This window comes from Lethenteron reissneri, chromosome 4, assembly GCF_015708825.2.
Source record: "Lethenteron reissneri isolate LAM-NWPU_2019-01 chromosome 4, ASM1570882v1, whole genome shotgun sequence".
In the NCBI taxonomy this organism is placed as follows: Eukaryota; Metazoa; Chordata; class Hyperoartia; order Petromyzontiformes; family Petromyzontidae; genus Lethenteron; species Lethenteron reissneri.
Genome location: NC_083782.1, coordinates 2,839,104 through 2,903,320, shown reverse-complemented (window position 1 = coordinate 2,903,320; position 64,217 = coordinate 2,839,104). Strand labels below are relative to the sequence as shown.

Sequence of the window (64,217 nt, the reverse complement as noted above, 5' to 3'; positions counted from 1 at the left end):
TGTGCCCCACCACACACGTGACCATTTATACTGTTGGGGAGGGGGGTCAGAGGTCAGGTGGTTTTCAGAAACTTGCATCAGGAGACAGTTTCGAACCGTTCCACCACGCCAGCTCTCCCCGAGTACCACTGAATTTCACGTAGCCTTTTGTCCGGGTCGATTTAATTCGGCTTCACTTGGAATGGGTGGCACGTAACGTGACCACATGCAGAGCGAAACGGGTATACTGGGCGTGGTGTGCCGACTGCGTAAATATATATCTTTTTTGTTATGCGGGGTTTACCGATCTGACCAGATTCTGTTGAAATAAAGTATTGGGTGTCCGTAAGGCTGTGTTGATCGAGATTCAACAGGACGTCTACTCAGGAGATGGAATGATGTAATAATGTTGTGTGAAGTTTGCCGGGTGAGGTTGTCGCATTGCGAGATAATGAGAGGTGTTAGCAGTCTGAGGGAAGCCCTCATCCAGCAGTGGATTGACCATCACTTATGATGATAATGATGATGTTGTAAATCTTCACTTGTACAATACAGCGAAGCGAGCTGGCAGTAAGAATCGTGGAGGAGAGGTGATTTATAGTGCACGATACGAACTCGTTATAATTCCTCTTATCTCTGCTGGTTTTATAGACTATCCCATCTGTTATTAATCCCCTTATGAGATCAGGGTTTTAGGTTCAACTCGGTGGAGAGACACATGCTTGCGGCTACACTGAGAGACAGAAAGGATAATCGAGGATTATGGGACATATCGCAGCTTAATGACAATTAATACTGTTCCCGAAAGTGGACTTGGGCAGGATATGTGGCTCGATGGCATGGCTGTGGGCCCATGGTCAAGAATAATAACGTAGTGGTAGCCAAGGAACCGAACGCATCCGATGGGACATCGACAGTGGAGATGGAGCGATACAATCAGCTCGCGTATTATAGCTGCTGCTGCGCGGAGTAGTACATTGCAGGATGGTGAAAGATGACACTAGATTCGTCCAGCAGTGCCTTTCACCATGGCTGATGGTGTTTTTTGGGGGTTTCTTCTGATATCCAAGAGGCACATCTCATCGAACCAGGAGTAGATAAAACATTGCTTCCCGTCACATAAATGTGGAATTTCCACTGGTTTCTCAATATCACCAACGGAGTTGGACCCAGCCCCTTTGATCATTTGGCGTGGTACTTTGATTCCATCTATCAAAAGCCAGGCTCTGGGCTGGGTACAGCCCTTAATCCACTGCTGAATGAATACCTCCCCGCATCTTTTGGTCATACCTTTTTTATTTCACGAAACGTCACTATGCTGGTCAGATTAAATTGGTGAATGTGATATGTTGCTTGCCTCTGATGTTAGCCTTAGCCAGGAATCAAATTCAGGTGGCTGGGTTCACAAGCCACTGCGCCACCACTCCACTCCACATAGCGGGCATTAAGACGATTCCCACCTAAAGGAGATGGAGCTATGAAAACGATCCGTGTGCAGGTCGGTAGATTATGTCGTAGGACTGACGTGAGATGGCTGCTTGGAACATCGAGCCGGCACTTCATCCAACAGTAGATTGGCCATGGCTGATGATAATAATGAACATACAATAAATGCACCGGTAAAGTTTTATATTAAAAAAATAATTGAACTTTGTCTCCACACGCGACGGAAGGCCAAAGTTAATCGGCGCAGACTCAAATTGACGAACGAATTTTTTCCTTCCCTCTGAAAATGCCCTGCAGTGAGTGCTTTTGCGCACGATTGCATTTCATGAATATCGCGGACTCGACGTGACTTAAGAGGATTTTTAAAATATAGGCCAGCTGATAATATAAGCGAACCCCATGAGGCACAACGTATAGTACAATTCAATCAGTGCGCTTTCTATAGAGCTTCTAAATACAACTGTATATTGTCGAGATGCTGTACAAACAACAGTGCAGTGGGACATGCGCATCACGTAGTCAGTAAATTTTGTTCCAGAGATATAACATAGAAGACGGATGGGATGCTGGCCAGTGGCGCAGTAACCACATCATCAGCTCAGGAGGTGCGGAAATCGGTCACGTGGGGCGACAGTATTAGTTTTGGGCAATTTTGCGGAAGCCAAAAACGTTTCCCCTCTAATTACATCAAAATAAAAACGTGGAACGTAAATGAAAGCATTATCTTCAAAATAAAAAAATGTACCGCGTTTAATTAAAAATAAAATAAACCGCGTTTAATATTGTTTGGTTATTTGACACGGTTGTCCAAAATAAATCGCATGGTGGTTGTCAAGAGGGCCCCAAATCGTAGCACTGGCCACCGTGGGGAGAGGAGCAAGGCACCACCTGCCTGCCCCCACGCTCGTTACGCTACCGGTGCTGGTAGTGGCTAGGAACGTGCTCTGTAATCCAGCACTGTGGGTGTGGTGGATGGCACAGCTGCTGTGCAACTCCCTGTGGGCGTACAGGTGCCATACCCTGGCTCGCCTGGAAACGGCGATACACCAACTTGTTGAAGTCACCTGTCCCATCTGAATATGGTAGCGTTTGCCCCTAGCCTGGTTTCTTCCCACATGTAAAACACTCATTAATTGGACGATTATCCTTTCATATATAGAGAGGACCACAGAGCTTGGAGGCCGTTCATAAATGACGTCACGCGATTTTGGACGATTTTGGACACCCCCCCCCCCTCGTCACACGGCGTCACAAAAAGTAAAAAATGACGTCACAAAGCACTGCCCCCCCCCCCAAATAAAACATGCTTCAAATCGCTTTAAACTATTGTCATTGTAGTGCATATTTAATGTGGCGCTGCACTCTGATGTTGTAGGAGAAACATGTATTAAAAAGTCTATTTAATTAAGTAGAACATGTTGTCTATATTTATTTAAAGTTGCGCATTTTGATGTGACGTCACATTTCTCACCCCCCCCCCCCCCTCGTAACACATCGTCACAAATGTCTGACCCCCCCCCCCTAGGTGCGTGACGTCATTTATGGACGGCCCCTTGGGACATTTTTGCTAGCACCGGCTCACTGCCTGACTGCTGCCTTCCCACTGGTATGTCCTGTATGTTGAACTAATTTCTCACCGTACGTAGGCGCGGGGGGAAGGACAACAAACTAAACACGAAAAGCATGCGTTATCAATCTAGATCAGTGGCTTCGTAACATCGAAAGGAAGAGTGTTCCAGACGGCCGCAGGAGTGCTTCTTGCAAGAGCACAGCGAGGATTATATCGGAGTTCGCGTGATGCTTTGCGCTTCCTGACGAGATCAGTTAAGGTATTGTGGGTTTATTCGTTCGACTGACGATGCCTTCTCATTTGAGTCCGAGTCTCTCTCGCCGAGAGTGAGCGAATGCCGTGCAGCGCCGCGTTACAAGTCGACATTATTGGCAGAGGACAAGAAGGAGTTTTCGAGACTGAATTTTCCAGGTAAGGTCTGACATACACGAATCTAAAGGTACACACATTTTTTTAATCATTCAGCACACATACTCTTTGGTTCTTTCGGTAAAGTCACGTCGGTGAATAAAAATATTTTATTTTATTATTTTATTTTTCTTATTTTTTATATATATATTTTATTTTCACCTACGTGACTTTACCGAAAGAACCAAAGACAATGGATCCTTGCAGTCACGAAAACTTGAAATCTAGAAGCATTCAGTAATAATCTTTTTTAAATACTTATTTCGTCGTAGATGTATGCCTGTACACGTGTATAGTAGTGTACTTGGTGCAGTCGCAAACTGCTGTGGTCGAAGTGGTGGGCAGGAGAGGGCAGTGCAGCAAAATAATTAGTACTGTACAGTACTTTCTATGCTCCCACAGCGATGTTCCCCGCCTTCACCACCGACACGCATTGACCAGCGTAGAGAAGGATGGTAAACAAAAATAATAATAATGACGCCCTGTCATCCAGCAGCGGTGAGATAACTCTGTCACAAGCGACTGCACGAGAACAAAAGACACATCACGTGCAGTGTGATTGTGCACTTCATTTGCCATCGTGCAGCGTCTGTGCGACGAACATTGTTATTCTCCATAATGCAGGGTGTTTACTGGTCCGTCGAGTAGGGAGGGGCTGGGTGGGGAGGGATGGGCTGGGTGGGGAGGGAGGGGCTGGGTGGGGAGAGGCTGGGTAGGGAGGGTGGGGCTGGGTGGGGAGGGTGGGGAGGGGCTGGGTGGGGAGGGTGGGGCTGGGTGGGGGGTGGGAGGGGTGGGGAGGGGCTGGTCACCCCATGGTGCCCTTATAAAACTCAACGTTTAACCTACTCACGCCGGCTTGTGCCCGCCCTCACAGTCGGGCATATTTGCGGAATACACCACGCCGCCGTTGACCCTGGCCATTGACCGAGCAACCCAACGTTCCTATCAGCTCCCTCCGCAGGAATGTGTTTACTGGGTTAGATCGCGTAAATATATAAATGTGTCGTTAAAACCCGCCACCACCCGACACAGCCAACGAGTAAGGGTTGTCACGTAAACAGAACGTGGCCAATTCGTCACTAGTACAGCACACAGGTTGTCGCCTGAAGAAGCTAGTTGTAATTACTGGCGAAACGTCGTACTCAGGTTGTAAATGTTGTGGCTTGGCTCTCGAACACACCGGTGTGCTGTACTAGCACACTACACTATACACTACACTATACACTACACTACTATACACTACACTATACACTACATTATACACTACACTACTATACACTACCCTATACACTACATTAAACACTACACTACTATACACTACATTATACACTACTTTACACTACACTGTACACTGCATTATATACTACACTACTATACACTACACTTTACACTACTATACACTACACTACAATACACTACACTATACACTACACTACACATTAGTGCTGTACTAGTGACGAATTGGCATGTTCTGTTTAACGTGACAACCCTTACTAGTTGGCTGTGTCGGGTGGTGGCGGGTTTTAACGACACTTTAATATATTTACGCGATCTAACCCAGTAAAAACACCTCTTATGGATGATATTGGTCGCGAAAGTCAACGTGTTAAACATTACTACTCTCATTATGCAGAACGAGTGGGAAAGTGCTGCCCTGCATAGGATGGACGCGGAGCTCGCTTGCACGGCATCTCAGATGCAGCTCCTTGATGTCCGCTTCCGCGGGCCGATGGCTTCACAATGCAACCTCGCTCTGCGAGAGATGCGAACGGATGTCTCTTCTCGTGACACAATGGGGATAACAGTGACGGCTCGGGAATATGTTTCATTCGTTTGTTTAAATACTTTTGTACAGCCAAATTTATTGAAATGACCGAACGCCGCACGCCAGGTCACCGTTGTAACAATTGCTGCGGTTGGGCGTGAGAAGAGGAGGAGAGGAGAGGGAAGAGGGAGGGGTGAGGATTTTCAAAGGTTGGAGAATTCCAAGTCGAGCATTGAATGGGGGTGGTGGTGGTGGTGTTGGGGGTGTAGGAATAAATCGAAGGCAAGGCAATGGCGCGCCCTTGGTGTGATTACGACCGCTGTTCAGTTCTCTACCCATCGCCAAAGTCGTCGCCGTTCTCGTCGTCGACTTCGTCATAATTCCCGACGCACGTCAATCTTGACGGATCGCTTGACAGCTTGCGGAAGAAGCCGAGCGTTCGACTCCATCGTTTGTATTCCCCAAGACAGACAGACAGAGAGAGACACATTTTTTTACGTTCATATTCGTATACACGCGAGCTTCGGAATAAGACGCAACACCCAGGCCACGATATATTTTACGATTTTTTTTTAAACATATATTAATATACTTTTCTTTCACGCACCGTCATCGCCATAGTGTGTATCGAATTCAGTTGTATTAGATAGCAAACACTGAAGTGTATTAATACACCGGCGTAAAACGGTGTGGACAAATAGATATTCTACTCCGGCATACATACCCACTACAGTATATATAATGTATATATAAACTACAGTATATATAGACTGTATATAAACTACAGTACATGTATAGTATATGTATACTGTAGCACTGTAGTGGGCCAGGCAGTGAAGACGACGCGAATTCCAGCGGCAGCATCTTCTCTCTCTCCTCTCGTAAGTAGGTCACTCGTGTGATGTGTGAGTGTGACAGACACACTCACTAACATGATGTGTGAGTGTGACAGACACACTCACTAACATGTAATGTGAGTGTGACACACACACACTCACTATCATGTAATGTGAGTGTGACACACAGTCGTGTCGTATGAGACACACACACACAGTCGTGTCGTGTGAGTGTGAGACACACTCACAGTGGTGTAATGTGAGTGTGAGACACACACAGACACAGTCGTGTAGTGTGAGTGTGACACACACACACAGTGGTGTAATGTGTGACACATACACACACACACAGTCGTGTAGTGTGAGTGTGAGACACACACACTAACATGTGAGTATGAGACACACTCACACTCACTAACATGTAATGTGTGTGTGAGACACACACACACAGTCGTGTAATGTGAGTGTAGCAAGTGAGTGTGACACACACAGAGTCCTAATTTGCCTGAATAACGTGAATGTGTCGAAGGTTTAGACGGCGGTCACATCTCATCGTCGACTGCTATGCAAATGCATTGAAGGTAATGTCACCAAAGCAATGGGATGTTACGATGTTCATGATGATGATGGTATTCGTGGTGGTGGTGATGATCCATTGAGCATTCTGCTGTACGGGTTTGCCACGGGTATGCATCGGTTGACAATTCGAAGATCATGTAAGGTTGTGGATGCCGCATTTCTTACATATATATGTATAAATACGTACTATAGTGAATTAATGAGAATATCCGTCAACCACGCGTTGATATTCGCACGCGCCGCTTTGAACATTACCCGTAACAATATACACGCGTTGCCAACGGAATGAATACGTTACTGATGTTCATGTCGATTGTGTCTTAATGCATAACCATCGCCGTGTCATGTGTGTATATATACTAACAATCATTTATCAAAACACTGCTAGATGAAGGCCTCTTACCTACGTCGTGCCTGTTATGGGGAGGGGGGCTTGTTGACCATATTTGACCACGCTGCTCTGTACGGGTTGAAGGTGGTAGAGGGGGTTGGGGTGGGTTACCTTTTCATTTCAAATATCACTCGTGGGTTCCAGGAATCGAACTCAGGTGGCCGAGCTCAGAGCAACGTGTGCTGACCTCAACGTGCGGGTCACCCCGCGGTGGCGATTATTGGGCATCCCTTAAATCAACTCAGCCTTAAATGTGTACCCGGTGCGGTGTGTAAATATCAGCATGGGGGGGGGGGGGGAGACAAAAACGTCCTGGGGTGGTGTTATCCACACAACCCCATCAAGAGTCCTTGCCGGCCTTCATAGGGGCTCACTAAAAGCAGCTGTCCCAACAGCCTGTTAAAAGGCTACACGGGGAAACTGTGTGATTTGTTTGTATATGCGTGAGATAAAGAGGAAATTAATGCATACGCTGGTGTGAAATTGGTAAATGACGAAGTGCTTTCTGAGCCACTGGGTAGACTTAAAATAGTGTGTGTTTGTTTTTTCCACAGTATGTAGACTATGTTAGCAGCTGAAACGTGGGACTTCAAATGAAATCTATCAGGAAGTCTGTGACAAGCAAATGAAATAGGAGGGAACACTTGTTCTCGTATTATCGTAATATCAAAGAGCATGCACAATATGAAGCTGTCAAAATGTGGGCCAATATTTTACATAAACGTGACAAGGTACATACCACTACAATCGCAAAATCATCGTTCCGGTATGAGCAGTACCTTGATGGCCATTGCCTATTGTAAGTGGGATGTAATTTGCGTCGTGTTATGCTTGACAGCCTATTGCCAATCCACTGCTGGATGAAGAAAGCCATGGTGTTTGATGGCCATCACTTCGCCATGCTGGGCAGTGCGGCTTCGTGTAGGGAAATGGGGGGGGGGGCAGGATTGGTTGAGATGTCACTCGCAACTGATGTTAGCCGTGGTCAGGAGTCGAACTCAACATACTCCATGTGTATGTATGTTGAAGTTATTTCTTACCGTACGTAGCCAACCGTGCTAATCGGAGGAGGTGCGGGGGAAGGACAACAAACTAAACGCAAAAAAGCAGTTCTAAAGAATGAGTTTATAATCCGTATGGGTTCAAAGTGCAGCGTGCTAACCACCGGACCACCATTCCACGACCCATAATCTGATTGAAAATGTCTAATGTTATTGTCACAATGCCAGTAATGCCCTCCAGAGCAGTGCTACACTGAATATATCACGCTAGGCGGTGGAACAGTGATACGGCTGTTAGCACGCGCTGCGTTATGAACCTGGCGACCCGAGTTCGATTCCCAGCCACGGCTCGCATCAATGGTGACTGGCATCTCAATTGATTCTGATCTCTTCCCCGCACACTTCGCCAAACTCACACTGACCAGTGTGGTGAAGTATGGAACAAAATCCCCCATGACCGGAGGAAAACCTTCTTATCATTGATGGATTTTAAATTAATGGAATATAATTCTCACGACGTTTCGGCCACCTGAAGACGGCTGCTTGCGTTGTGGCCGAAACGTCGTGATAATTATTTTATTATGTTTTATTTTTATTATTTTATTATTTTCCTTCTACGTGACTTTACCGAAAGAACCAAGAAGAAGCATATAACCTGTTATAGGTGTAGAATGATTGAACAGGTTTTTGAAATCAGGCCAATGAGCATGTTTTCTGCATCACCCATGTTCATGATGGTAGCTGTGTTGTTCTGACATTTCCTGAAAGATAACACATTTCTGAACAAGTAGCATTGCCCATGCATTCACACGGTATATATGACTAGATTGAACTGCAATCCAAATGGATGCCTTGCTACTCATTTCCCATTTACACTTGCTGGCCCACTTTCAATCAAATCAACAATAACAATATTGACATATCACCAACAATAAGATTATTGTCCATATCAACAACAATAATGACATATCAACCTCAACAACAATAAGATTATTATCCATATCAACATCAACAAAAATATTGACATATCAACAATAATATTCACATATCAACCTCAACAACAAGATTATTGTTTATATCAACAACATCAACAACAATATTGACATCAACATCAATCGGATTGTTGTTCATATCAACAACGACCATATTGACATATTAACCTCAACAACAACAAGACTGTTGTCCATATCAACAACATCAACAACAATATTGACATATCAACAACAATAATGCCCCTGACTGAACCCACACCCCCCTTCTGGGGAAGTCTCTGAAAAAGCATTGATTTGGAATCAATTTAAACTCCCAGTCATTAAGAGGTTGATTAATTTCACCCGATCACGTGGTCGTCTATTGCTATCGCCGAACACTATTCCAACAACATGTTTTAGTGAAAAATAAATACGTTCAACAGCTGTCTGGGCAAGCGGCGCAATTATTACCCAAACTCACTAGGCGTGGGGCAGTATGGGCGGGGGGGACTTTGTCCAGCAATGAATTGACAAAGAGGGCTATAATCCAATATTACAATAGCTATTCCGCACACATCTTGGGTGCTTGACAATTAATCAATGACATGAAGGTCATAGTCTTGCACATAAAGGCAGACATCGTTCAGACTTAATAAAAGTGCGTGGGCCTTGGGCACTTATACGTGGCTGAAAGTGATGATGATGATGAGTATGGCTGATGGTCGCGAATAGTAACCGATTAGCAGCCAAGGAACGAAACGCGTCCTCGAGGAAGGCCACTGAGCAGTATGAAGTCAGCTCGTTCGTGGGTTCACTGTCACATCGCATGGTCGTGAGAGATCGTAGGATGTGATGATCGGGGGGAGGGGGGCAGCCCTTAATCCAGCAGTGAATTGATCATGGTTGATAATGATGATGAAAGTAGATTTCAGAGTGACACATGGCGTTGCAAGTGCTTCGGATTGTTTTTCTTTCTTCTTCGTTTTTGGCTCCAACACTGCAGCTGGCTATTAATTCCGGAATTGATTCAGCGCCAGCGTGTGGCGGGGATGGCCGTTCTGGCTGGCTGGGGAATGCTCTGTGTTTGTCTCTGAGCCCTTGCGCAGTCTGCATGACAATGAGGGTGGCGTTCCGGCATTGGGGGGAGTGGGTGGGAGGTGAGGAGAAGGAGTTGCGGGGGGGAGGGTTGCAGTGCGTGGGAGAGAGAGGAGAGAGAGAATAGGCCCTCTCGGGCAAGGTCTGACGTCACCCGCGCACAAAGGAACCCGCAGCCCATGTTTTTGGACGCGCACGTGAACCACGTGGACAGGGCAACCCGCCTTCAGAGACCGACATTTCACTTGAACGCGTAGGCTTTCGCGACCAATATCATCCATAATACGTTGTTGGTTTTTTTGGCTTCGATCGCGTGAATATATAAATGTGTCGTTAAAACCGCCACCACCAGACAACAGCCAATTCGTAAGGTTTGTCACGTAAACAGAACGTGCCAATTCGTGTACTAGTACAGCACACCGGTGTGTTGGAGAGCAAATCCACAACATTTGCGTTTCCCCAGTAATTACAACTCGCACCATCAGGAGGACAGCCAAAGCGGTGTGCGTCCGTGCGCATGCGCGTGCGTGTGTGTGCACGTGCTCAAAATTCACAAGGTCCACGTAATGAAATCATGACATGGGTAAATTGTTAGCTCAGCCCGTCATTCATTCGCGGTCAATAAAATCAGAATCGTTATCATTAGCGGCAGGCTGCAGCAGCAGCTGTGATCGATCCACTGCTGGATGAAGGACTCTGCACATCGCCGATCCCACTAATGCCATGATCTTGCCTCCCTCGTCTCCTTCCATGCCCCTCTCATCCTCTCTCTCTCTGTACCTCCTCCAACGACCCAATCCTGTTTTCGGTTCGTCTCCCTCCTTGCTCCCCTCTACTGGAATCAACTTCCCCTGTACATGAGGCAGCTCTGTCCATAGACTCAACACTGCCCATAGACCCAACACTGCACCATAGACTCAGCACTGCACATAGTCTTAACACTACACCATAGACTCAACATTGCCCCATAGACCCAACACTGCACCATAGACTCAACACTACCCATAGACTCAGCACTGCCCATAGACTCAACACTACCCATGGACTCAGCACTGCCCATAGACTCAACACCACCCAAAGACCCAACACTGAACCATAGACTCAACACTGCCCATAGACTCAACACTCCCATAGACTCAACACTGCCCATAGACTCAACACTGCCCATAGACTCAACACTGCCCATAGACTCAACACTGCCCATAGACTCAACACTGCCCATAGACTCAACACTGCCCATAGACTCAACACTGCCCATAGACTCAACACTGCCCATAGACTCAACATTGCCCATAGACTCAACACTGTATTATAGACTTAGCACTGCACTATAGATTCAATACTGCACCTATAGACTCAACACTGACTGCCCTTATACATTGAGCATTTCTTTAGCAGCGTACGTAGCCAACCGTGCCAATCGGTGGTGCAGCTAAAACCGGAGGAAAAAGAAATAACACATACAAATACAAGCATTAATTTATCTTCATGGAATGTCCACAGTCATCGTGCTATTGATGGGGCTGGTCCCTGCCATGGGGATGTGCAATTTCTACAACGAGATCAGGAACACAAATCGAGGGTGGAAAGTATCTCAAACACTCTTTTGAGCAAATAAAAAAAGCACTCGTGACTGTTTTGACACCCAGAGACGCTATCCATACAGCAGACCCCCTAGACAGTTCAATTTTCTACGAGTCTTGTCAACAAAGTGTGCCTGCTGTAGTGGCACTACTTGTCCAATTTACTCGTGAATGGGGAAGATTGGAAGGACATGAACAAGTGCCCTGGCCTTGTCACTCCCCGGTGGATAAGTCACTGGGGACACAGACACACACACACGCGCGCAAGCCGAGCGGGCCTTTTCGCGACTGCGGCATGCAGCTACCGCTTGTTGCAGGGGGCACGATGTCCGTACGTCTCGATTTCGAAGATGCTGCCAAGCACGTGGTCTGGAACGTCGAACGTCACGTCCCCTGTGACACGTGGTACAACCCGGACAAGTTATCAGCCACATCGACATATTAATTTCCTGCATTATTTTTTTAATTCTCATTTTATTATACTTAGACACACTACAACCCTTTCCCAATTAACGGCTGGATGAAGACCTCCCCACAGTTTGTTGGTTATGGGATTTTTTTGTTTGTTGATCATACTTCACCAAACTGGCCAATGCAGGTTGGTGAGCGCCACTCGTGTTTAGCCATGGCCAGGAATTTAACTACTGTATCTATATAAACTGTAGAGCATCTTACATAACTCACCAATAAAGCGTACACGAGACACGAATTAGAACAACTGATTGAAAAAATAAATATTTGAAATGTAGTTAAAATGGTTTGCTTTCCACTTAAGCGCAGCTAATGCAAAATTATATTAATGAACTGAAGTAAATTTGGATTTTAAGTAATTGGGAAAGTTACGTCTACAAATAAGTATAGGTCAAAACCCACTTTCACTCTTGTCTAGAAATGGGTCGTTACTCAAAGCATTATTAATTTTAATCAAAAGGCGGTGTTTGCTGATGATGATAATGATGACGAAACATTTTCATGCGATGCTTAAAAAAAACCATCAACCAACCACTATACCATCAGCCAGCAGCATCGATCCCATCCGTTGGAAACAATTAGAAATGTAATGTCTAAATAAATATATCTTCACCAAGAACATTCAAGCTAAATAAAAAACACTTACAGTAATCTCGTACTCAAATGAAGCGAGCATTGCAGTGGTGTCGATCTCTTGTTTACAGCTCCGAGCCAGAAGTGGAAAATCCACATTTCTATGTCAGGGCTGAGTCTATCTATAGGAAAACTACTGGTTGACTTCCGCACAAAGTGGTCATTATTTTATCGACCCCACAGGGATGATGGGCTGAGTCATCCCCGCACCCCCAACCAGCGTTTGAACTCTGAATGGCGAGTCGCCGCTCACCCCCCGACCGCTGACCAACGTGGCTGGCAATACAAACTTCCCATTGGACCTTTAAATGACATCCAAATAATGACAGGTAGGATGAGTGTGCGCGCAGCCCACCCAAGAAGTGCGATATTTCACAATGTCGTCAAGGCGCCGCTATGGAGTGACACTGACCACGCTAATCACGAACGAGGTGGGGTGTCCATTGCCGAGCTAATTTCCACGCTGCGCCAGCAGCTCTTTGTGAAGGCAATTACCGAGCCTGGATTGTGTGTGTCACGTGGCCAGAATATGGCACGGATGGGCACAGCGGTGTGGCGTCTCATGATTAAATTGCGAGTTAGGGCCCCGGCAAGGGTTCAACCCAACCCATCATCTCTCTGGAGTTGTTTAGACAGACAACAATCACTCGATAGAAATTAAACATGGGCTGCCCCGTGTGGAGGTAAACTGGTCCTTGCCGTGGGAATATGGAATGTTTACCCACTGGTTCAGCACCAACAGTAGCCAAAAACTCATTGTAGCATTAGGACGATATGTCCCATGTGCACACACTTGGATGCAAGATGCTGAGCTTACAAAGGTATAGGTACAGCCCTGCAATTGCTTACTCACACCACTGCTGGTAGAAGAGGGCCTTTGCTATGGGGAGCAGTAGAGAGCCTCTCTAGTGGGTAGTTTGGTCTACTCTTCCATGCTGGCCAGACGCCTTAGAAGAGGTAGGAGTACACACACATGCATGAAACTTGCACCATTGTTTCACTGCCATGCCATCAGAACGAATAAAGGTTATGGCTAACCCTAACTGAAACCGGCGACCTAATTACACAATGACAGCATCCGTACTTTAGGTGCTTACAATTAATTGCATTCCTAAGAAATGTTAAGTATTGTAAAGAAAAACCACAGATTAAAAAAAATCCCATTGGTGCCTGTGGGGAGTTATGCATCACCACTCACACACCCACGAAAGCATTCAGGATAAAGGCAGAGAGAGCATACATTTTATTGGGCCTGAGACAAAATGTCCCGAGTGTCAATTGTGATGGCATGACGGGGATTCGCGGCCCCATCGTCTCCGCGAGCGAGACGGCAACGCGCAATTGCAGCGTGGGCATTTTTATGTTCGCTGTTGTAAATTATCCATGCACGCACCCGACGCGTTGCCTTCGACGCATCACGACGCTCACGGGCGGCAAACCTGCGCCGCGCTCGCGTGCCTCGCGACGCCGTTCAATGTCGCCCTTCGAATGCGCGCACAGAAGCACCGTCCATCGATGCCGGCCCCACACGCGCGTTACCCTACTGAGACTTGCCTTCGGTGCCCTTGCACAGTAAACACGGGACGTTGTTGTTGTTGATGTTGCCGATAATGGGCCAACGTCGGCCCAATGGGTTCCAGGCACGTGCCAACGTCGGCTCATCGTTGATTCAACGTTGGGTGAACGTTGAGCCAACGTTGTTACACCGTTGACTCAAGGTCGGGTGAACGTTGAGCCAACACTGGCTCATCGTTGACTCAAAGTTGCATGAACGTTGAGCCAACGTTGGCTCAACATTTACTCAACATTGGGTGAACGTTGTGCCAACGTTGACTCTATGCTGGTATGTTTACTGGCTAGAGGCACACACTGAACATCTGTAAAAACTGCTGGACATCTGTGAAAAAGAGCTTCAGAGCTCATCGGATTCCTCCAGTAACAAATAGGGACTCTGAATGGCGAGGACTCACTAACGACCCACTTTGGAGCACTGGCTGAATCTGATGAGAGTGGTTATCCACTCCCGCAACGTGAATACGAGACGGCGGCCCTGAATGAACAACGTCGCGAGGCGGTCCTTGAAGAGCCGCGCGTGGCTCACGAGAGTTGTCGACGACCCCTGGTCGAAAGGGACATCCAATATTTTGTTCCTGATCGAACATTTTTTTTCTCTGTTGTAATATTTCACTTTGCCCCCCCACCCCCTAGAAGCCCCCCACTCACCCCCATGTAAAAGCAGACACTGCTGGCAGACGCTGCACGTAACGATGAGCAGAATTCGCAGGATTTAGCAGAACTTCGTTGTGCATTCTGCATGAGCCGGCGAACTGCTCACGACGTTTAATTGCGTGGGAGAACCGTTTAAAAAAAATAAAATGTATTCCATCAAGGGAAGCTGCCGCGAGCACAGGACGTGGGCCGGATTGAGCGCTTGGTTACACTTTACTCTGAAGGGGGGGGGGGGAGGGGGTGGGAAGCTGTCGTGGTGTAAACGGTGAGCAGTGCACTGGACTTGCGATCCAGAGGTCCGCACCGGTACAACTCCATCTCCCGCAAGTTTCTTAAAATCCCCGCGCGTCTGCAGACCTGTCCGTATTGGACGGGCACGCCGCAGTGGGTCGATCAGCAGGTTGCGGTGTTGTGGTGGGGTGAAGCGTGGACACACTCCCACCTCTTCCCAGACCTTCTGGCCAGTGTGGAAGAGGAGATCACAAACCACAGTGCTGGGGTTGCCTTAGTGGCGGCCCTTCCACAAGCAGTGACGTGAGCAAGGGCATTGCAGGGCCGCACCCTCTATTGTGTGGACCCCGATTCGAAATATGGATTTACGCTGCCGTTGTGGGCAATTTTTATCTCAGGCTATTGTGCTGATGTACACACTCTGTCAAAACAGGCACGGCACCGCGTTCACAATGATCTTCCATTGCAGCCATACAGATGGCTCCGGCAAAATTCTGTTAGCGAGCACATTATGAAGGGTGGCTCGGCACGCAAGGGAGTGGGTGGCCAGCGCCACTCCCGGCCGCCTTTGTCTTCCCAGTGGCGATGTTTTGCGCAACGCAGTAGGCGCTCGTTTAAGGTTGACTCGACCTAGGGGAGGCCCAGAGGACCGATTCAGATCATCGTCACTGTTTATGATCCTGAGTGGGAATGGAACTCGGGTCACCTGGGTTCGTAGCGCAGCGCGCTAACCGCTACACCCCATGCAAGCACGCGCTCATATACACGTTAGTCCCCACCTGAATTGACATGACAGCTCAATTTCATTAGTTGCCTTCCCCCTCCTGTGCTTTTCAAATGATCCTGCTAATGCGCTGTGTTCCGTACAGAAGAAGGAACAAGCGAATGCTCCGAGGTGTGTGCCAAGTCACCGCTTACTAAGCGCGCAGAGCGGACAGACCGTGTGGGCGCAATCGCCCTTTTGCGAGCGAGGCAACTTGCGTGGGTTGGAGGGTTCATTTTGTGAAACCAACGAGGACGTGGGTGAAAACATCTGCGCGTGCGCGTGTCTATTTCTGTCAACGGTCGAGCGTTGATGATCACTGCGACCACCGGTCATCCGAGGCGAAAGCGTGACCCTTGACGAGAGAGATATGTCCACAACCGGTTTTGTGTACCCCCCCCCCCCCCCCCCACATTCACCAGCCGGCAGTGGCAAGCGCGGTGAAGTATGGTCAAATAAACCCCAATGACCTAGACAACATGGGCAGACCTTCATTCAGCAGTTACTATTTATTCTACCAGGTAAGGCCCACTGAGCGATACAGCTCTTTTTCAGAAGCGACCTGGCCACAAATGATAGCTCAACGAAGTGGCTTATCGTGTGGAAATGTATAGCAACCAAATACATTTTAACGCTTGTTGATTCTAAATTTGGAAGGGAAAAATCCTGAGACATGGAGAAAAAATCGACGCAACCATAGGGAGAGAGAGAGACATGCAAACTCCAAATGTACAGCAGGCATCAGGGTCGGGATCGAACCCATGCCAGGCCAAGTAGTTAACATCAGGGGCTGTAAATCATTAAATGTTTCCTTTACATATAGAATGTTTACACATATACAAAGATCCCCCATGAAGCCTTGACAGACTGTTGGGGCAAGTGCTGTTACCGAGCACCTATGAATACCGACACGGCACACAAGGGGGTGGGTGGCCAACACCACAGCCGACCACCTTTGTCTCCCCAGTGGTGATGTTTACACACCACACAAGGTACTCATTTGAGGCTGAGTCGACGTAGGGGAGACCCTTGACCGGTTAAGATAATCGTCACCAGTGTTGGCCGTGAGCGGGAATCGAACTCGGGTCGCCAGGTTCGTAGTGCAGAGCTCCCCACACGCGTATACAATACTCCAACACGCACACACCATAACACAAATCCATGTTTGCGCGCGCGTGTGTCTCTGTGTTGTGGTGAATGGCAGGAGCCGCCGCGGTTTGCCGACGTATCTCGAGAGGGCCCATCCTGGTATGACATTCAACATGTCTCGTGTCATATCAACCAAAGACAAGCCGCGGCACAGACAGTCCAAGGATAGCGTCACTTTGCTGCCATGTTTCTACTTCGTGGAGGTCAGTGATAGTGTCGCCACGAGCATTCGTTCGCAACGCTCGGCTACTGGCAATGCTGACGAACGGCACGCGTCGTGCCACGAGGAGGCCGCGCGGCTCGGAGCGGTGAGAGCCTGGGTTGGAATCTGGGTTTCAGACACCTCTAATTGAAACTGGGTTGTCTCAGGCTGGCCACAAATGATTGCACGTGCACAATAACAACGACGACACATCATCACCATGTTCAATTAATGTGTGCACTTAATATGGCTATGTACCAGCGCGAATAGCGAAATATGCATTGGTTTGATTGTCGCACGGGAATTCATGCCAGAGTAGAGTGTGACTAAAAGGCGGTGCGAATTTTTCTGTTTGAAGAGTGAAGAATATTTCTGCAGCCGTCCTCCAATAACACGAGGTGCACTGCTCTCTGACATTTCCGCGTGGATTCTTCACCTCGTGATGTGACGTGCACAGTACAATTGGAATTCATTTGTGGGGGGAAAAAGATGGATGCGTAATCGCACGCTCGACATGAATAAGTCCGCAGCACGCACTCACGCTCGCAACCGCCGTGCCAATTTCTCAACAGCACATCTCCCGGTGCGGCAGTTGAAACAATGGGGCAAGTTTCTTAAATGAAACAAATGTTTTAAATTTTGCCTACCAGTTTGCTCGAAGTAAAATCAATGATCGCATTTTGTCCACGTGACAGCTTCATTCGTTTGGTTGTGTCTAGCGGTGGAGTGTAAAACGAACTGACGTTGTGCTCACGTGACCTAACCCCCCCCCCTCACCAAAGTAGTATGCTAATTATCAATCATAATATTGGTCGTGAAAGCCTTAGTATGAAATAGCAAAGGCTGCATCCGTTATATTTTATTAATATTATAAAGAAAAATTTACTACGTCCGTTAAAACCACACCGGCAGAGTGAGTCGGTGAGTCAGACAACCCTTCTCATATCAAAGTGCCGCAGCCATGCCTCTGAGATTTCAGCGCCAATCCAGGCCTCCCACATGGGATGAAGACAAGATCCAAGCCAGATAATTTCCACAGTCTCAGCCCAGTCTATTTTTGATGTACTATTTGTTGTTTTGCCATGGTAGAGCCCACTGAGCTACGACAGCCCTTCTTTCAGAAGTGACATGGCTATCACAAATTATGGCTTGTCGAAGTTGGCTTATCGTGTGGAAATGTATAGCAGCCATATGATCTGAATGTACGTTAATTCTAAATGTGGAGGGAAAAACCGAAGGACCCGGAGAAAAATCCACGCGACCACGGGGAGAGAGAGAGACACGCATTCTCCAAATATACAGGCGTCAGGGTCGGGATCGAACCCATGCTTCGCCCCAAGTCTTGAGCCTCGCATTTGTACACTACACCAAGCAGATGACGGATGACCATTCAGAAGTAAATGTCCCCATCCCCTGGGGTGCTTCTTGTGCATGCGGGCAAATCCGGCAATGGAACATTTATTTTGCCTTCAGTTGGATTATGAATCTGTCGTTCCACACCTTGAAGCAAAATCTTGCAGTAAAAATAATATGGATGACGTGTCTTTTTCAAGGTAGTTAACAAGGTGCACTTTTGGGAAATATCGTTTATCCATTGAATAAACTAACGCAGTGGCTCTTAACCTTTACTGCAGGCTTGCTCCCCTTTGTTTTTCAATAATCGTTAACAAATGTATCATGTAAATAAACACACAGGGATTTGATGAAACAAAGTAGTTGTACTTACGTGCCCGTGCTTAATTTGTGTTTTCGATTATTTTTACCTTAAAAAAACATCTGGCCATGTCTCGCACCCACAGAAAGGGCATCTCGTACCCCCAGGTGGTGCGTGCACTCCAGGTTATGAACCACTGAACTAACGATTTGACAAATGCACCACCACTGTCTCAGCATGGATGAAAAGTCAGTTCGTCCAGCATTCCGGTATGTCTGTGCCATTTTCTCCCATATCAAGAAAGGTTGGAAAAATCGTTTCTGGCTGAATTTGCAGTTCCCAAATTTGTTGACACACCATGTCCAAGTAAAAGAGACGCTCTATGCCGAGAGTAATGAGGAACGTTGTTTTAAAAGTTTCTGAATGCAGCAGCGCTGCCACTGTGAGTGGGAGGGTTCCAGACACCCTCAGTCTGTTTTGATGCGGCTAACAGACACCCTCAACAATCCGCACAGTAATCCTGGTTATTTTCCTTTTATGAGTCCGCGTGTCGCCGTCGTCAACAGGGCAAACGGAAACGCCAATTGTTGCCAATGGCGGAACCTCTAAATACACAGCAGCGCACACGCAGTGCGCTCAGCACCAAATCAGTCGTCACTACTGTCGTTGCGTAGAGTTAGCTCAACCATAGTGTGATAGAACTCCTCTTCTCTGTGATTAGGTTGGAGGGTGAACCTCACAGATCCTATCTGTAACTTAACCAATTCCTCGACGTAAGCATCTACTCTTATCTCTTACAACTTTAATCAGAGTGCTGTTAATTGCTGACAACTGGACATTGTGGGCCTCTGGTGCCCTCTGTGCTCAGCAGACACGATATTAAACAAAGGTAAAAACCACCAGGGAACTATTCCCTAAAATGACACCGCCCCCCCCCCCCACCCCCAACAAATTTTCCGACATCAGAATCTTTATGTCGACTGGAAGAATCCGATGAGCTACGAAGCTCTTTGTCATGGATGTCTCAGTCATGGCTGCTGCCCCCCGCCCGCCCGCTGCTCCCCGTGCTCTGTAACGTATCCCCAAAACACAAACTCACCTCCACTCACCCCCCCCCCCTCCTCCTCTCTCCATGCACTGGCGTTGACCGCCTGGGGGCTTGGCGGTGAAAACGCAGCTGCCGCTGGTGGTGTCTGCGGCCGTGTCGCTCTACTTCCTGGAGCTCACCGACGTGTTCCAGCCGGTGCAGGCCGGGTTCCGCTGCCGCGACCGGTCGCTGAGCATGCCCTACCTGGACCCCTCGGATGAGCTGCTGCCTTTCCTCATGCTCCTCAGCTTGGCCTTCGCAGGACCTGCGCTCTCGGTACCCATCCACCTGCAGATTCATCTGTCTGTCTGTTTGGTTTTTTTTCTTGGTGAAGCAATGAGAATAGGTTTGAGCCTTTCTGGCGATAGAACAGGAGGCGTAAGATGTTGAAACGCCAAGGTCTGCAACAAGTCTGCATTAACCACACATATTTATGCCAAAACATGCAAACAAACGTTCACTGATAATTTTCGCATTGTCTTCTAAATTCATTGGCCTACACCGCAGACAACCTTCTTCATGGCGTTGTCTTAGACCAGAGAACGCCAAAAGGCGAGCATGTATCTATTTGGTGTTTAAACATCGCAATACGTGTTTTATTGCCAGAAAGAGTCAAAGCTATTCTGATTTTTCATCATTCCTGATACTGGCTAAAGATCCCAAATATATATGTTTTTCTATCAGGTAAGGCCCACTGAGCTATATAGCTCTTTTTCAGAAGTGACCGGGCTATCACAAAACTATAGCTCAAGGAAGTGGTTTATCTTCGTGTGAAAATGTATAGCAGCCAAATACTCTCAGTGCACGTTGATTCTCAACGTGGAGGGAAAAACAAGAAGACCCGGGGGAAAATCTATACTCCCACGGAGAGAGTGAACATTCAAACCCCCAATATACAGGTGGCAGGTTTGGAATGGAACCCACGACCTCCCTGTATACCAGGCGAGGTAGTTAACATCTCGTCATTGGGGTGCCCCAAACCGGGAGCCTCCGTGGTGGAGTGGTGCGTGCACTGGACCTGCAGTGACGCTGCTACCGGGTGCCACTGTGCCAACAGCTGCTCCGAGCACGAAGTGGCTCATCTTCGTGTGAAAACGTGTAGCAGCCAAATACTCTATAAACGCGTGATATTGATTCTAAACGTGGAGGGGAAAACCGGAGGACCCGGGGAAAAATCCGCACGACCATGGTGAGAGAGAGAGAGACATGCAAACTCCAAATGTACAGCAGGCGACACCACGGGCTTGCCGCCGCTTTTCTGCAGAGGTGTGCGGTTCGCGGACCGGCGGCCGCCCTGGTTAATACCACGCGGCAGATTTGAAATCATGACATACGCTGCCGTCTGCTTTGCGGCGGACGTCGGAGATCCGGTTGGTGCCATTCGCAAAAATGGGAAGGCCGCCTGTGATGGCTTGACCTTTTGCTTTTAGCTAATTTGGGAAATTACCCACAAGTTGCTGAAATTGCAAAAAATTACAACATCGAGCCCGGCTCCTGGCAGCCTCTGCCTGTGCGTGAAACACCACGCTTTCGCGATAGCCTTTGCGCTGTGAGAATTGGACCACAACCAAATGTACAAATGATATATTACTGCACCCAGGGGGCCCACAGCACCTCATTGTTCTAAATCCGTCTCTGCGTCTAAGGCAACACCCCCCCCCGCCCCCCCACGGGTCTCCGCTCTGTGCAGATCCTGCTCATGGAAGGCCTCCTGTACTGCGTGCTGATTAAGCGCGGCAGTGAGCACTTGCTGGAGCCAAACATCAACGCCGGTGGCTGCAACTTCAACTCCTTCCTACGTCGATCCGTGCGCTTCATCGGTGAGACTATAGACCATATATATTGACTAACTGTGACTAACCCAACCGGTAATACGTACTGTATATTTTCACATTTACAAATTATATGATTACATTAACCGCCCTCTGAACTTCTCGATAAGCGCACAGTGATGACATCACCTTGCCTCTTACAATTATTAAAAACGAGGGGGTGGATGACAGCACCATGCCCGGCCGCCTTTGTCTCCCCAGTGGCGATGTTCACACACCACAGCAGTTACTCGTTTGAGGCTGAGTCGACCTAGGGGAGGCCCAGGAGCGGTTGAAATAGTCGTCACCGGTGGTGGCCGTGAGCGGGAATCGAACTCGGTTCGCCGGGTTCGTAGCGCGGCACACTAACCACTACACTACAATGCGTTACGCTTCCACATGCGCGGGTCACGTGACAGATGTGATGTCACAGCTTCTTGCCGTGCAAAAAATATATGCATTATTGAGCTCCCCCCACCAAAAAATACACAAGAGTGTATTTTAATAATGTTTGCACGGTGAACAGTCTGGAAAGTAACCACATGGCAAATTTCAAGTTTGTTGCATGTCGGGAAGTACGCTAAACATTTTGAACAGACACATATTCACAGCTTTGCCTTTGATATTTATTTTAAATGAAGCTGGTTGTAATCACAAGCGAAACGTCGTACTCAAATTGTAAATGTTGTGAGTTTACTCTCTAACACATCGGTGTGCTGGTACTAATTGGCACGTTTTCTTTACATTACAAAACTTACTAATTGGCTGTGTCGGGTGGTGTAGGGTTTAACGACACATTTATATTTACGCAATCTCACCCGAAAACCTTTATTACGAGTAAAGCACACCGTCATCAAAGTCACGCCTGAGCCTCAAGTCTTCTTCTTATGTACGGCATTTGAAATGCAATCGACGATCAAGTTTATTGTTGTGTTTTGACCTTGGAAAGCCACATTCTGTGACACCTGAGGTTGCCAGATGGATTCAATTTAACAGCACCTCCCGAAAGAGCGTGTGTCGAGCAACGACCGATGATGTGAGTAATGTGGGAGAACCTTGTAGACTCATATAGAGAAACCTACATACTCGCACAGAGAACCCATAGAACTACCACGGATAAGCAAATAAAAGCGAAAAATCCAAATTTCACATGATGGGTTTTTGTTTTTTGCGCTGTCACCCGCGACTTTGGCTGAGATCCTCAATTCACCGCTTATTTCAGAATCAGAAACTTTATTTATATCAGCTATGAAGCTCTTTTTTACTGATATCCAGCAGCACAATCCCCCCCACCCCCACCCCCCCGGAGGATCTCAGAGGTGCCGCATCAGCGCCGTGATCCCTGTGCCACCCACGTGCCACTTGGACTCTTCCATTGTGTCAAGGATTTAGACTCCGGTACAAGGTTGCCATCGTTTGGCCGCGCTGCTTCAAATGAATCACACGGGCAAGTGCTTGCAGTCACCCAAATCTGCTGCTGCTTCTACCAAGTTATCCACATTTCACATTCCTCCGATCTCGAGGATCGGTGGTCTCCACCACTTGGGCAGCCGTTCTTGGGTGGCGACTGCGCACGCCAGGGTTGTCACAGACAGCTGCGGGGGTTATGCAATGTGGCGGTGAGTAGTGGAGCAAAATCCATCATTGTACTGTGATTCTATGCTCCTCGTACAAGTAACATTCTGTATAAAATAACGTAATAAAATAACATGAAACTAAACTAAAAAATAAACTAAACAATTTTTTAATTAACCAAGTTGAGGCCCACTCAGCTATTTAACTGTTCTTTTTCAGAAGAAACCTGGCCACAAATGATAGCTCAACGAAGTGGCTTATCACGTGGACATTTATAACAGCCCAATACTCTGAACGCGTGATGTTGATTTGAAATGTGGAAGGCAAAACCGGAGGAGCCGGAGAAAAATTCATGCAACCACGCGGAGAAAGACACGCAAACTCCTAATATACAGCATGCGTCACGGTCGGGATCAAACCCACGACCTCCTGCATACATGGCGAGGTAATTGGCATCCCGTCACTGGAGTGGTTCATGCCCTGAACCTGCAACCGAGCGTTTTCCGGTTCGATTCCCCTGTCTGGGGCGGCAGTGAAACCGATTTTTTAGTTCCTTAACACCCCCCAGCTTTGACTTACAGCTTTCGTGGCTGCAGGAATTCATATTCTGTTGAGTCTTTCGGTAAAGTCACGTAGATAGGTTCAAAGAAACTAGCAAAAAAAAACTACGACGCTTCGATCGCAACACAAGCGGTCGTTTGTGTTGCGATCGAAACGTCGTAGTTTTTTTAGTTATTTTCTTTGAACCTATCTACGTGACTTTACCGATAGACCCAAAGAATACCCCCCAGCCTCTTGTCCACCAAGGCGGTATCATTGGCACACGGTGGGGTAAAGTGTGAGTATGCCCACCACTCGGAACATATCTGGCCAACGTTGAAGAGTAGACCAAAATACCCGCAACAGTTCGCTCGCGTGGAAGAGATTTCGAGCAATTGCAGTGCTGCACCTTTGCCTTATTTTGTTACGTAATATAATTCATTTGAACAAGAATATATTCTCACAAATTGACATGAGAATTCAAGTGAATCAAATTAACTTCATGACTGGTTTTATGGTCTCCCTTAACATTCAGCGTACCACGACCGTGTTTATTCCAAGAATGTAAACGTCCACTCTGTAGTTCATCTGAATTTATGCGGTAAATGTAATTTATTTTATGTTGTGGAGTAGACTAAAACATTAATGGAGTTAAATCAATGGCTGTAAAATTAGAGACACTTAATAATGTATCATGCATACATAATACAGCAATGCCCTTCATACAAAATACATATGGGATACATACATACATAGATACTCACATGCCAAAGTACATGTCAGCATGTGGTCTGCACACGCCACTAAAAATAAATACGCACACAGCTCCCCGGGTTTGCATTTGGCTTGTGAGCGCATGTCGTTCGGCAAAATGCCAAACGCGTTGCTCCCAGGCACGCGGGGCGAAACGTCGGACATCGCTCAGAACAACGTGCGGCAACCGCGAGAATCCCTACGCGGCAGTAAAACACACACGCACATCGACATTTCTAGGAAGCGCGCTGAAAATGTGCTGAGATTTTTACGCGCGGAATAAAGGCGTCGGAGCGGGGAAACAAACACGCATCAAAAAGTTTTTGGGCACAACGAAAATTCGATATCGGGTCCATCTGCCTCGACGCCGCGACATCGATTTTCTATTTTCTCCAAGGGCGGTATCCTGCCAACGCTTCTCCCCCCCCCCCCCCCCCCCCCCCCACCGGCGAATTGAGAAGGGGCCTCCAGATAACCGCTCCCCGCGGACACGCGGAGGCACGACGCCGCCTGCCTGCTGAGCTGTAGCAGATGACGCCAGGGGAAGAATTAATTCTCATGCAGTGGTGGAACCGCTACTTACACGCTTCTTCATACAAACACATACGGGATCCATGGGTGGAACCGCAATGCTCGCCGATGCATGCGTTTCACGGGTTCCCCACAGCCGTTTGTTTGGCATCCCATTTAAAATGTAATAATCTTTCGTGCAGTTTGCCAAACATCCAGATAAAGGGCCACAGATCTGGTGAAACTGTTGGTGATCGGCATGGCGTCCTTTGCACACATCTGTGATTTTGCTCGCGCACCGAATCATTCTGAGGGTGAATGAGAACTGCCCTGGTATACGTATGATGATGTTTGACGCTTCGCTCTTAAGTGGTGATGAAGGACGCTTAAGTGATGAAGGATGCTTGTGTTGCGCCCGAAACGTCGTAATTTAATTTAGTTGTTTTCACTTTTTTATTTTAATTTTATTTTATTATTATTTTCACCTACGTGACTTTACCGAAAGAACCAAAGAGTATGGATCCTTGCAGTCACGAAAACTAGAATTGGTGCGAGCTTTCTCAGCAACTGCCGTGTTTATTCGAAGAATTAAAACCTTCACTGTGGAGTCCACGTGGTAACATAAGTTGGCTAGTAGATTGACATATCACATAAGAGTCGCTCTTGCGGATGTGAATTGTTGTAGCAATGATTCCGGGACTAGTCAGTGCGCAAGAGTCACCTCTGATAACTCAACTGACTGACCGCATGCCCTTGTATCTGCCGGGAGTTGATAATAACTAAAGTCAATAATAAAGAAGTTATATATTTGTACGTGGTGTGTGTGAATGATCATGCTTACAAGTATTATGCACGTTGATGATCAAGACGACGATGACAATGATGCTAATAATGATGACGATGATGTCGATGATTGATAATGATCATGATGATAATCTTGTCAATTATGATGATGACGACGACGATGTCGATCATCATGATGACAATGATGCGAATTATGACAACAACGATCATGACGATGACGACTATGGTGTCGATCATGATGATCATGATGACGATGACGTCGATCATGATGATCATGATAATGATTGTGATGACGATGTCAATCATGATGATGACGATGTAAATCATGATGACAATAACGATGATGTTTTTCATGACGACGATGACGTCGATCATGATGATCGTGATGATGATGATGATGATAATGATTGTGATGATGACGACGACGATGTCAACCATGATGACGACGACCATAAATGTTACGACGACGATGAAGACGTCGAACGCGGCGACGACGACCACCACCACGATTGCAATAACAGCGGTGGCCACCCCCGGCAGGCATGCACGCGTTCGGCCTCTGCGTCACGGCGCTCATGACGGACGTGGTGCAGCTCGCCACAGGCTACCAGGCGCCGTACTTCCTCACCGTGTGCCGGCCCAACTACACGCTGCTGGCGGCCGGCGGCTGCGAGGAGGGCGACTTCGTGACGCGCGACGTGTGCACGGGCACCGACCGCCGCTCTATCTCCCACGCCAGGTGCGCCCGAAGCTATGCGGCGGCCGTTCCTCTCACTCGTCTCGATCCGTACTTTGTGTGCTTGGGTTACTCCTGACGCGTTTGTTATCTGGGCTTGACCACCTGAACGTGATCTTGTAGTTGCTGCTCTGCATCTACATCAGCCGTACGATTTGGGACTGGGGGGGGGGGAATATGTATGTATGTTGAACTTCTGTTGCACCGTACGTAGCCAACCGCGCTGATCAGCGGTGCAAAAAAAATAACGGGAAAATGAGGGTTGCCAGATAAAGGAGGAGATGGGAAAGACAGCAAATTCAGTTGCAGAAGCAACTTGCAACGATTGGATGCACCTGGGAGAATCCGATGCAGAGTTGTTGAGTAAATATCATGGACAGGGCTACGTGGAAGGCAGGCCATGATCACTGATGTCTTTGAGGATGGACACTGCTCATGTTTCTGGCAATGGCGCTTCTTGGTTGCACATTGTCATAGTACATTATTGCTGAATCAGAATCAGAATATTTAGATGTCTATTCGTGACGTTGCTGGCAATGTGCTGTAAAGAAGGGCCGTTGCCCTTCTTTACAGCACATATCATTGGACTTTTAATTAATGCCACAGTGCTTTTTGACAAATGTGTTCAGTGGTTTTTTTTGTATTTATTTTTTGGTCGGGTGTGGCCCACGTGGTAGTGGTTTTACCCGAAAATTTATTTCACTAACCCTCCACAACCCAACAAGACTATCGCGTTTACAAACGCATCATTATTATTTATACGTGGCAACTCATCAATCAAATTCCGACCAATTAAGCGTTAACACAAGGTGGAATTAGACATTTTGACGAGTGAATTTAACATTTCGCTCAAACTGCTGTGAGCTTCATCAGGTCATGAACTCGAAATTCGAGTTCACCAATCCTCTTCTTAACGGCTTGCATTTGTGTCATGGCAATTGGCTGCAGTTGATAGGCTGGCCATTGGAGAGTTATAAACATGCATTTAAATAATTTAGATAATTTTGCCCTCTATACATTGCCACATGATAAGCCACCTCATTGAGATATCATTCGTGGCCAGGTTGCTTCTGAAATCGATCAGTGTGTTCTTGTGTTCTTCTTCTGTTTGTTGTTGAGACATTCGAACCCCGTGCCCCGACTGACATCTGTGAAAAGCTCATCGGATTCCTCCAGTATAAATAAACATTCTGATTCTTAATGATGCTGCCCTGGCATTATGGGCAGCACACTGGTCAACGTTCCACCACAGCAGCAATGGGAATAACTGCGAGTTTCTGTGCAATCTGAAGAGAGCCCTGATGTTTAACTTGACGCTTAGGCATGAAAAACGTATTATTTTTTTCTCGAGCTCACATAATTAAGAACACTCTGCCCTCTATCAAGAGTGCAACTGCGGGAGTGGGAAGCGGTGATGCATGCCATGTTAAGGCATACACAGGCACAAATGGGAATTGCCTCTAATGAATATATTTTATGACGTTTGACGTTTCTCTCGGATTAAATTTGTATGTAAAGTTTGGTGGATGCTGCCGTGCTGTAATGTTCCGCATGCTAAACTTGTCATCTGGAGGTCGCCGATTCAATCCATCAATTCAGTCTCCTGGCGTGGCAGTTGAAACGATTGGGCAAGATTCCTGAATCCAGTGGTGTACAGTAAATGTGTGCAGCAGCATCAGTCCATGGGTGGATTGCGTGTGGTGGGGTTAAAGTGTGGGTTATCCCACCTCCTCCACTAGCACATCTGGTCAGCGTGGCAAAGTAGGCCAAATATCCTCTGTCAGGGGAGGGGGCTCTCCAGAGCTCCCTTTAGCTGGAGGCCCTTCCGCCGTGCAGTGTCGTGAGCCAGCGAGCAAACGCAGGGCCGCACTTTTTGTTACGGACGCACTTTTGTGACGCCCCGAGTTACAATGTGACGAGCAGTCAATCGGCCACCAGTGTCTGCGCAGAGCCAACGGCCGGTGTGCCCAGGCAAAGCTGCAGGTTGGTGGCTACATAGAGCCAACGGCTGGTGGCTACATAGAGCCAGCGGCCGGTGGCGGGCTGGTTCTTTGCGGTGGACAAGTAGCCACCACCATGTGTTGTCGCCGTTGTCGTTGCAGGCGTTCCTTTCCGTGCCAGCACGCCAGCGTGGGCGCCTTCGCTGCCGTCTACATCTCCGTGAGTGAAGTGTTGTTGCAGCGCCTTTGACGTTCTTCGCAGGAGGTAGAAAAAAAACCGGGACGTATCTTGGGAAGAAGGACGGGGACAACTCTCATCATCATCATCGCAGCAGTGGCAGCTTTTGGCGAACCGTCGAACAAAGACGTTCACTGCATCACATGCTTTCAGATGCTACATACATTACACATGACACTATACACTACACTATGCACTACACTATACACTACTCTACACTACACTATGCATTACACTTTTGGCTGGCCATCGAACAAAGACGTTATCCGCATCGCCGCGTTCTCGGATGCGCTTCAGCGGCCGTCTGGAATGCTCTTCTTTCCGATATTTAGGAAGCCACTGGACCTATGCACTTTCAAATCATCTAGATTGAAAACTCATTTCTTTAGAACTGCATTTTGTGTTTCGTTTGTTGTCCTTCCCCAAGCACCTCCGATTAGCACCGTTGGCTTCGCGCGAAAGAAGTTCAACATATGTAATACATAATTCATGCATACAACTCGCAAAACGGCGAGAGGGGAGAACTACTCGTAAATGCGTCGTCTTGAACGGTTAATTATTCTTACGCAACTGTCAAAAAACGAGACTATTAACGTCGCCCCTGCAGAAGAGTTACAGTATTCCCAGGACAGTGGCCACTTTCGCAACAAGATAATCCCGGGGACACCCAGGACGTTCGGCAACCCGATTCGGGACTTACGTGAGCTTCAATGTTATCTATTAGTCATCTCTGTTTAGCCCTCGAGATGCATGCGTCACTTTTTTTTCAAGAAGGGATCTTGACGAAGTGACAGTGATGCATTAGCCTTATTTCACAGGGACAAAATAATTGAGAATTCAGCCGGCAGAACCAATTAATAATCCGCATGACAGCAATAAGTCATCTTAGACAATATTTAAACATAGAATTAAATATGTAAAAGTTCAGTTAGTCAAAAGGGATTTACGGAGTGGTTATAAAAAATTCTGTCGTTTGAAGGCTTCCCCAAGATGCTGCCCCCTTTCATGGTTCTGCGATGTAACGATCAACCGAGGACGTGCGCAGGAGATGATTTCATCGCTCCATCTCCTTGCCGGGCGAGATAACATCATTATAAAATGTAATGGCACCGAAGGAAGCAGCTGATAGAGAAACTATTAGGCACATTTTTATTTTTGGGAGTCACCATTTTATTTTTCACATTTGTTATTTTAAAGACCTGACCTGATTCAATCAGCCCCATATTGGTGTTCCATTGGTTTCATTTGGAGTTTGCGTGTCTCTCTTCCCGTGGTCACGTGGATTTTACTTCAGTCCCTCTGGTTTTTCCCTCCACATTTAGAAACACGCGTTTGGAGTATTTGGCCCCAAGAATAGCCACTTCGTTGAGCTATCATTTATTGCCAGGTCGATTCTGAAAAAAGAGCTATACAGTTCAGTGGGCCTTACCTGGTAAAATAAAAAATTGTTTAGTTTTACCGCTGAATGGCGCTGAGCAAGAGGAAGTTCTGTGACTCACCACAGGCCTGACGGAGGCAGTCTTGAGCACAAGAGCCGTATAATTCTAATCACATATTAGCAAATTTAGTATTTGCCCCATTCTTATCGCAAGGCCATCACGAAGGCACTACGTTTACACAGACAAGCGTAGTGTGCCGGTTGGGGGTGATGTTTGCGATACGGTTTCATCAAATCAAATAATTTGCGGGTAACTTTTCACATTTTGAACACTTTGACGATGACGCACAAATGGCGTTCGTTTTCATTAAACTGCGCCATGGGATCTTGAGCATCTTGAGCATTCCATTGCTAAGTGGACGGCGCGTATTTATGGTCAACACACCCGCGGTATTAACCCGGTTGGCTGTCGGGCTCAAAGCACTGAACATTTTAGCAAAAAGTAGTAAGTATAGTTAAGTAATAAAAAGCACGCACACGACCGCTCGCCATGCCACCGAGCTGGGAGAGTGCAGGGAAGACAGCCGTTTGGTTGCGCCAGGTGAAAAGACTGACACCTGAGGGAGGGCATATTTGTGATAATAAAAAAAAAAGTAAAAATTTCGATGACTTCCATATTTCATGCCAGAAATAATTTCGTACGACTCACGATGTTCTTGTGAATGCGGGCGGCAAACGAGCGCCAAGGACATTGCCCCACTGTTGCGGATAGCAAGCCGGTGAGCGAGAACACGGCACTGTGATGGAACAAACCGACCGGCGCTCTTGAAAAGTCACGACCATCATCGAGCAACTCCCCCCTGTGTCACCATCGCCGCCAGATGTACCTGAACACGGTGCTGACCGACAGCACCAAGCTGCTCAAGGCGGTGCTGGTGCTGGCCTTCATGCTGTGCGCCAGCATCTCGGGCCTGGCGCAGACGGTGCAGTACAGGAGCCACCCTGCCGACATCTACACCGGATTCCTCCTGGGGGCAGCCGTCGCCCTGTACCTGGTGAGTGGTGGACGCGCTGGGGAACTGGTGGCGATGGTGCCACTATCAGTGAAGGTTGGTTGTTTGCCCGATGACTTGAATCGTATTTTTGTGGCTCGGGTGAAGGGCCAATTCGGATATCATTCGCCACTAATGTTTGCCGTGGCTGGGAATCGAACTCGGGTCACGGGGTTCACGCATCGTTATATGTATGTCTGTTGAACTTCTTTCGCACCGGACATAGTCAACGATGCTATTCAGAGGGTGCGAGGGAAGGACAACAAACCATACACGAAAAAACTGCTTTTAAAAAAGGAGTTTTCACAAGCGTATCGCTATGAATCTGTGACCCGAGTTCATAACGATCGCCCCCCACAAAATATGTATTATATGTAGTAACGGGTATTTAATGTGGAACAATCTATGAGATTCACATCTCATGGATTCCCAAGGAAAGACATAAGCAATACATCATCAGTTTCACGTGATCGGTCACAAAATCAGCAGACTTAACCATTTAACAATGCACACAGAAGCAAATAATAATCATCCGAGACTGGAAATCCCGAGGCAGAGTTTTGACCCTTGTCAACTTCGTTTCACAAGCTGCCACCTACCCACAAATACACATCCTCCACTAGGACATCTGAGCCGAGCCTGCACGAGCCAGGCTGGGGGGCCCGGCATATCTCAGACGGCGCAGTGCCAAAAGAGATTATAGAATATTCTTTATTTTTTCTGACCACATAAGGCCCACTGGGCTATTTTTCAGACGCGACCTGGCCATCACAAATAGCTCAAATAAGGGGCTTATCGTTGTGTGGAAATTTATAGCAGACAAATACTCTTGAACATGCACACTCCCAATATACAGCAGGTGCCAGGGTCGAAATCGAAGCCACGACCTCCCTGTATACCAGGCGAGGTAGTTAACATCTCGCCACCGCGGTGCCCCAAACCGGGAGCTCCGTGGTGGAGTGGTGCGTGTGCTGGACCTGTAACCCAGAGGTCGCCGGTCGAGTCGCCGCAGCGATGCTGCTACCGGGCGCCATTGCGCCCACAGCTGCCGCGAGCATGCCGGGTGGCTCCCCCACCCAACCGTTTCCCGGCGTTCGCAGGGCCGCTTCGTGGTGGACAACTTCAAGCCGAAGAACGCGGGCGGCCAAGCGGCGGCCCGAGGTGACGGCGGTGTGGCATCCAAGCCCTTCCTCGACCTGGGCCACGAGCCGATGGCGCGCGCCGGCGAGAGCATCCCCGGCGCGCGGCGCGAGCGTGAGCTCGACCTCCCTCGCCAGCAGCCGGAGGGGGCGCTCACGCGGGGCATCGTGGGAGGTGGCGGCGGGGACCCCGGCTGCGGCGGCGCCGGCGTGGGCGTTTGCGGCGGCCCTGGTGGCGGCCTACAGGAGCAGGGCGGCGGCTGCGTCTCGAGCGGCTCCGTGGGCGGTGCGTCGGCGCCGTCGCACTTCAAGCGCGCCAGCCTCGACATCCAGACCATTAACCCCAACGCGCTGCCGGGCGGCGCCGAGCTGCTCACCTTCGCCAGCAACACCCTCCCGCGGGCGGGCGCCGGGCCGGCCCCGGAGGACTTCTCCGGCGCCATCGGCCACAACGGCGGCCACCACCACCACCAGCAGCACCACCAGCACCACCTGCCGGCGATCGTGTCGGTCGGTGGGGGTGTCGGCGGCGCCGGCGGCACCGGTGGCGGCTCGGCGACCGTGTACGCGACGTCGGACGCGGCGAACGCGTCGCTCGACTCGATGCGCTCGCGGCAGCTGCTGGCGCAGTGGCGCTCGGCGCAGCGCCACGCGTCGCTGCAGAGCGCCGACTCGACGAGCCGCCAGTCGCTGCAACGGCAGCTGAGCGCGGACCGGCGCTCCAACGGCGAGCTGGGCTCCGGCGTCTGCATCAACGTGGGCGACCAGCGCTACCCGATCTCCACGCCAGCGTACGCCAGCAACGCTGGCGCCAGCGTGCAGCAGCAGCCGCAGCACCAGCAGCAGCTGCAGCAGCAGCAGCTGCAGCAACAGCCGCAAGCGTGTAACGGAGGAAGCGCGGCCAACGGCAACGCCGGCGGGAACGGCTACATTCAGCAAGATCAAGGCAACAGCGCCGGCATCGCTGCCGGTGCCGCGCGCGTGGTGGTGCAGTCCCGCCCGGGCTCCAGTCAGCTGGTGCACATCCCGGAGGAGATGGCGCACGACGGCCCGACGGCTCCGCCCCCGCCAGCCCCCTCCTCCGTGACGGCGTCGCCCAAGGCGGGCGGCGGCGCCCGGGTTCGCGTCAACGTCTCCGACACGTACGGCAGCCTGCGCCAGCACGGCACCGGCGCGGCGAGGTCGTTCCAGCGGCAGCGCAGCGTGGCCGCGACGCCCACCACCACCGACGCGTCGTCCTCCTCGTCCGGCAGCGAGGTGTCGAGCGGCCGCGGGCGCAGCCCCAGCGACGCCGGGCGCGGGCACCCGGTCATCCGCATCTCGCCGGGGACGGCGCCGGGCGCCGCGACCGCGGCGGCCGGCGACGGCGGTGGGGCGCCGTGGAAGTGGAGCGCGCAGGCGAGCGCCGAGCTGCGGCAGAGTTTCGAGATGAACGACCTGGGCGGCCGGAGGGGGGAGCGCGGGCGCAGGGCCGACGGCGACAGGGAGCAGCCGCCTATCATCGCGCCGCTGCAGCGCGCCGCCACCATCTCCGCCGTGAACCTGAACAGCGCGGCGGGGGGCCAGTGCGACGTGTCCGACGCGTGGGCCGCAGCGGTGGCCGGGAGCGCGAGCCGCGACTCCACGCTGCGCCGCAAGGCCAGCGTGCCCGCCTCCGTGGTGCTGGGCCAGGGCCGCTGCGTGACGCCCGACGGGCTCACGCCCCACGAGCTGTTCACGAGCCGGCGCCACCACACGGTGCACGTGAGCAGCCTCATGGGCTCCACCCAGGCCGACGTGTGAGCTCGACGGGGGCCCGGCGCCGTGAGCGGCGACGTGCCAGCAGGGCCATGGGGGGGGGCGGGGCGGCGGTGGGCAGCGGGGGGTTAATTGCACCGCATGGGTTCTGCGGCTCTCCGATCCACGTGCAGATAGGTTGAGAATCTTGTAAAGCTCCAAGATTGTTGGAGCGGATCGCTTAAAACGATGCTCCCCAGAAACGTCGGACAACTGAAGAACACACTGGAGAGGTGTTAAATGTATTCTACAGCCACCAACTGCCACGAAGTGTTATAGGGTCTGTGATAAGTGTGTGTGTTGGGTTTCTCCCTGCTCACATTTGCACTGGGGTGGCGCTTGTCTCTCCGTTCATATCCCTGCACAAGTGGTGCAAGTTTCACGTTCCCCTGGCAGAAGTCAATCTCTCCATGGCAGCCCTGAGGCCAACAGCAGAAATGCCACGTTCATATGGCTGGATGGGCATTTCTCCCCAAAACATCTCATGTGGCTTGAGTCAAACTACACGGAGACTCATTTCAGCTGGGTCTGTCTATATTGGTGACCCGGAAAGTATTTCCAAATCCAGCACACCCCATCGAGAATACCGCTCAATCTCTAACGTCAGGCTATCATTCAATGGCCACGTCGGTCCACCAGCAACCCGGAATGTTTTCGGTGAGCAATTGAAAAAGCCTTGACACTGCAAGTGGGGATTTCGGCCTAACCTGCCGCATGTCGCAATTATAACCCGCGACCCGTTGGTTAACTAAGCAGCGCACAATCGTGAGCTATTCCACTCCTCATTTTCCAGCATCACACATTTAGTTTAACGCGACCAATATTATCCATAATAATGTGTTTCGAGGATTTCTCCACAACTCTGGCCGTTGACAAATGAGGCTGGTTGTTATTAAACATCGTAATCGAATTGTTAACGTTGTGGGTTTACTCTCCAACACACCGGTGTGTTGTTCTAGTAACGAATTTGCATGTTTTGTCAACGCGACAAACCTTACTAATTTCCTGTGTCGGGTGGCGGCGGGTTTTAACGACACATTTGTATTTAATGCGCTCTAACCCAAAACAAAAAAACTCTGTTATGGATCACACAATTCACTGTCACCCAGCCTGTGTCAAATCTCACGGTTCGTTCCAGAAGTCATCGAGGATACCGCCGGCGTCATCGTCATCATCACCATTGTCATCAGCCATGATCTGAAATTTCCACCAGTTGCTCAATGGTGGCTGACGGAGTTGTACACAGCCCCGTTGCTCATTTGACTTTGATCTCGGTTGACAGAACGGGAAAGATCTGGGCCATCGTCAGCAGCAGGCATGACCTATCCACTGCAGGATGAAGGCCCCCCCACATCTCTTGCCATCAACTAATGGTCCCGTGATGCCAGAATCCATGAATAGCTTCTGCGCAGATCTCAGTGCTCCATCTCCACGTTGGTCGCCCTCTTGGGCATTTCCGCTCCTTTCTTGAGATACTTTAATTGAAGACTGTCACCACAGGCAGCGCTTGGACCTCCAGTGTATTCGTGTTTTGGAGCGCGTCCGCATTAAATCTGTTTATGATTATGAAGCGTCAACAACATTCATCTCAATGTCAATTCACTGGTAGATGAAGACTTTCCGTTGATGACCAAACCTCACCACATTGGGCACTAAGGGGTTGAAGAAAGGGTGGGGGAGGGGGGGGCGAGGTGGGGGAAGGTTGAGGCCAAGTCTGGTTTAGATGATTGAGCCCTAAATATGACCGACTGTCGTGCCATCAATGTGAAGTTTCTCAACAACGCCAAGAAGGACACACACGGACACACGCGCGCACTCACACGCACGCGGTTATGGAAACCGCAGACGCTAGCATTTTCAAAGCTCCCTGACTGCATGAGACTGGCTGGTGGCAGCCGCTCCCTCAGCCTGTGACGGTGTTTGCCACCACGCCCGAAACAAGCATCGAGTTTGAGTGGCCAATAGGCGTAACTGACTCACGCAGGCGATCGTACTGCTGCTGCTGCTGCTGGCGTCACATGCGTCGCCTCTCGGCATCGCCGACGTAAAGTCACAGTGGACCACGGAGTTGTCCGAAAATTGCTTCGGCTCTGCTCGTTTTACCGCAGCGTGGTCCTGCGGGTTCCTTCTCCAAAGCTTTCGCCACTGCTGCTGCGGGCGTTTTGAACTCACGAAACCCCTGTAATTGGGGGGTGGGTTTACTCGTGAAGGTGTCTGCAGTAGTGCGTGGCAAAAGCCAAAATTGCTCTCTTGTCATTGTGCTCTTGAATTTATTTTTAAAAATCCAATTCATGACTGGCCTCTGTCCGATGAAATTGACGGCAGGCGCTTAACCCTTGCCCGTGTGGCAAAATCAGGCACCAGCTAACATAGAGTCCAGTCGTGCTCTCTGCGGTGAGTACCAATGTCTTTAAAAGACAACGGCGCTAGGCCTTTCTAAATAAAATGAACGCTAACCGTTTGCGCGTTCTGAGGTTCAGCGGTGAACAAGACAACCCACCCTGCAACTTGCAGATGCCTCGGAATGGGAAAGGGTTAAGATTTTTTTTCTTTGTAGGTTGCAAGAGTGCGAGGTTAATGTAATTCCAGAAGCGCTCGAACTTTTCCGCAGTGTGCGTCGCATCCTAGTAATTTAGTGCCCATAATTTTGCTAAACTTTTTAAGCCCCGTGAATGGAAAAAAAATCCGTAACCACTGCTGTAATTTTTATTCCATGAGCACTTGGGGGAAAAAAATCGATAGCTGTTTAAAAAAAAAAGTGCTATTCAGCATATGACAGCACGTGTCTTGGAAGCCATTTAAACTGTGTATTCATAATCAGAAATCCTATGAGCTATGAAGCTCTTTTCACAGATATTTTGTCTTAACATTGGCTGAAAGAATGAGCTGCCTGAGGAGTCTAAGCAATGAATCACTCTGTGAGGTTTTTTAAGAGTGATAGAGCTACAGGAGAAACCGGACGCATAGGTTTGCTGTAGTTTTGATGTGCATTTCCCAGTATCTTACACATCGTATTGCATTGTATTCATGAAGTTTGTAAATTTGCATTGTATTCATGAAGTTTGTAAAGTCACGATAACCTGTTCGAGATTTAGGATCGAGATAAATGTCACTTAAAATCATCTTATTCCACTCCAGTTTCCGTCGATATTTGCAAGTTTAAAGTGACAATCCAGTAAGTTGATTAACAAGGCCCTTTCTTTCCTCAAAGTGCTTTGGCAAATCTTTTTTCCCCTCCAATTTTATCCCGACCATGCCATCGGCGTTGCGTCATGAGACAAAGTAGCCGTTCGCATCTCTCGCAGAGCAGTGGCGACCCTTCCTATTCCACGGAAGCGGATATCACGGAGCTACCACTGAAATCCCTTCAAGTTACCGCTGGGGCCAGCACCTTCCCACCCGCTCTGCGCTCGGGAGTAATGCTCGTCGCAGCGACGGTCGACCCAATATTTTTATTCTCAGGGCAGTAATTCAGCCAATTTATGTGCGGACACAAAATTTGATGCGATGGTCGCTTTTGTGCAGTCATTTGTGACCAATGACCGGTCAGTGTTATGGCAGAACATTGCAGATATTGTAAAGTGTTACTGCTCTGTTGATTCCACTCCATTATAAGTGCTTGCCTCTTGCATGACATTAATGCTCGCTCTTCTTATGGTAGCTGTTGAAAACTCAAACCATTGGTCTGTACAAAGCGGTGCTTGGACTTTGTACAGAGTGCTGAAGGGACACCAAGTTGCAAAGGCATGGCATTTTGGATCATTTATTTATTCCTGCATGGGTGATCAAATCAAACCTGTCATTTCACACGTAGTATGCAGCTGTCATCCCCCGAAGACGAATGTCGCTTCATGAGGATGTTTTTTTTTGTACCTACGCTGTAAAATGCCGTAGCACGCATTATGATATTAGGATAATGGTCCAATCAATGAAAAATGACAATTGTACGAATTTCATTAATATTCAAATACCAAACCGCATTTTAAGTCACACGTTTTATACCCGGCTGTATATTTCGAAGAACATTTTTTGTACGGCCTGCACCCAGTATACAATGCAGAATCCAACCATTGATTGATTTTTTGTATTACTAAAGCCTCTAAGATGTACATATAGAAGCACATTGTAAATCTGGCGGTTCCGTCCGCTGGCTCGCATTCAATTACTCTGTTCGATACGCTCACCCTTTAAATGTCACGGTGATGAATCAGAGCGACATAGTTATACTCCACTAAAAATAGTGGTCACTTAGCCGAGTTCTGATAAAGGAATCGCTTACATGTACATAACTTATAGCAACGTATTTTGCATGTGTAATACGTACGTGCGTGTTCAATTATCGAGTGGTGACTTGCGCCGAGTAGTTATGAAACATGCTAAAAAAGTTGTCGATAGCAATGTACTGAGGTTTTGTTTTTAATTAATTGGTGTCATTTAAACAGACAAAAAAAATCACTGCAAAGCTTGCCTGCGTTTAGCACCGAACGGGCCAGATTACGCTCTTCGCTGCCATAATGCGTGAACATTGATGCCCGTCGCGACGGGCCTGCTGTTGGATTTTTGTTCGTGCGCGAGTGCCATCGGAAGTGCCGCCCGTTTCTTGTGGCCCGCATACGCCGGACGGCGAGCGGTCAGTCCTGTGACATTTACGCAGGCGGTGTCCTCTGTTTCAGATAAGTTAAATAATGATGACCAGGATGACGTTGACACTGCTGATGAAAATGATGATGTTGACAATAATAATGAAAATAACGATGGTTATGATGACTGGTCACGATGACAATAACGACGACGACGGTGATGATGATTGTGACGATGACGATTTTACACATTTAACTGAGCACCAGTGGACTTACGAAGGCACCTTCTCTGTCCATTGACTGACATTAGCTGTGGACAATTTCACATTCATTTGAGGTGCTTCAACAACAGTCTCTTGGTGCCTAACAATTGCTGTGATGATGCAGTTTCAATTTATAACCGATTGACATTGAAGGCTAAGATGATTATGATTAAGGAAATGTCATAACGCTGTTGGGGTGTTTTTTTTTTGTATTGAAGAAAAAAGATAAGGACCGTATAAGCGAGTGTTTTCGTTGTCATTGCAGTTAAGGATTGCAAAAGTGCATTGTACATTAATTTTGAATTAGGCACAGATTCATAACGTGTGTACTGTATGTTGAACTTATTTCGCACCGTACGTAGCCAACCGTGCGTCTTTTGAATTGTCACGTTAAGATTTACATCCGAGGCCGGTTTAGCATTGCACAGGTGCTTGCTCTTTATAGTACCTACAGAGTTATCGAGACGTTTTGTATAAAGTATGAGATGTATAACGGACGCGACGGAGCGATGATTAGGTGCTGTGGAATCTGCTTGTGGTGCTTAACTGTGTAGTTTACTCCGAATAAGAATTACAGTTTACATTTTACCACGATTATTTCTGCTTTAACTCCTAAACAGCTGTGATTGTGTATAGGAAATGTTTTACCTCTTATTCTGAGGGTATTTAACGGACACTAATTACAAATAACCTCATTCTATACAAAAAAAAATAACAGATACACGGTTGTGCTTTACCGCATATTTGTTCGGCATGATGTCCGGAACAAGAGGTGTTGTTTCTATGAACCACATAGTAAACCACCACATTCTGAGCTCCTTTCAACAAAGGATGAGGAATGGCAAAACTACGCGAACTCTCTCCTGAAGCCATCTCATTGTGGCCAGCAGCATAGTCACATAGCTGCTGAACACAGTGCCCATACGCAGTGATAGAATAGAATATTTTTTGTTTTAGCATAACTGTTAACCGATAGCTGTTATATCTCGGAGCCATGCTTTATCGAATAAAAGGGGCATCATAGCGAATGCTGAAGAGCTTTGGGCGACGTCCACAGATGGATGCCTTGTTGGGGCAAAACTATACGTCTGCAAGCGCTTCACATGATCACCGAGTGAGTGAGCGAGATGACACGCACATCGGGTGGTGCTGGCCCCAGTCAAACGGGGCACATCAGGGGTGGACCCCTCTTGATTCATACTATTTCAAGTGAGAAAACAGACGGAATACTGTACAGACAAATGATGTCGAGGTAGTGAGATAAGAATAAATGTAAAGATGCTGTGAGATTGGAAAATAGCGCTGCAGGCAAGTTAGAACGGAAGGAATAATGGCAGTCCTGTAATTGGCTCGTTTACGTGTAACAGCGTGTTAGGTTTATCCCAAAAAAAATTCAGCTGATATTTGGTTCACTCCCGAAAACAATTATGAAACCGCTGCCCCACGAGCTGCTTCGGGTCTCCAAACAGCTCTTGCTTGATTTTCTCTCGCCTAGCACCTGGGCCTCGAGCCTGAGCCGCGAGCCCTACCAAAGCAGCCATTGGTTCCCGAACGTATTCTTCTGGCTGTGGATTTAATGTGTACCTAGTGGCTTGTGCCACACGGCTCCACTTGTTGCCATTTTAGCTGTACAAAAATCACAGGGTCATCGCACATCAGTAGACATTCCCTATCTCTTCCGGCACGTGCGCCCCGATGTATACAAGTTAAGTTTTATACGAGGCTTCAGTGTCAGGATGACTTGATGGGCGTTGCATTGCAATATGCCTCTAAATAGCCACCTCCGTAAACACCAGTCTGGGATTGTTCTAACATTTAACAGTCCAATTTCCTTTTTATATGCATACGTAATTGTTACAAATTTCATTGTCATAATTGCAGTTGTTTGTCAATTCACTGCTGGATGAAGGCATTCCCACAAGGTCATGGGGTTTGCTTCACTATATTTCACCACGCTAGTCAGGGTGGCTTTGGTCAAAGGGTGGAAGAAGACCCAGAGCTTGTCCAGTAATCGTTTGCAACTCTGACGATCACCATAATCGGGAAATCAAACTCAGGTCGCCGGGTTCATAGCGCGTTCCGCTATCCGCTGCACCAGAGCCCCCCACATCTTAATGAGTGTTTTTGTTATGGAGATGGTTAAAGCATTCTTCACAATTGGAAATGCGTTTTGGTCACGAGGATCATATTGGACGCACATTTGTACTGCACAATAATTGTTTTCACATTCTTGAGACCGACTGTATTCTCAAAAAATGTAGTTTCATACCGGATACGATAAGACATTTAATTTATTTGCATTTCGGCCAAGTCGTAATCATCAATCGACCCGACATTCTGATAATTATTTTTTCCATTAGCTGTTGTCCTATTGCATACCCTACTTATCAGAGCTCGACAATGTGTGAAGTAAAACAACCGAACAGCAGAGAGAGTTCAACATCTAACATCACCACGAGCCTTCAAGGCAACGGCTGATGACCAGGACAATCGGGTTTCAATGCACGAGGGACATCAGTGTTAGGAGCAGAGCTCAATTTATAATTGAATATTTTCAAAGGCCCCCTCTAATCCCTTGGGCCACCCCCCTCCCCTCCCCACCTCCCTCTCAAATGGTGGTGTTGTAATAGTTCCCAGAGGTCAGCCCTGGACAGCTCCAACTGAAGTTAAGGCCTGGGTACCACTCATCTGCATTGGTGATCCTGGACCAGAATTGAAGATTCAATGTTTCCGTGGCAAGGACCAGTGTTATACACAGGGTAGCCACTGTTGAATTACTAAAGAGTGACCGATAATGTCAGCAATCCCAAAGAGAACATCGTGGTGCATTCACTAGACAGATAATTACCTACAGAAGAAACCTGGGGGAAGGGGGGAGGGGGCAAGGAAATATTTTCTAGAGCTAACCCCTCAACAGATCCGGCTGCCATTTAGCACTGGTTAGGAGTATCCATTGAAAGCACCATGCCATATACTCCAGTGGGTTAATTGCGCACAGCGTAATGAGTGCATTTTATTGAAACTCATCGCTCGTGGCACCATGTTAATGGTTTAGTAGTTGTTGTGGGGGACGGTGTTGAGATAACACTATGTAACACAATTTTTGTTCCTGGGTAGTAAGTGTTATTTCGTAATTGCGTATGCCTGAAAAGAATAGAAAATGGCTATTATTTATAAACTTTGCTTTTGTAACCAGGACAGGGATATTAAAAAAATTACCTATTTTCAATGAGAAAACGGGCGAATTTGTGTATTATCGTTCTCGTAAAGTCAGAAAAATAGAACACATAAATCAAAATTAACATGTATTTATACTAAAGTAATACAAAAATTACTACTAAAGATTTAGAAGTGAGTAGTTTTTCGGGATTTACGATTATACTGTTAATCACTTTCACGAATCAGCCCCCAAATGTAGTCTCCCATCATGTTCTCGTTATACTGTCCTTGGTAGCGGCGTTCAAAGTCTAGTATATCCTGGTGGAAGCGATCGCCTGGCTCCTCCAAGTACGCTCCCATGTTGTGCTTGAATTTATCAAGATGAGCATCAAGGATATGGACTTTGAGGGACATCCTACAGCCCATTGTGCCGTAGTTCTTCACCAGAGTCTCAACCAGCTCCACTATAGTTGTCGACCTTGTGATTGCCCAGGAAGCCACGAACCACTGCGACAAAGCTGTTCCAAGCCGCTTTCTCCTTACTAGTGAGCATCTTGGGGAATTCATTGCACTCCAGGATATTCTTCATCTCTGTGGTCCGACGAAGACACCGGCTTTGACCTTTGCCTCAGACAGCTTTCGGAAGAAGTCTTGAAGGTACTTGAAGGCTGCCGAATCCTTATCTACAGCTCTGACAAATTGTTTCACAAGGCCCAATTTGATGTGCAGTGGTGGCATCAGCACGTGGGTCCACCAGTGGCTCCCACTTGACGTTGTTCCTCCCCACAGAGAACTCGGTCTGCTGTGATCAGTCCCGCCCAGTGGTAGTTCGCCTTGGTGTCCCTGCTGTCCCAAAGGCAAAGATAGCAGGGAAACTTGGTAAAACCGCCTTGGAAACCCATCAGGAATGCCACCATTTGGAAGTCTCCGGTGACCTCCCAGCCGGACTCATCATACTTCAAGGCGTCCAGCAAGGTCTTGATGCTATTGTAATCCTCTTTGAGTGCACCGAGTGAGCCAGTGGAAGAGACGGGTACTTGTTACCATTATGGAGCAGCACGGCTTTGAGGCTCCTGGATGAGCTGTCAATGAAAAGGTGCCACTCATTTTGGTTACAGGCTATTCCGATTGCCTCAAACAGACCGGTCACATTGTGGCAGAAGCAGAGCCCATCTTGACGGGTGAAGAAGCTACAAAAAGGTTGGTGACGCTTCCTCTGATCTGCGACTTGCACAATTTAATCCAACAAGTTCCACTGTTTGAGCCTAGACGTCAAAAGCATGGCATTGGACTTGGTGAGACCAAGATCTATGATCAAGTCGTTGAGGTCTTTTTGGTTGGGGTATTATGGGTTTCTCTCCTCAGCTCCACCTCAGAAATTGTCATCTGGATCTACAACGTCTTCTTCACTCTCTGACTTGCTGCTCTCTTCTAAAGACGGCTGCTTTCTCTCCGGAGGAGTGGGTACGGGGAGCTCATGGCAGTGTAGCACCGGGGCAATGAATTAAGGAAGGTCTGGATACGTGATAGCAGGTGCGTTCTTGTCAGTCCGACGTTTGGAAGGGTCCACCATGCAGAAGTAGCAGTTGCTTGAGTGGTCAGTGGGTTCCCGTCAAATTCTTGGGATAGCGAACTTCATGGCTCTCTTTTCCCCTCTGTACCATCCTACAAAAATACATTTATTTCACCCATGACTAATATGTAAGAGATTCTCGCAACATTTTTCAGAAATGATATATTTTTTCAATAATGAAAATTGTAAAAAAAAAGTTACAAACTTTGACAATTTTAAGATTTATCTTGATCCCCGACAGACATGCCGAAATATGCCTTGAAGGCCTCACACATCTTAGCAGACGCTTCCACAGACTACTTTTCACTCTTGTCTTGATAAATTGGCTGCAGACATAGAAAAATTCGTCTGCCGGATTCTTGCAGCCTCTGGATGCCATCTCAGAAAAATGCAGATATGTGTCCACTTAGGCAGCTGGAACTAAACTGAACTGGTGGGCTTAAGGTCCCTGTATTTATACTACTAATTATATTACTGGAAAGTTTTAGAATGTTATAGAAGTTACTCGAAGTTTTCTCAGCACTGAATCGATCTAGGATGTTCTGGAATATAGGTAAATTTAAAATATCATTGTCTTGGTTACAAAAGCATAGTTTGTGGGGAATAATAGTCATTTTCTGTACTTTTGAGGCATAAGCAATTAGGAAATAACATTTACTACCCAGAGACCAAAAAATGTGTTACTCAGTGTGTTGTGTCCGTGACTGACGAGAACATAATGATTCATTAACAGGGTGACAACACACAGTGCATTAATATAACACGTGTGTATGCCAACGGTAATTGATTACGAACGTAATACTTGGGTGTTCAATTCTTCAAACTTTAAACTGCTTGGTGAAAAGTTGTGGAAACGCAGTCCGGTAAACGGGATGCAGAGATGGTACAAACAAAACGTACATGTAAAACAACGGCACAAGCTGAAAACGTTGAACAATAATACCCCGATTTACGTCTGCCCCGTTTTACGTCTGCTTCGTAACTTTATGATTAACACCGCTACTACCTGATCTGCGCCGCCTCAACCCCACACTCACGTCGCTGACGATGTCGTCGTCCGCCCATTTCTCGTGATCCGTCGCCTCTCAGCCTTCGCCTCCACCTGTCCTCGCTTCGATATTCAGGAACGCATCCCCCACGTTAACCAGGGTATTACCGTAACACGTTTGATTTAAATAGGTTTTTTTGTATTAAGACTTGCGACATTCGAGGTTGATTTCAATTGCACCGTTAGTGTATATATTTATTGCCATTAATTAGTGTATTCCTAAGGTAAATCTCTAGTTGGATTCTCTGTGTGTTATTTATAATTAATACTTGTTTTGATTAACATAATGTTACATCACGGTTTGTTATTATTTTTTCTTCGTCTCTTTAAATACTTTCCCCTCAAGTCGCTAATCAAGTTTGAACTGTGAAATCCATGCTACAGGTCAAAACATATCACCGTGGCGATTTGCTCCATGGTTGGTGATGAAGACATTGGCACATTTTCACCAAAAATTTCAGAAACGAACCAACATCCATCATCTCTGGATTATGAGAAGCGGGGGTTTCCCCTCCCCCCCTGTATTTTTTTACGAAAAATGTAGGAGGGTCTTCCAATCTGGCAGGTGTACATTTGGGTGCCACTCAAAGTGAAGTTTAAATTTTCTAGGATCACACATTCCTCTCAATTTATTGTTTTTCGTGTAAAAGTCAACAGCAGAGAATGCCGTTTTACTCTGTTCATATTTACAGCTTGCTTGTGATCCCCCCCGCATCGTCTCTTCTACACATCCATGTATCAACTATGACTCTGTGTTGTGTTGACTGCAATGCATTTTTCAACTGCGTTGAGCACCCAATAAATATTGAACAATTGTCTTTAAACCGGCAGTGGCTTCGGTTTAACAGGCAAAGGACTGGTATACAGGAGGTCGTGGGTTCGACCCTGACATCTGTATATTTGGAGTTTGCGTGTTCTCCCCGTGGTCGCGTGGATGTTTCTCCCAGTCTTCCGGTTTTCCCTTCACATTGAGAAACATGCGTTTAGAGTATTTGGCTGCTCAACATTTCCACGTGATGATCCACTTCGTTGAGCTATCATTTGTGGCCAAGTCGCTCCTGACAAAGAGCCATATAGCTCAGTGGACCTTACCTGATAGTGTGTGTGACCATATTTGTATGACTTTATGGCATATGGTTGGGGTGCATTTACATTTACCAGAGCATCTTATAATCCAGAGAATATGGCAGCACGTGTCAACATGTGAATTCTGCTATTGTGCATTAACGCTTGTATCAATGAACACCTTAACTTTTCATGTCTATCAGGAAAATGGTTTAGGGATGAGAAGTCAGGGAAAAGTGTTTTTTTTTTCAGATAAATTTAAAAGGCGTGACAATCTAATCATCTTCTTTTGTTTGGAAATGTGAACCTCTCCAGCCGTGAAATATTGAGGGGGAAATGGTAATTTTCAGATGGCTATTGGAAACAACGTTAAAAAGTTAACCAATAAAAAGTTGAGTTTATAATGGTGCTAAAATGTGTGAACATTACGAATTAACTCGGCATCACTGCTCAACTTTTAACTGCCTGTCCTTGTTTTTTATTGAGATGCTTTTATCTATTCATGCGTTTTAAACATTAAACTAATTGCATTTCATGGGAAAGGGATCAAATTTGTCATCATTGATATATTCAAAAATCTGAAATACTTTAATACATGTGGTGAGAATAATAATAAATCCTACACATGAGTATAAGCAGTCAACATTTATTCTCCAACCTCATTTAAACAATCTGAATTAATATTGTGTGCAGTGTTCACTCACTCCATGTGAGAGAAAATGTTCCAGAAGCGCCACAGGCAAATGATAAAGCATCCAGAGTCGTCACCAACGATTGAGTGCCCAAGCTCTGTCATCCTACATTGGTATGTTCGGCCAACTGCATTAAGCTTTTTTTCTCCCCGATATGGAGATTTCTAAGCATTGTTGACTAAATATAAAATCTCAGCAATTGCAAGATTTCTAAGCATTGTTGACTAAATATAAAATCTCAGCAATTGCAAATAATTTATTCCGTGAGATACAATAAGCAATATTAAATATATTATAACCGTATAAATACATAATATATGAACGACAGTATGGGCATAAGGGAGTGCATTTTTTAAATTACCCTGAAGCCATTTTAAAGCAACTTTAAAGAGACGATAATACATCATTGAATATATGAAAATAGGTCATTAAATGTCCAGTATATGTGCAACTTATTTGCAAAACAAAACCCGTATAAAGTATCTGGAATATTTGGAACAACACTTTTCATGTAGACTACATAAATAAAATAGCTATATAGTAACGTCATGCTTTGTTTTTTTAACCACAGTCATGTAAACGTTGTAAAACAACAAGTGCTTGGTATTTGTCATATTGAACAGAAAAAAAAGTGCGGATTATCGAGGTGTTATACCACATTATATGTGTACTTTGTTGTGGTAAGGTCCAAAAAAACATAAGGTTATTAGGCACTTGTTAAGATGCGCATATTTTCTACAATTAACGGCTTGTTAGGGTTTTACTTACGTTCAAAGTGATTGTCAAAAACTGCTGTTGACAGTGATTCTGTGAGCAGTGTTATTGTTATTATTGTTGTTGCAGGTCAGCAGTAAACTTGCCGGTCGGGAAAAGTACGGTGTTCTGTCTAAATTAAACGTTTGTACAACGTTTATACAAAGTAAAATATCGAAAAAATGTGATGGGAAAAGACGTAGCCAAAAAAAAACCTAAATACAAGGTATTGCCTAAAAACCTTATTAATTTTTTGTACGACCTACTTTTTTAAACCTTTAAAACTAACGCCGCTGTTATTATCTTGGTACTATCATGCAACTGGTGTTCATGCTCAGTTCCCGTCGTGCCATACAATTCCTAGCGTTGACTGTTGCTGTTTTGGTGATTGGTGTCGAGAAGAAACATTATCGTGAAGTTGTGAATTCCATAGATTCTAACAAACAAAAACAATGCTGATTTGTACGACTTTCAAACATGTTATTTCACACTTCATGGATGCGTTGGCTGCGAGTGCTTGTGGTGAGTGTGTGCGCTTGTGTCGTGCGGGGTCGTACTGGTACACAGATTCGCGCACTGCACTACAAATCCGGTTGGCCGGGTTCGATGACCAGCCATGGCTGACATCAGTAGCAATTAAATGCACTGGTCTTGAGTCTGCCCTAGGTCATCTCAGCCTGAAATGAGTGCCTGGTGCAGTGTGTCAACATTATCACTGGGGTAACAGGGGCGGTAGGGTGTTGCTGGCTACACCACCCCCTTTGATAGGTGCTCAAAAGATTCCAGTGTGTCTATATCACTATTGCCTCGCTTGGTATACAGGCGGTTGTGGGGTCGATCCCAACCCTGACGCCTATATTTTTGGAGTCTTTTCTCACCGTGGTCACGTGGATTTTTCTCCAGGTCCTCCAGTTTTTCCCTCCACATTTAGAAGCAACGTGTGTTTAGAGCATTCAGCTGCTATGCATTTCCACATGATAAGCCACTTTGTTGAGCTATAATTTGTGGCGAGGTCGCTTCTGAAAAAGACCTATATGTGGACCTTACCAGGTAAAATTAAAAAAACATACTTTCGTTTTATATACACCTCTGAATAATACAATGTTATATTTACAGTTATGTATACATCATGTACTCCTAAATCATTTGCACTCTGCAGAGCTGAAATTTTACTGAATTAAGTAAGAATAAGATGGAGCTGTGGTGCAATGGTTGGCGCACGTCATTGTGAACCTGGGTGCCTGAGTTCAGTTCCCTGCGACAGCCAACATCGGTGGGGAGTGATATCTGAACCGGTGTTGAGACCCAACCAACACTGAGCAGCGTGGTGAAATATGGTCAAAAGCTCCCCTCGAACAACGCACCATTTTTTACAGCTGTGGATTGACAAAGGGTAGAACAGCATTCACATTATTATGAATAATACTCAGATGTTGCTGAAACGTTTATTAAAAGGAAATGAAGAAAGCGCCAAATCTGACACGCTTCTAGAGCCGTTTACAACATTTCACAGACTTTAGCACCGTGACATCTGTGCCAAAATTGAAGCCAAAATAATCGCGTTTCATCTTGCTCGGTGACGCTGCATTGCCAGTGGTTGCACAACTACAATTAATGAAATAAATAAATATAACTCAACACGTCCATAACACCATGACCTTAAAATGAAAAATATATAGTTGGTGACGATTCGGAAAATGGACCTTCCTCATAGCACATAAGTCAACATTTATTTATTCATCTAATAAAAATTATGAATTTTCGATGAAGGGCAATTGCCAGCAACGTCTCCTACTACGGTATATATGTTCACTTTTATTGCGGCAGTGTTATTGATGGATATGTTGCATTCTTTTTTTTATTGTATCTTGGATGACCACCACAGGGCATGGTCACAGATCCCTCAAGATTGCTGGCTCATTCATCCGATTAGTAAATTAATACTCGATTTACCAACTTTAGGCCGGAGGGCATGTCTCAGAGATAAACAGAAGAATAGCACTGGTAAAAGATATATTTCAGAAAATAGCATCCATACAGAAACATTTCATATGTAATAATGATGAGATTTAAAAGTGCAGTGATACATGCCCCAGTTTGTTCTCCTGTATGGATGTGAAAGCTGGAAAATAACGAAGCTCCTATAGAGCAAACTGGAAGCAAACAAGAATAATTTATGTTAGCCAACTCTCTGTGTTATATTGCATTATATTTCTAAGATCACAAGGTTTTTTTTTCTCATTCATTCGTACCTGATGATGATTGCTTGTGTTGCAATCGAAACGTCGTATTCTATTATTTAATTTATTTTCTTTCTACGTGACTTTACCGAAAGAAACAAAAAGTAATTTCTGCAGTTATGAAAGCTTCAAATCAAGTTTAAGAAGAATGTTAACAATTTCATGGACAGACAAGATGAGTGATGTAAATATATTACGGACAGCTGGTATAAAAAGACGACACGAATAATATCATTAATCAGAGATAGGCAAGTTCGATTTTGAAGACATGTGTAGTGGGTTCACTGAGAGACACACACTAACTCAGAAGGCAACACATTTATTCTATGGACCACAACGGGATGACGACATAAACCGGGTCAGGACAGCCGGCACACTGCCTGACCCACTATGCCGAGCACGAACACCAAAGACCCAAGACCCAAGTAGCACGGAGGACTCCATTCCAGCAGACAGCCCCGACCCAGCCACGGGACCTCACTTTTATGCCCCCCAACGTGGCCTGGCTCCACCCTCGGCCACGCCCCCTTCTAGAACCTACCAGAAGGTTCTGGGCCATACCTCACGTGTCCCTTCTGTCACCTTTGGCCCACATCCTTACCCTAGCCTATCATGTGCCCTTGCCAGCCAACCGGGCTACTCCATCCTCAGATGCCCCCTCTCTGCCAGTCACCAGCACTAGGCCCCCTAGGGACCCCTTCTATGACATTGCATGCCCTACTGGCAGAGAGGGCTACTACACTCCCAGTTCCCCTCTCTATCAGTAACTGGCACTAGGCACCATAGTGACCCATTCTATGTCACTACATCACCCCCCACAACTTATAAAACTCAGCCGTCCCGGCTGACCTCCATACCTCAAATAACAGGACGATCTACCTCCAACAACAAATTCCAAGAATAACGATAAATACAATATCAACCATCAACAAGAACAATACGTACACTTACAGAAGAAGATTTGAATATTTGTTTTTTTAATTCTGCGAACATACAATAACCAACCCAACCCCCAGACAATGTACAACACCCAACACCCATCAGCGTGTCACAACCCACGAGCACAGGAAGGATCCAGTTCAACCGGTAACACAATCCGGCTCGTGTATGCGACCCCCAACAGACGGCATTGGGATAAATAGAACGCTGGAGATGGTTTATTAAAAATAGACGGATTTCGAACAGGTCCTCGTCGCCGGACCCCCAGGTGGGGCAGAAGCAGTTCCCCCGGGGGTCCCGGGGACGACTTGAAGATGGCCTAACGGGCGCAGCCCCTCCCGGGAAGAAGGAAAAGCAGGAGGAGTGGATGCTGGCCGTTCCGTTCTCCTCAGCTGGCTTCCGGTCAGATCAACCGGTGGTTTCGCGGGTGTTACGTGCTGGGATCCTGTGGCCAGAAGAACACAACTCCGCTGAGGCACAACCTCCACGGTCGAACGTCCCAGCTCGTCGGACTCATCAGACACCCGGCCCTCAGGTAGTGGAGATAAGGGGATCCGGCAAGGTGGGAAATATGGTTTCAGCCGCGACGGGTGTACGTACCAACGCCTGCGACCAAACTGGATACGTATACACTGGGGTCTCCTAACCTCAATAACTTCAACCGGGCCCTGCCATGGTCTGTATAATTTAGGGGACATGCCCACTGGCACTTGGGGGCAGTGCAGCCAAGCCTTATCCCCCGGTTTCCATTTGGTTCCAGATTCCTGGAGCCCTACCAACTTTTCATTAGCCAAGTTCTCATTACATGTGTAGTGAAATAAAATAGTGACCCATTTTATGTCACTACACGTGTAATGAGACTCTACACAATGTTTTGACTGGGAACATCATTGGTACAACAAGCAGCCAGGGAATACAGCAAATGAAGCATAAGCAATTTGAACAATTGGAAGCAACTGGGAGTATTATATCATATAAGTTGTTTCAGTCAATAGCAGGGACAAAGCTAAATGGAAGGAAGGCCATGATCGCCAACGTCTTTAAGAAGGGACGTGGCTTATAGAGGCTTGCACCCTGCACCTCACACACTGCCAATGGCCTACCCATCCACTTCACAACAACATTCTAAACGCATTTGTCAATTAACACTATTAACACTGTGGCCTTTAAAGTAAAATATTTCATTGGTGACATTTCAGGCAAATGACCTCCTGCATGGCATTGTTTTAAAGGATGTGTTATTGATATATTTTAAGTTACTTTTGTTATTTGTGCCAAAGCAGCAACATCACCAAATAATGTGTTGAACGATGTTTCCATGCCTCTGAACCTAATTTCACAGACATAGAGCTGTCTATCCTCACATTGATTTGGTCTAGGTGACCTATTCTTTAAATTGGATGCAATTTTATCATCCCAATCACAGATCATTACACAACGAGGGAGACAAATCACACATAGGCATGGATCTGTAACAATTCCCAGCGTGCTTTTGTCCTCAAAAGTATTTAATTTGCGATGATGATGTTACCTCTTGAACCGCATACAGATGTAGAGAAGCTACCGACGGACGTACTCGGAGACGGAGGTATGGTTAGGGGCTTCCGCCAGGGTTTATTACTCTTGGTCAAAACTACACAGGGTACACAACTCCCAGGGGCTAGGGGTCCTACTCTGAGTCTGGGTCCCTGCCGGCTAGCTCCGGTCTCTCTCTCGTGTCGGATCGTGGAGTCTGCCGACTCCACCGACCGGAGAGAGAAGCACCTCTTCGGCTACCACCGGCTTCTCCCCAGACTCCCTATTTGATCCCTCTCACTATCCCTGGTTCCCTCTTCACCCTGTTTACTATCCCCGTTCCTATAGTGACCCCGCTTACGTTACGGGGTCTCCCTTATATACCCTCGGAGGGGTGATGTCGCGTGCACTGCCCAGCGCGTGCGACCCCACGTCCCGTGAGGTCACCGCACCTGACAGCGCACACGACGCCACCACTCTCCACTACTCCTCTACATCACCCCCCCCTGTGAAAAAAATTCAGCCGACTCGGCTGTAAACAATATAAAAGTAGAGGAGTCCCAGAACCACAAACCAACATATTCACAACCAACCGACAACATCCAGGCAGCATGACAACAATCAATCAAATTTCAAAACTTTGAAACTCTCATCACGCGCTGCCATCAATACAAAGGCGGAATCCCGATGGCCCAGACAACACACACCAACAAACAACAATTGAACAATTGAGCAGCCCAGACAAAACACACCAAAACGGACAATTGGGCAGTCTTAGACAAAACACGCCAACATAACACAATTGAGCGATGAGGGCTGGAGGCCGACGGCAGCGTTTCCACAGGCCATCAACAGAGCGCACGCCTCCCCATGTGGCACGAATCGCCAGGGCAGGCACCGTGCCAGCTAGTGACAGGCCCCGGGAGAGCCGCAGCAGCCCAGCAGCCCAACGCAGCTCCTGCCAGGCGCGCGCCGGCCCGAGCGGCGGCTCCTGCTGCCCATGCCGCGGCAAGATGCAGAGCCGCGGCGTCGGCATGGCAACGCCCAGGCACCGCGAGGTGCGGGGCCGCGTCGTCGCCGGCGGCCCCCACCGCGATCGCTGCAGGTAAAATAGCAGCCTGGTGCGGCGTCGCCGGCGGCAAACCCCGCATGCACAGCGAGGTGCGGTGCCCCGGCGTGACCCTCGGCCCACCCCGCGGCCGCGGCAACTATAGCAGCCGCGGTGGCGGGCGCGCCAAACCCCGCAGGCACGGCGATGCTCGGAACCGCGGCAACTTCCGCGGCGCGGCATCGTGAGGAGCCGCGGCAGCGATGCACGGGGCCACGGCGACACCCGCAGCGTACCCCGCCAGCGCGGCGATGGCCGGAACCACGGCGGCACCCTCGGCAACTCCCGTGGTGCGGCGAGGTGTGGAGCCCCGGACGTACCTGGGGCTCCCCCGGCGGGCGCAGCATGGTGCGGAGCTGTGGCATCGCCGCTGGCAGACCCCGCGCGCGCGGTGTGGCACGAAGTCGCGGCGGCACCCACGGTGGACAACGGCGTCGCAGTTGCCATGGCAGCCATGGCGCCGACGTGCGGCGTCGCATGAACAATGGCCGCCACCTGCAGCGTCGCAGTTAAAATGGCGGCTGCCTGAGGCGCCCCAACCAACATGGCCGCCGCTGGCGACGTCGCAGGCAAAATAGCCAGCTGGGGCGTCGCGGCGAAGATGGCGGCCGCCTCTCGCGGCGTCCCGGCAGTTGACAGTTGCTCCCATCCCGAGTGCGGACCGGGAGGACCCAACTTCGCCTCCGCGATGTCGAGACGGGCGCAGAGCTGCGCGATCGCCTGCAGGAGCTGCCTCAGCAGGTCTGCAGGGGTGCTCCCTGTCTCCAGCGGTGGTGGCGGCGAGCTGGCACCCCCGCCCGTCGTCTTCTCGGGGCCTGTCACCGGAGCCCCGGACTCCGGGGTCACTGCCGAAGCCTCCTCCCCGCCGTCTTCATCCTCCGATCGTCCCGTCGCTGGGTTCTTGCGCTCCGCTCCCGATGTAAACATTGTAGCAGCAGTGCAGACACTCTGACACCAGTTGTAGAGAAGCTACCGACGGACGTACTCGGAGACGGAGGTATGGTTAGGGGCTTCCGCCAGGGTTTATTACTCTTGGTCAAAACTACACAGGGTACACAACTCCCAGGGGCTAGGGGTCCTACTCTGAGTCTGGGTCCCTGCCGGCTAGCTCCGGTCTCTCTCTCGTGTCGGATCGTGGAGTCTGCCGACTCCACCGACCGGAGAGAGAAGCACCTCTTCGGCTACCACCGGCTTCTCCCCAGACTCCCTATTTGATCCCTCTCACTATCCCTGGTTCCCTCTTCACCCTGTTTACTATCCCCGTTCCTATAGTGACCCCGCTTACGTTACGGGGTCTCCCTTATATACCCTCGGAGGGGTGATGTCGCGTGCACTGCCCAGCGCGTGCGACCCCACGTCCCGTGAGGTCACCGCACCTGACAGCGCACACGACGCCACCACTCTCCACTACTCCTCTACACAGAGATTGCTCACACATACGGGGTGTGACATCATCACCTTGGCCGAAAAGCGTTGCTTATTTAGCGCTGGGTTGTTATTTTTCGCGTCAAATTTGGCCAGTTTTCTCTCAGGTAAATGCTTAATATCGACATAACTTTTATCTAGACATTCATGTTTTATTCGATCATCTTCACGATAGATACTGTCGACCCCCCAGCGCCCCCCATACACAGATAGACACAAAACCAGAGAAAACCCTCTCTGTATAGAGTTTACAATTTAAGGCAACAGGCTGACTAGAAACCATTGATAAAACTATTGACTGGAAAACAAAATCTGTAAATGGCCAGATAGTACTTTTGACAGATTTCATTTCTACACACAATGTTCAACGGCCAGCACATAAGTTTATATACAATGTAAAATGTTGTACTGATGGACCCCATGATTTAAATGGATGGCTCCTGCCCACAACATCTGGCAACATAGTAGTGTTTGTTGAACAGGTTTGACTCGGCTGATGAAACCCAGCAGGTCAAAACCAGTTCAGAGATGTCCTGCTGGGTAAAATGTTATGAGAGTTTAGCATAAAGGCTTCTTAAGCTAACGAGTACAAATTATAATAAAAAAATTATGTAGACATGGACTTTCGTCTGTGTTTTTATTACTCACAATGCTCAGCACGGTTGGCTACATAAGGTGTGAAAGAAGTTCAACATACAGACATACATAGCAGCAGCAACACATACACAGAGTAATTGTCACAAATGAACCACGATTCCTTGCTGATCTCGACAAGGAGCATAAACCATCACGCGAACTCCGATCCTCCTCGCAGTGGCTTATGGCTCACCATTGAACAAAGACCATCACTGCATATTAGCCACTTGGAGCTAATCACTTTAAGTCTGGATTGAAAACTCATTTCTTTAGAACTGATATTTTTAGTTTGGTATCCTTCGTCCGCACTACCGATTAGCACGGTTGGCTAGGTACGGTGCAAAAGAAGTTCAACATACATATCAGCAGCGGCAGCACATAATCAGTTGTAGACACACATCGGCCATCTCGCTCAGCCCAACTGCACCGCGATGAAATGGGAGATTCCATAAGGGAGAGGGGTGGCTGAATCGTCGCCATTTCTTTCACAGAACCCGCTAGACTGAAATATATAACTAACTACAACCTAACAATGTTTTACTTTACCAGGCATGGCCCACTGACCTATATAGACATTTTTCAGAAGCGTCCTGGCCACAAATGGCAACGAAGTGGAATATCGCAAGGAAGTGTACAGCAGCCAAATAATCTTATCGCACGCATTCTAAATGTTGAAGGGTAAATTATTCTCATTATTCATTATTCTTGATACTGGAAAAAGGTCGCAAATATATATTTTCTTGTCTTTTATTTTACCAGGTAAGGCCCACTGAGCTATAAAGCTATTTTTCAGAAGCAACCGGGCCACAAATGACAGCTCAACAAAGTGGCTTGTCACATTGAAATGTATAGCAGCCAAATACTCGAAAAGCGCGTGATGTTGATTCTACATATAAAAGGGGAAAACCGGAGGACCCCGAGAAAAATCCACGCGACCACGGGGAGAGAAAGAGAGAGAGAGACATGCAAACTCGAAATAAACACGATCGTCAGGGTCGGGACCGAACCCACGACCTCCTGTATACCAGGCGAGGTAGTTAACATCTTGCGACAATGGTGGGCTACAATGCTGACAGACGCGGTGTCTAAAATCCAAGGTAACTGCCCCGTTCCTTATGACCCTAATCCGCACACAATCGCATTGAGAAATGAAATGCACACCAGAGGGTGCGTCGCCAAAGGAGATGGAGCGATGGAATCAGTAATTGTGCAGGTGCTGGAGGGGAATATTTGCATCGCAGGATCGCCAGATGTGGCGTCGGGTTGCAAAAGCGCTCAACATCATCCAGTCGTGAATTGGTGGCTTACAATGATGACGATGATGCATGTGCGTATGGCAAATAACGATTTCATCATGTATGTAAAGATGGCATAATATACGCATCGACGTAGTGGAAGTATGACAAAAGATGCACGCTTACTCTGGACAAAAAAACCCTACAAAAACACGCATCAGCCAGCCAGCGAATTGTGCACGCACAAGCGGCGGCCGTGTCACCAAGTCCACATTAGGGGATGAATTTCAATAAGGGTTGCCATGCCAACAGGAGCCCTCTGCTTCTCATTACAAGGTCCAAAGGAAACCCACGGAAGTTCGCCGTTTCTCTCGCAAGCAAGTTAAATCAACGAGAAAAAATATTTTGATTTAAAGCTTTCGTGACTGCAGGGATTCGTATTCTTGGTTATTTCGGTAAAGTCACGTGGAAGGGAAATAATAAAATAAGAAAAATGTAAAACAATAAAATTCTCACGTTTCGACTGCAACACAAGCAATCGTCATCAATCATTTTTTCAAATTTTCTTGCTGTGGATTTCACACCTGCTGATGATTGCTTGTGTTGCAGTCGAAACGTCGGGGTAATTTTATTGTTTTATATTTTTATTATTTTATTGCTTCCCTTCTACGTGACTTTACCGAAAGAACCAAGAATAAGAAAATATGTATATATATAACATTTAAGGTGAAGAGTGGAGGGGAGGACTGCTGATGATCGAACGGTGCGCTAACGAGAGAACGATGTTTGTATTTCCGTAAACTATTATTTTTTTTGCGGATCCAAGAAACATTCGATTTGGTGCTCGTCCTCAGATTTCTATCTCCTGTGACGGGGCTTGCCCTACATTCGAATGCAAATCCATTTACTGCAAATAAAAACGACGGCTCCAAATCATTTAACAGACGGGGGGGGGGGGATGCCGTTTAACGACATATTTTTAATCTTTACCATCCTCCCAGCACCCCCTTGAAGCGTCCAATTAAAAGTGGAATATCTCTCGCTTGAATAACCCCAAAGGATCATCGTTGTTGTCTGCACAAGGCAGAGAAACGTGGCAATTCATAAAGTCCCCGATTGGGTTTCACGGTTGGGCCATGCCGGTTGCTAGGCAACTGCCAGCACCCTCTTGCCCGATAGGAATACAAAATGATTTTTTTTTTTACAGATTTGTCAAAAAAAAGACAACTCAAATTGCCAACGTCTCCCATTCTCCCCTTTGAACATATCAAATGATTGTATTATTAAATGCATTCCTTTTTGTTGTTGCATAATTTAGGGAATCAAACAAAGCTGTCTTTCTTCAGCCATATAATCGCATACAGTGTGTTCAGTTCACAGCTGCACGGCGTACGTAGCATGCAATTCATGACAATTTTAATGATAGGCATTGTGAATCCACTGCAGGAGGCTTGGTCATTGGGGTTGTTTGACCATACTTCATCGTGCTGGTCAATACGGGTTGGCGAGAGGAAATCATCGGGTTGCCATGGCAACATGATCCCCCCCCTCCAACTCCCCCCCCCCTCAACCCCCCCAATCCACCCTGTAATATGTGTGTGTGTGTGCAGTAGTGTGTGTGTGTGCAGTAGTGTGTGTGTGTGCAGTAGTGTGTGTGTGTGCAGTAGTGTGTGTGTGTGTGTGCAGTAGTGTGTGTGTGTGTGCAGTAGTGTGTGTGTGTGTGCAGTAGTGTGTGTGTGTGCAGTAGTGTGTGTGTGTGTGCAGTAGTGTGTGTGTGCGCAGTAGTGTGTGTGTGCAGTAGTGTGTGTGTGTGCAGTAGTGTGTGTGTGTGCAGTAGTGTGTGTGTGTGCAGTAGTGTGTGTGTGTGCAGTAGTGTGTGTGTGTGCAGTAGTGTATGTGTGTGCAGTAGTGTGTGTGTGTGCAGTAGTGTGTGTGTGTGTGTGCAGTAGTGTGTGTGTGTGTGCAGTAGTGTGTGTGTGTGCAGTAGTGTGTGTGTGTGTGCAGTAGTGTGTGTGTGTGTGCAGTAGTGTGTGTGCGCAGTAGTGTGTGTGTGCAGTAGTGTGTGTGTGCAGTAGTGTGTGTGTGCAGTAGTGTGCAGTAGTGTGTGTGTGCAGTAGTGTGTGTGTGTGTGTGCAGTAGTGTGTGTGTGTGCAGTAGTGTGTGTGTGTGCAGTAGTGTGTGTGTGTGCAGTAGTGTGTGTGTGTGCAGTAGTGTGTGTGTGCAGTAGTGTGTGTGTGTGCAGTAGTGTGTGTGTGTGTGCAGTAGTGTGTGTGTGCAGTAATGTGAGTGCAGTAGTGTGTGTGTGCAGTAGTGTGTGTGTGTGTGCAGTGGTATGTGTGTGTGTGTGCAGTAGTGTGTGTGTGCAGCAGTGTGTGTGTGTGCAGTAGTGTGTGTGTGCAGTAGTGTGTGTGTGCAGTAGTGTGTGTGTGTGCAGTAGTGCGTGTTTGTGCAGTAGTGTGTGTGTGTGCAGTAGTGTGTGTGTGCAGTAGTGTGTTTGTGCAGTAGTGTGTGTGTGTGTGTGCAGTAGTGTGTGTGTGTGCAGTAGTGTGTGTGTGTGCAGTAGTGTGTGTGTGTGCAGTAGTGTGTGTGTGTGCAGTAGTGTGTGTGTGTGTGCAGTAGTGTGTGTGCAGCAGTGTGTGTGTGCAGTAGTGTGTGTGTGTGCAGTAGTGTGTGTGCAGTAGTGTGTGTGTGCAGTAATGTGTGTGCAGTAGTGTGTGTGTGCAGTAATGTGTGTGCAGTAGTGTGTGTGTGCAGTAGTGTGTGTGTGTGCAGTAGTATGTGTGTGTGTGTGTGCAGTAGTGTGTGTCTGCAGCAGTGTGTGTGTGTGCAGTAGTGTGTGTGTGCAGTAGTGTGTGTGTGCAGTAGTGTGTGTGTGTGCAGTAGTGTGTGTTTGTGCAGTAGTGTGTGTGTGTGCAGTAGTGTGTGTGTGCAGTAGTGTGTGTGTTTGTGCAGTAGTGTGTGTGTGTGTGTGCAGTAGTGTGTGTGTGTGCAGTAGTGTGTGTGTGTGCAGTAGTGTGTGTGTGTGCAGTAGTATGTGTGTGTGCAGTAGTGTGTGTGTGTGCAGTAGTGTGTGTGCAGCAGTGTGTGTGTGCAGTAGTGTGTGTGTGTGCAGTAGTGTGTGTGTGTGTGCAGTAGTGTGTGTGTGTGCAGTAATGTGTGTGCAGTAGTGTGTGTGTGCAGTAGTGTGTGTGTGTGTGCAGTAGTGTGTGTGTGTGCAGTAGTGTGTGTGTGTGTGCAGTAGTGTGTGTGTGTGTGCAGTAGTGTGTGTGAGCGCAGTAGTGTGTGTGTGCAGTAGTGTGTGTGTGCAGTAGTGTGTGTGTGTGCAGTAGTGTGTGTGTGCAGTAGTGTGTGTGTGTGTGTGCAGTAGTGTGTGTGTGTGCAGTAGTGTGTGTGTGTGCAGTAGTGTGTGTGTGTGCAGTAGTGTGTGTGTGTGCAGTAGTGTGTGTGTGCAGTAGTGTGTGTGTGTGCAGTAGTGTGTGTGTGTGTGCAGTAGTGTGTGTGTGCAGTAATGTGAGTGCAGTAGTGTGTGTGTGCAGTAGTGTGTGTGTGTGTGCAGTAGTATGTGTGTGTGTGTGCAGTAGTGTGTGTGTGCAGCAGTGTGTGTGTGTTGCAGTAGTGTGTGTGTGCAGTAGTGTGTGTGTGTGCAGTAGTGTGTGTTTGTGCAGTAGTGTGTGTGTGTGCAGTAGTGTGTGTGTGCAGTAGTGTGTGTTTGTGCAGTAGTGTGTGTGTGTGTGTGCAGTAGTGTGTGTGTGTGCAGTAGTGTGTGTGTGTGCAGTAGTGTGTGTGTGTGCAGTAGTATGTGTGTGTGCAGTAGTGTGTGTGTGTGTGCAGTAGTGTGTGTGCAGCAGTGTGTGTGTGCAGTAGTGTGTGTGTGTGCAGTAGTGTGTGTGTGTGTGCAGTAGTGTGTGTGTGCAGTAATGTGTGTGCAGTAGTGTGTGTGTGCAGTAATGTGTGTGCAGTAGTGTGTGTGTGCAGTAGTGTGTGTGTGTGCAGTAGTATGTGTGTGTGTGTGTGCAGTAGTGTGTGTCTGCAGCAGTGTGTGTGTGTGCAGTAGTGTGTGTGTGCAGTAGTGTGTGTGTGCAGTAGTGTGTGTGTGTGCAGTAGTGTGTGTTTGTGCAGTAGTGTGTGTGTGTGCAGTAGTGTGTGTGTGCAGTAGTGTGTGTGTTTGTGCAGTAGTGTGTGTGTGTGTGTGCAGTAGTGTGTGTGTGTGCAGTAGTGTGTGTGTGTGCAGTAGTGTGTGTGTGTGCAGTAGTATGTGTGTGTGCAGTAGTGTGTGTGTGTGCAGTAGTGTGTGTGCAGCAGTGTGTGTGTGCAGTAGTGTGTGTGTGTGCAGTAGTGTGTGTGTGTGTGCAGTAGTGTGTGTGTGTGCAGTAATGTGTGTGCAGTAGTGTGTGTGTGCAGTAGTGTGTGTGTGTGTGCAGTAGTGTGTGTGTGCTTAACGGGCGTGGTGCTGGCTACCCACCCCCTCGTGTGCCGTTCCAGCCTTAATAGGTGCTCGCTAACAGCACTTGCCCCGACAGTCTGTTAAGGCTATACGGGGAATCTGTGTATCTATCTGTGTGTGCTTAAATGTTATGCTTTCACAATGAAATTAAATTGATCCATTGAAGATCAGTGTAATCTTCTTGGTTCTTTCGGTAAAACATTATGTTTTATTTTTATTATTTTATTACTTCCCTTCTACGTGACTTTACCGAAAGAACCAAGAAGATGAATTCCTGCAGTCACGAAAGCTTTAAATCGAGATCAATGTAATCTTGCCAGAATAATACTGACGTACTTCGATGCTCATATCGCAACGCCGGTTGGCTACGTGCGGCGCGAAAGAAGTTCAACATACAGTACACGTGGGTCCCAGCAATGCACCGCTGCGTTTATTTATGATAATCCCCATTGTGTTGCAGTCAACAATTCAGCGTGGTGCGAACACAGACAAATCACACGGGCTGCCCAAAGCGTGATCATCCATAGGCAATGAACAACAATTGCACATGTTTATAAAACTACACAAAAAGTCAGACATATAAGAATTGGTTTTACCCCTTCTGGCAATAAAACAGTTTTTGTCAAGATGTTAAAACACCAAACAGAAACCTTTTGCAAGGAATCGTATCTGCATTAACCACGTATGCTTGTTACAAACATGCAAACAAAAAACATGCTCTGGTAGTATATGATGGTGCATTGTCTTTGAAACTGATTGGTCCACACCAGAGACAGCTTTCTTTTGAGCCTCGTGTCAAACGGTGTTAGACCAGAGGACGCTAAAAGGCGAACAGCACAAAGACAATGCCACTCTCAGGGCATTGAGAGCTCGTGGTGAGCAGCTACATTATGGAACCTGCCTTGTGTGGTTAATGCAGAATATGTGGTTAACCACATATGGTTATCCACATATACTGTATATACTATTAAAGTATCTGTGGTTAATATATATACTTATTATTCATTGCAAAATGTTTCTGTTTGGCGTTTTAACATCTGAACACAACTGTTTTATTGCCAGCAAGGGTAAACCCTAGACTGAAATTGTGATACTGGCAAAGGAGGTCCCACGATACAAACTCAGACACTTTGTTAAACAAGTCTCATTCCATAGTAATAGGTTTTTACCCTTTAAACTGGTACAAAAACTGACACCTTTATACAAAGCATCATGTTTGCAATAGCCACAACACAAGCAGTCAAAATGCAAACAAAAAGAAACAACTCTGATGATGATATGCACTGTCCTTGAAGTTGATTGGTCCACACCCTTTTGGCGTCATCTGGTCCAACACCACTGGAGACTCGGCTCTAAGAAAAGCTGTCTCGGGTGTGGACCAATCAACTTCAAGGACAGTGCATATCATTATCATTATCAAAGTTGTTGCTTTATGTTTGCATTTTGACTGCATGTGTTGTGGTTATTGCAAACATGATGCCTTGTATAAAGGTGTCAGTTTTTGTACCAGTTTAAAGGGTAAAAACCTATTACTATATTTTGCCACTGGTTAAGGAGGTCTCATAAAGTCTCATTCGTCTGAACCTCCGGGGAGTCTGCCACGGCGATTGGCAAGGACATCGCATCGGGATTTTAGAGAGTCCTCTAATGTTTGGCCACTTTGCTGTCTGTAATAATATAACAATGATTATATTCTTGGTTCTTTCGGTAAAGTCACGTAGATAGAAAATAAAAATAAAAAGAATACAATTAAATTAAAAGCAAAAAACCCACGACGTTTCGATCGCCTGATGAAGGCCGCTTGCGTTGCGATCGAAACGTCGTGGGTTTTTTGCTTTCATTAAATTTTTTATTTTATTATTTTTTATCTACCTGACTTTACCGAAAGAACCAAGAATATGAATTCCTGCAGTCACGAAAGTTTTTAAGCCAACAATGATTACGTCGACGTGTACTGCACCGTCACGTCACAAAAAACATCCAATCGAGATCGGGGGTTCTATCCCGACCCCGAAGTCTGCCGATAAATGTGGAGTTTCCTTGTCGCTCTCTCCCCGTGGTCACGTGGAATTTTTTTTTTCTCCGGGTCCTCCCTTAGATTTGTCCCTCCACATTTAGAAGAACATGCATTGAGATAATTGAGATTATTTTGGTGCTATAAATGTCCACATGATAAGCCACGGAATTGAGCTATCAGTTATGAACAGGTCGTTTCTGAACACATTCCTGCGGAGGGAGCTGGTAGGAACGTTGGGTTGCTCGGTCAGTGGCCAGGGTCAACGGCGGCGTGGTGTATTCCGCAAATATGCCCGACTGTGAGGGCGGGCACAAGCCGGCGTGAGTAGGTGAAACGTTGAGTTTTATAAGGGCACAATGGGGTGACCAGCCCCTCCCCACCCAGCCCCACCCCTCCCACCCCCCACCCAGCCCCTCCCCACCCTCCCCAGCCAGCCGCTCCCCACCCTCCTCACCCAGCCCCTCCCCACCCTCCCCTCCCCACCCAGCCCCACTCTCCCCACCCAGCCCCCCCCACCCTCCCCTCCCCACCCAGCCCCTCCCCACCCTCCCCACCCAGCCTCTCCCTCCCCACCCAGCCCCTCCCTGCACGACGGACGGACGGACACAATAATCCCCTGTGGGCTGGTGTAACCAGAGGTTCCTACCAGTAAAAGTAAGTTAATACCTCAGTGGGCTTTACCTGGTAGGATGGGGATGGTTTCGTCTTATTTGTTTGTCTTAGGTGATGTGCTTGCCTCTACTTTGCACTCCTATCGGGGTTTTGTATTGTTTGTTGTTAAAACTTGATTTGAAGCTTTCGTGACTGCAGGAATTACTCTTTGGTTCTTTCGGTAAAGTCACGTAGAAATAAAATAAATAAAATAATAGAGCACGACGCTTCGATTGCAACACAAGCAACCGTCATCAGGCAGAACCAAATCCGAGAAAGTGACAAAACACAGACACGGAGACAACACATAGACACACAACAAAGACACACAACACAGACACACAGAGACCCAATGCCTCTGTGTCGAGACCAGCAGACCCACCTCTCTCTCTCTGCCCAACCCCCTCTCTCCACTCTTGTTTGTTGTTGTAACGTTCTTACCCGCCTCGACTGGGCATCCGTGAAAAATAACTTCATAGCTCATTGGATTCCTCCAGTATCAATAAATATTCCGATTCTGGGAAAGGCACAGGGGCGCGACGAGAAACCACAGACGAGCAGGAAAGGCAGCAACCCGGC

The 64,217-nt window shown here is 47.6% G+C and overlaps 1 protein-coding gene across 1 annotated transcript; it reads left to right on the top strand.

The window, feature by feature from the left end:
- Positions 1 to 5,449: 5,449 nt before the first annotated feature.
- Positions 5,450 to 34,329, top strand: LOC133349227 (phospholipid phosphatase-related protein type 4-like). The gene is made up of 8 exons (XM_061562550.1): positions 5,450 to 6,049; positions 17,156 to 17,303; positions 20,134 to 20,319; positions 21,734 to 21,863; positions 26,577 to 26,775; positions 28,875 to 28,932; positions 31,210 to 31,383; positions 32,481 to 34,329. The coding sequence occupies exons 2-8, from the start codon at positions 17,202 to 17,204 to the stop codon at positions 34,299 to 34,301; spliced, it is 2,670 nt and encodes an 889-aa protein (XP_061418534.1). The 5' UTR covers positions 5,450 to 6,049; positions 17,156 to 17,201; the 3' UTR covers positions 34,302 to 34,329.
- Positions 34,330 to 64,217: the final 29,888 nt, after the last annotated feature.

Coding starts and splice junctions, on each gene's coding strand:
- LOC133349227 (XM_061562550.1), top strand. CDS start 17,202: ATGACATTCAACATGTCTCGTGTCATATCAACCAAAGACAAGCCGCGG. Junction 20,320..21,733: donor TCGCAGGACCTGCGCTCTCG/GTACCCATCCAC, acceptor CGCTCTGTGCAG/ATCCTGCTCATGGAAGGCCT. Junction 28,933..31,209: donor TCGCTGCCGTCTACATCTCC/GTGAGTGAAGTG, acceptor CATCGCCGCCAG/ATGTACCTGAACACGGTGCT.